At 46.2% G+C, this 72,089-nt stretch overlaps 2 pseudogenes; both read left to right on the forward strand.

Moving 5' to 3' along the window:
- Positions 1–13,197: 13,197 nt before the first annotated feature.
- LOC129330281 (vomeronasal type-2 receptor 26-like) lies at positions 13,198–21,736 on the forward strand (annotated as a pseudogene).
- Positions 21,737–30,189: 8,453 nt separating this feature from the next.
- Positions 30,190–57,109, forward strand: LOC129330283 (vomeronasal type-2 receptor 26-like; annotated as a pseudogene).
- The last annotated feature ends 14,980 nt before the right edge of the window (positions 57,110–72,089 follow it).

Below are 72,089 nucleotides of genomic sequence, written 5' to 3' on the forward strand. Positions count from 1 at the left end.
TGTGAAAGCACACCTGAAATACAGACACCCTCCCTCAAATTCCCCCACCACCTACAGAGAGGGCTGGCCAGCCAGCCCCATTGTTCCCTATGATGGGAGCCAACTGCACAACAAAGAATAAAACACAAACACACACTGAATAAAGTTTTTAAAAAATTATTTTCTCACTTTCAAAGTACAATACAAGTAGGCAAAATATTGTGACACATTACACAAGCAGTCTCCCACACAGAAAAATAACACAATTCACTTAACATCAGAGAATCATAAAAGCACACAATTCCTGTCAAAAACACTTTATTCCTTGAACAGCTTTAGGTTACACAGCAGGAGGGCACACCAAAGGGCGTGCCAGCAGTATCCTACACAAAAAATAACACAATTAACTTCACATCAAAGAATCACAAAAACACACAATTCCTGACAAAAACACTTTATTTCCTTAACAGCTTTAGGTAACAGCCTCCATTGCAGAAAACAAGGACAGAATAACAAAAACCACAAAACACACACACAGTTTTTTTCCAAACCACTTTATTTCTTGGCATGTGAGGCCATGAGGGCAGTCACCCACCCCTCCATCACCAAATTGATTGGGGGAAACCATTGCAACAAGGTCCAGCAGAACCATTGTCATTTCCTGCAGCTGTGCTTTCAGTTCAGCCAGTGATGAAACGACACAAAGTAGAACCCTGCACAGCCACAGGCACAACACAATGGCATTTCTGGAGCAGTGTTGCAGAGGTTCCCCCCACCCCCGCCAGCCTCAGCCTGTACCTGTAAACATCTGCGAGACACCGACATTTCCTTCATCATCAGCTGGCCACCTGCATCATCCCCAACTGTCCCCCAACCCCACCAACCACACCCACCCAACAGTGACATATCAATGGCATGCAAATGCGAAAACATTAGAACACTTAAAACAACAGTAAAAACATTCAAAAAACAATTAACAGTAAACATCATAAGCATCCCTAACCCTATCTAACCCTAACCCTAGCCCAGTCCCTATCTAACCGATTTCTCCCTCCAGTGGCAATCAACATTTTTGAGGCATGTCATTATTTTTCAGAATAAATTTGGACCCACAGGGTCTGTCACAGTTTTGGGAGAGTTTTATAATTCCTTTGGGGGGGGGACAAATTGTAGGGTGCATTCCCTTTGCCACTGGTACCCACCCTTCTTCTGCTGGCCATTTTTAACTGTGTCTAATGAGTTTAATGCAGGGGAGAGCGTGATTCCAAAGGATTGGACTCACAGAAGATGCAGGCCACAAGGTGGGCTCACCTCATTCACTCTGGAAGTCCAGTCCTAAGAAGGCGAGAGCGATGTGGGCTGACAATGTTGTCTGCATGGGAAAAGACGCGCTCACTCTCCACACTAGGGGTGTGCAAGGAAAAAACTTTCGGCTTTCTTGTTTCGGGATTACCCGAAACAAGATTCTCTACCGTTAAAGCCGAAAGCCGAAACAAGAATCTCTTTCGGGATTCGGGATTCGGGATTCTTTCGGCATTATTTCGGCATTCTTTCGGGTTTTTTTTTTGGGAAAATGCCTCCGTCTTTCAGGACGCCTGGAGGAGGCATTTTCCCCCCTAATAAGCCCAAAATTGGTGGGGACCTTCCTCTAACCCTTCTCTAACAACCACCCAAGTTTCAGACAGATTGGACTTTGGGGGGCCATGTTATGGCCCCCCAAAGCAGGTCCCCCCATCCTCCCATAAGAAAGCGAAGGAGCAGCATATTGTTAGCATGCTGCTGCTGATCTTTCTTCATTATTTCCTATGGGGAAAAAATGAAGAGGCAGGCTTCCTTTGCCAGGGGTGGCATTTTGCATGCAAAATGCCCCCCAGCCCTCAGGGGCCCTTCTCCCACCCCTCCTCCCACCCCCCACCAAGGCTCAGCCTGCTCCCACTTGGGGGGGCCATTTCATGGCCTCCCCAAGTAGGTGCTCTAATCTCTACCACTGACAGCTGGGGGAGGCTTGTGTTGCCAGGGGTGGCATTTTGCATGCAAAATGCCCCCCAACCCTCTGGGGCCCTTCTCCCACCCCTCCTCCCACCCCCCACCAAGGCTCAGCCTGCTCCCACTTGGGGGGGCATTTCATGGCCTCCCCAAGTAGATGCTCTGCTCTCATCTCTACCACTGACAGCTGGGGGAGGCTTGTGTTGCCAGGGGTGGCATTTTGCATGCAAAATGCCCCCCAGCCCTCTGGGGCCCTTCTCCCACCCTTCCTCCCACCCCCCACCAAGGCTCAGACTGCTCCCACTTGGGGGGGGGGCATTTCATGGCTTCCCCAAGTAGGTCCTCTCAGCCCCTAAAGTCCACCCCTTACAGCCCCACACAAACCCAATTCCCCCCCCAGCTGCCACACACAGACCCAAATCCCCACATTAGCCCCTCACAGACCCAAATCCACCCCCACCTGCCCTACACCCATAACCCCAGGAACAGGCTGGCAAAGGCCAGCCCTCTCCCTTTGTTCCCTATGCTGGGAACTTCTAAACTCTCTTTCCCTGGGCAATTCTGCACAGCCCAGGGGTGCCACAATGGTGGGCACACTTCTGAGTGCCAGCTGGTCCCTGTGAAAGAGCACCTGAACCACAGACACCCTCCCTCAAATTCCCCCACCACCTACAGAGATGGCTGGCCAGCCAGCCCCATTGTTCCCTATGATGGGAACCAACTGCACAACAAAGAATAAAACAAGAACAACACAAAATAAAGTTTTAAAAAAATTATATTCTCCCTTCCAAAGTACAAGTAGGCAAAGCATTATGACACATTACACCAGCAGTCCCCCACACAGAAAAATTAAAACAAAACTCACTTAACATCAGAGAATCACAAAGCATGATTCCTGTCAAAAACACTTTATTTCTTGAACAGCTTTAGGTTACACAGCAGGGGGGAACACCAAAGGGCATGGCAGCACTATCTTACACAAAAATAACACAACTCGCTTCACATTAAAGAATCACCCCAAAAAATTGCTGTCAAAAGCACTTTATTTCTGTAACTGCTTTAGGAAGGCACCACAGAGCAGGAAAGCAGTGTACTACACAAAAATAACACAACTCACTTCACATCAGAGAATCACACAAACACAATTGCTGTCAAAAACGGTGAAGTGGGTTGTATTATTTTTTGCAGTACATTGCTATCATGCCCTGTTGTGCCCTCCTACTGTGTAACCTAAAGCTGTTCAAAAAATAAAGTGTTTTTGCCAGGAATTGTGTTTTTGTGATTCTCTGATGTTAAGTGAGTTGTGTTATTTTTGTGTAAGATAGTGCTGCCATGCCCTTTGGTGTTCCCCCCTGCTGTGTAACCTAAAGCTGTTCAAGAAATAAAGTGTTTTTAACAGGAATTGTGCTTTGTGATTCTCTGATGTTAAGTGAGTTGTGTTATTTTTGTGTAAGATAGTGCTGCCATGCCCTTTGGTGTTCCCCCCTGCTGTGTAACCTAAAGCTGTTCAAGAAATAAAGTGTTTTTGACAGGAATCATGCTTTGTGATTCTCTGATGTTAAGTGAGTTTTGTTTTAATTTTTCTGTGTGGGGGACTGCTGGTGTAATGTGTCATAATGCTTTGCCTACTTGTACTTTGGAAGGGAGAAAATAATTTTTTTAAAACTTTATTTTGTGTTGTTCTTGTTTTATTCTTTGTTGTGCAGTTGGTTCCCATCATAGGGAACAATGGGGCTGGCTGGCCAGCCATCTCTGTAGGTGGTGGGGGAATTTGAGGGAGGGTGTCTGTGGTTCAGGTGCTCTTTCACAGGGACCAGCTGGCACTCAGAAGTGTGCCCACCATTGTGGCACCCCTGGGCTGTGCAGAATTGCCCAGGGAAAGAGAGTTTAGAAGTTCCCAGCATAGGGAACAAAGGGAGAGGGCTGGCCTTTGCCAGCCTGTTCCTGGGGTTATGGGTGTGGGGCAGGTGGGGGTGGATTTGGGTCTGTGAGGGGCTAATGTGGGGATTTGGGTCTGTGTGTGGCAGCTGGGGGGGGGAATTGGGTTTGTGTGGGGCTGTAAGGGGTGGACTTTAGGGGCTGAGAGGACCTACTTGGGGAGGCCATGAAATGGCCCCCCCAAGTGGGAGCAGTCTGAGCCTTGGTGGGGGGTGGGAGGAAGGGTGGGAGAAGGGCCCCAGAGGGCTGGGGGGCATTTTGCATGCAAAATGCCACCCCTGGCAACACAAGCCTCCCCCAGCTGTCAGTGGTAGAGATGAGAGCAGAGCACCTACTTGGGGAGGCCATGAAATGCCCCCCCAAGTGGGAGCAGGCTGAGCCTTGGTTGGGGGTGGGAGGAGGGGTGGGAGAAGGGCCCCAGAGGGTTGGGGGGCATTTTGCATGCAAAATGCCACCCCTGGCAACACAAGCCTCCCCCAGCTGTCAGTGGTAGAGATTAGAGCACCTACTTGGGGAGGCCATGAAATGGCCCCCCCAAGTGGAAGCAGGCTGAGCCTTGGTGGGGGGTGGGAGGAGGGGTGGGAGAAGGGCCCCTGAGGGCTGGGGGGCATTTTGCATGCAAAATGCCACCCCTGGCAAAGGAAGCCTGCCTCTTCATTTTTTCCCCATAGGAAATAATGAAGAAAGATCAGCAGCAGCATGCTAACAATATGCTGCTCCTTCGCTTTCTTATGGGAGGATGGGGGGACCTGCTTTGGGGGGCCATAACATGGCCCCCCAAAGTCCAATCTGCCTGAAACTTGGGTGGTTGTTAGAGAAGGGTTAGAGGAAGGTCCCCACCAATTTTGGGCTTATTCGGTGGGAAAATGCCTCCTCCAGACGTCCTGGAAGACGGAGGCATTTTCCCATAGAAAAGCTGAAAGAAAGCCGAAAGAATCCCGAAACGTTTCGGCTTTTTTCTTTCGGCTACCCGAAACGTTTCGGCATTCCCCGAAACGTTTCGGCATTCCCCGAAAGAAGCCGAAACACTTTTGTTTCGGCATTCTTTCGGCATTCTGAATGCCGAAACGCACATCCCTACTCCACACTCGTCTGAGGGCATGAGAGCAGCTGCTGCACCTCGAGGAAGAGATCCGGCCAGACCGACTCCTTCTTGGCCCAGTAGCTGAGCGGATCGGTGGAGAGCAACTTGCAGGGCTCCGCAAGGTAGTCCCTGACCACTGCCTCCACTGAATCCTCTCTCATGTTCCTCACGATCCCAGAGGGGCCGAGGGCCCACCGGAACATCTCCATCTCCACGGACACTCCTGTGGTGGCTGCGGGGGGAGTTCGCTCAGAGGGGGCATGAGAGGGACCCACACGGCAGGGCCCCTCTCCCATCCCCTCTGGTGACAGGTGTCCCCTCTTGGCCTGCCTGTGCCTCACCCAAGCACAGAGGCCGTCTCTGGTTTGTGTGAGGTTTCCATCCCGCTCGGCGAAAGTGCCCTTGGTGCATGGGTTGCATATGGTCGCACACTCGTTCTGAGTGAGAGGAGTTAGCCTGGCAACTATGCCACGCTGCAGCCTTCTCACCAGCACGCACACCGCTGGAACAATGTCAGCACGAGGAGTGTCTGGGTCCACAAAGGTGGCCAGATTCCTCTGGAGCGTGTGCACTAGGGGAATGACCAGACCCAGGGTCGCCATGTCTGACGAGTCCGCTACAGTGAAGTCCTTGAAGGGCTTCAGGACCTCCACTGTCTGTGTGATGGTGAGCCAATCTTCATGGCTGAACTCACCCACCTGACTTGCACCACCGCTCTCAGAGAGCCAGGCGTGGAGTGCGGCCTGCTGCTCCACCAAGCACTCAAGCATGGCACAGGTGGAGTTCCAACGAGTGCTGACATCAGATAACAGTACGTGCGACGGCACGCCTGTCCTGACCTGCTTCTGGCGCAGTTCATGAGTGGCTGTCACGCTGCATGAGAAGTGACTTGTGAACCTCTGATATTTTTGGAGCAGCAACTGGAAGTCACGAGTCCGAGCATCACGGGGATCCTTTGAGGAGCCCAACCCAAGCGCATCTCTCACCACTAGGTGAAGCTTGTGGGCCTCACAGTAAATGCGCTCTTGGCTCACTAGATCTGCAGCTGCCCTCGTGTTGCTGCCACCATCCGTCACCATGCATCCCACAGTGGCATGTCCCTGGCCTATCCACTCCTCCAACTATCTCCTGAGGGTGGCAGCTATGTTCTCCGCCGTGTGCACCACGTCGAGAACCTCGGCATGGAGCAAGGCCTTGCGGTAGCCGGTCCAGTGGTCTCCCATCCTTCCCTGCTTAACTGTAGACACCTCCCTCCCACCCAGAAGTTTCTCGGGTTCCCACCAGTGGGCAGTAAGTGACAGGTACACTTGCTGCACACTTGGGCAGGTCCAGATGTCGGATGCGAAGTGCACAGTTCTCCCGGCAACCAGGGACAGCTGTGCCTTCATGTGTTCCCTGGCAGCCCTATAAAACAAGGGCACCACCCATCTGCTCATCGTCATGCGAGCAGGGACAGCGTACCAGGGAAAGAAATCTTGAATAAGCCCTGGGAGGCCAAATTCCTCCACTACCGTGTATGGTCTACCATCCACAGCTATCATGTTGACAATGAGGCACATGAGGTGCCGGCTCGCCTTCTGGTTTTTTTATATATAATTTTTTAATTTTTTTAATTACTAAGACTACAAAAAAGGGAAAAAGGGAACAGGGGGAAAGGGAAGAAACAACATATAAAAACACACACTACATCTACAAGTATTGCATTCCCTTCATACTACAATTATTTAAAGTTAAAACTTTGTAATATGCTATTAGATTGGTAGATCTTATAAAATACAAACTACAGTCAGGATCAGGTCTTCTCTCCCCCCCCCCGCATCTCGGTCGCAGTTCGCTCTGAACAGCTACAGTAGCTGCGCTCACTCACTCCTCCCCATTCCCCCCTTCAGATTCTAAATCCTCTCCTTGCTGGAACTCTTGATGATTAAACACAAAGTCCCTCAGCTGTACTTCCGATGTTATCTTGTAGGCTTGGTCTTTATAACTGAACCAGATACCTTCCGGAAATATTTTATTTCACGCTTCCTCAGAAGAGCTGCAAACCTTTTATATTTGAATCTTCTTTTCCGAGCTAAAAATGGAACGTCCTTCAATATCTTAACCTTGTTACCCAAAAAGTCCAAATCCACATTGTATGAATTATATAAGATGGTGTCCCGAGTCTTCTTAGATGAAAAATCGATAATAATCTCGCGAGGCAGCTGACGCTTCGTTGCATATTTTGAAGATGTCTGGCGGACTTCCAGAATATCGCTTTTTAACTCTTCTTTAGTTGCCTTTGCGGATGACGCCAAAAGTTCCGACACCAAGTCCTTTAAGTTTTCACTTTCCTCCTCCTTCACATTCTGAAGACGCAATACCGTCTGAGCACGATCCACTTGTAACCCTATCAATTGATTCTCCAAAAGCTTTACTTCTTTGTTTGTTGCTTTCATGAGTACTGCATTTTCCCGAGCAGACTGCTCTGCCCCAGACGCTGCATCTTTAATGGTTTTCACTTCGTTCTCAACTGAGCCAACCCTTTGACCGATTTCATTTAGCTTATCAACAAAGGGCTTCATAGCTTCAACGACTGACCGTTTAACCAGCTCTTCAAGAGACTCTCCTTTCCCCTGCAAAGCAGCCGAAACAGATTTGCCCACAGCAGGGCTCTGCTTTTTCGTCGCCATCTTGGGGGGGGGGAGTCCGCCAACTAAGTTCCAAAACTCAATGAAGGGGAAGATATCCGAACCTTCTTAGCTTCAACTCCCACCAATCCTTCGCATACGCTTGGAATGACAGAAGGGATTTGCTACGTACAGGTTTTCACCTTAAATCTGCTTGTTGCCGTTCTCCATGGCCTGGCAGCACGCGATGTGCTGCACAAGTCTGCTGGCCTCCGTAGGAGCAAATGGGCAATTTACCCTCTGCATCGACTTCAGGGGGCTCTTCCCGCCGCGCTCCGGACCCTGACCCCCTCACTGGGAGTCCTGGGGGTTAAGCCTTGCAGGTCAACCACCCGGTCAGACTGCTCGGGCGCTTCCTCCTGGACCTGCGGAGAGGAGCGTCCAACATGGGCACCGGCTCGCCTTCTGGATCCCCTCTCTGGGCACAGTAGGGCCCTGCCTACTAAGCATCTCTGTCAGAGAGGCTTGGTGTCCCTGCCCTACAGGAACCCGTGGGGAGAGAACCAGAGAAGCCTGCCTCCTTCTGGCTAGCTGGCAGCCGTGTGTACCGCCTGGTGATGCCTCTTCATGTGGCTCCTCATCCCAGACGTGGAGAGATGGTTCACATCCCTGCCATGGCTGACACGCTGCTTTCAATGCTGGCACTGGGCAACTCGAGGGTCCATTATCTGGAAGTGACTCCAGATTTTGGAAGTGAAGGGTTGCCCACACTTCCCAGGGGAAGCACTCACGGGCCCACCCTGAGACACCTCCTTTGAGGTGCTCTGGCCGGACACACCATGTCCCACTCTAGGCTGGGCAGTTGGGGATGGACGAGGCTGAAGGGGCAGAGATGTGGGCTCTTCCATCACAGTTTCTTCCTCTTCCTCCCGCACCCTCTCCTCCTGCACAGCCTCGAGAGGTCTGCTGCTGGCCTCAGAGGAAACAGGGGTGGACCGCCCTGCAAGGGGTCCCACCAGCAGTTCCTCCAACATCCTACGGGTTCCTGGGGTGTGCGTGAAGGATGGAAAAGTCACATGCCCCACGCCCATCCCAGGAGACACCACATGCTGCCCCTCCTCCAGCAGCTGGCTCTAAACCACTGGAGGAGGTGGAGCCTCAGCAGCAGGCCCTTGCCCAGTGCCAGCCCCTGCCTGAGACACCTGGGTTGGGGGTGGCCCTCCAGCAGCTGCCCCAGGAAAGAGGACCTTGCGAGCCCTCTTCCTGTCACCAGAAGCCAGGCTGGTGAATGGCAGTAGCGCAGGGGAGGGCCTGCTCCACTCAGATGTAGGGGCTGCTGCAGCAGTCCCCCTCCCCTCCACCCCTCTAGATTTCTCTCTGGCCTTTCCCCTAGGGTCCGTCTCAACTTTCCTTTCTGACATCCTTTCCTCTCCCGGAAGCTACACTGACTATTCAGAAACAAAAGGAAAACAAAGGTGAACTTTGTTTTCAAGACCTATCTAGCTACTTCTAACTCTGTTCTTCTTGTGGCTCTGTCACTCGGAGATGGTCAATCAAACGTCTTTTTAGACAACTCTATTTATGTTGGGGGACCTGAACCTGCCAAACAGCTGAATTCCTCAGGAATCGAGCTGGCCCTAAACCCCAATAACAAGGGAAAGCCTTAGCCCCTAACAGGACTAGTGTGCCTGGGCCAACCTGGCCCCATGGGGGCCAGAGATGGGCAGTGAAACCCTAGTTATGGGAGCACTAATGAGAAGCCTATTAACAACTATACCTATATGTATATATATATGTATATAAATCAAATATAACCTAACTCTAACCAGTGCTTGTCCTAATGATCCCTATTTACTGTGTTAAACAAAGTACGCTTGGTTCCCTATCAATTAAGTTGAGGACAAGTAGCCACTGAACACCTACAAACTGGCCTGCCTTCTAAAGACGCTATTTTATGGGAAAAACTTTTCTGTTGTGTGTCTGTGTGGGGTGTGGATGTGGTGTTCTGAAAATGTAACTCCTCCCCACCCAGGCAAGCAAGGACCCACCCCTATGCCCACCCAAATGTAAAACCCAGAGAGTCATAGACTCATTCACCAGTCCTGCAGTCCAGCGATGGTCATGCAGCAGCAAGAGTGTCTCGCCTCTCTAGGCCAGGAACAGAATGGTGGGAGGTTAGCAGAGATCCATAAACTGCACTCCCCAAAAAAGTTACGGCCCTGGCATAGGTTTGGCTTGGCCAGGCCCAGAGCCACAGTGCACAGGCAGGCCACAGAGTTAAAGAGAGCAAGCATGCAAGCAGTGAGGCCAACCCCCCAGTTAAAAATGCTTCCCTTTACCTTCCCTGTCACCAAAAGATAAAACAGGGGACAATAATCCAGGCCTCAAGAAGACCCAGGCCCGCTCTGCAGGCAAAACCAGTGTCACAGTGAAGCATTTTTAACCAGAGGCAAGCAGAGTGGCCCAGCATAAGCAAACTCTGTCCCTTCCCTTCCCCCTCCCTTCCTCCCCTAAATTAAAAACCTCTCCTACAAGTCCTCTCCTGATGTCCAGCTGAGTGAGTTGATCCACAGCAGAAGTCCACAGGAAGAAGTCCACTCCAGTCCAGGTCAGGCCAAGGCAGAGACAGTGAGAAGGAGTGTCTCACTATCTCTCTCATCTCCAGCAGCAACAGAAGCTGTCCCAAAGTCCAGCCTCTATTTTAAATCCCCTGCTGCATCTTCTTCCAGAGAATACATTGGCTGGAAGGAGGATGCAGCAGTGGGATTGGACACTTCTAAGTCCCCTCTCCCTTGCCTGATCCCCCCCTCTTACCCCTTGCACTTTTACTCTATCACTCTTTCCTGCTCACCCCTCCCCTACCTGAAATCTAGGCGGGAATCTCTTGCTGCTTGCTTTGCATTGCATTTTGCAAATGCAATGCTAGTAGCAAGCAAGCACCTTGCAAAGCAAAGATTCCCGCCTTTTCTAGCAAGAGGGGAGGGGTGCGGAGGAGGTAGTGAGTCATTCACTCCTTCTCCCCCCCTCCCCTCTTCAAAGAGCCTGCAGGAAGCTGTAGCAAATGCAAGCAGCTACCAAAATGGCGATTCTTTGATTGCCGAATCGAACCAAAACATACCGAATTGATTCGGCAATCCTCATTTTGGCATTACCAAAACCTTTTCGGTATTCTGAAAAAGTTTCAGTAATACTGAAAAATACCAAAATGGCTCTGATTCGGTAATTTTTAACGAATCAGATAACTTTATTGCACACCCCTAGGCCTAAGTTGCAGCTGTGCAGCTGATCAGCACAAGCTGACTCCCCTGAGGGGCCCCAATATAAAAAAACCATCGAGACGAGCGATGTGGGGGGGGGGCATGCACGCCACTGCCCATTCAATGAATGTGCTAAAGGTTTCAAATGTTGCACAAGCGACAGCACCCCATGGGCATAGACTTGTCAACATACCACTCACCCTGAAATTTGAACCCCAGCAGGCAAAAATCTAGGGGGTTGACAAGCAGCAACCCAAAGGCCAATTGCACGTCGCATTTTGCCATAAGGGCACCCGGGCCACAGGACCGTTTCAGCCTGACTGCGTGGTCAAAGGAGGTATATTTGACAGAGCAAAATTCCTGAGAGATGGCTTCATTAATGGAAGAGCCCTGGGGGTAGGAGAGATGGTGTATGAGACCACGCAACCAGCGGCTAGCTCCTTGGCCAGCTTGGCCTGCACTAGCTTAGGCAACTCCCTAGCCGATTTCAGGTTGCCCGACACCGTGGAGACCCAGTGAAGGGAATGTGAAAGCCCCTGGAAAATCCCTCTGACAGGTACCGGGTAGCTGACCTGTTGGGGTAACGAAGGAGAAGGGGGAGCAAGGCCTGGAGTTTTACTGGGGTGGGGGCCAAACCCAAGAGATTGGATGCTGAGCTACTTGCTGGAAGCAGCAGGTTGGGTAGCAGAGGCACGGGATCCTCCCTCTTTATGGGAGCTACTGTTGGAGGACCGACCCGCACAAAAGGGCTGGGAGGAAGAGGTGCCGCGAGGGCATGAGGCACGCAAGTGAGGCCCTAGGCAAGAGTCACAGCTGTGATCGTACCTACACTTAGGCCAGAGGCACCTGCCCTGATTGTATTCCCAGCAAAGTCCCCTAGCCCTGTCCTGCTGGCTGGACCCCCCCCCCCCACACACACACAAACACACGTGTTCTGTCGTTTTTCCCCTAATATGGGGCCCCACTAGCCAGAGCCACAGCTTCTGATTGATGAGGTCCCATCTGGCCCTGAAGTTGTGAGGGGCCCTCTTATGGAAAACCTTGTCATATTCAATGGCTGCTAAATCACCTGCAAGGGCCCTGGCCCTGAGGACATTACCATGGTGGTTGGTCAGGTGCCAACCCCTTTCAGGGAAGGCCACCTGCACAACCCCCATGTAGACCGTTTAACACTCCAGCCAATTATTAAAAGAGCGTTCCACCATCTCCCCTCTGGTGCTTCTTTTGTTTCGCTTTGAGGAAAGGGCACATTTGCTGTCCTCTGCCTCAGGCCTGATAAGGGAAAAGACGTCTATATAGTAGCCATCTAAGATACATTCCCTGACTTTGCAAGACAGATGGATCCCGGGGGGGGGGGTCTCATCATCCGTGAAAGGAGAGACAGTGGGAGGCAGTTTGGGGGAAAGGCCAGCCACCCAAACCTCCCGGGGATCCCCCCCATTCTTGCACCCACCAGCCCTGCATCAGATGGCCCAGACTAGGAGACCAGGAACCTGGGTGGCCACCCCACGATAGTCCTCCCTGGGAGCCTCATCCTCGGATGAAGAAGATGTACCTGAGCTTCCATTGCTGTCTGATACCTCCAGATGCCAGTGCGAATGCCACGCTTTTCTGCATGCCTGCTTCCTCTTTTTGGCTGGCTGCCACCATTCTGGACTGGAGGAGCTTTCTTTGCTGGAGCTGGGTGACCTTCTGGCCGGGCAGCCCTTTTTTCACCTGGCTGCCTCAGACCCTAGGGACCTCAACAGGTCCTGGAGCCACCTGAGCTGCCCTGGGCCCAGAGTTCCCTAGCTGCTCCACCCTGGTAGTAAGCAGCTTGAGGGCCTAGCTGATGCCTTGTAAAGTGTCCATGTTCTCCTTTCCCATGCCAGATCTCGTCCACTTCCTTGAGCCGGTTGCCCCATGCTGTCCCCCATCTGCTCTGGCTCTGGAGGCTCCAGTCAAGGCCTTAAAACCCATCCCCACCACTGCTGCAGCGGGGGGCCGGGCTGCCGCTGCCCAGGGAACCTGGCTCCCACCTCCACATGCCTTGCTAACCCCAGGTTGATCTGCTGTGAGTGGAACCCCAGCCGAAGAAGGGCGAGAGGAAGCTCCGCTCTGCCCGGCTCATTTTCCAGCCCGGCCAGCAGTCATGCCTACCAGGCAGGCCTTGGCCGGGGGCCCTGCCTCCACCACCTTCAGTCTCAGAGCCATCGATGAGGGGGAGAAGTGCTCTGAAGAATGAAGCCACCTCCGGAGACAAGCCTCCACACTGGAACCGATGACTCCGACTAGATCACCCGCCGCGTGCTGTTGGGACTAGTGATTTCAGCAGGGATTTCCACAGTGATTTCAGCCCCAGCACGGAATGAGCAACCCGCCGGTTTCACCTGCTGGAAAGCACCTGAAGCCGGAGGGAGAGCAGTTCAACTTAAATAGCGCCCTACCCGACCTGAGTGAAAAGCAGGCTCCCCAGGTCTGGCACCAGCCCCACCCCCAAGACCAACCACCTCCCAGCCAGCCCTTATTGGCTGGTCATGAATTTGAATAGATTGGGCGCGGGAGGCCCAGGCAAGCCTAGGAAAAAGACAGCGTGGCTGCTGCCGTGCTTCCGCCCCACCGGCTGCCCCACAGGCAGCAAATCGGCTGCCCAGGTGAGTCTGGGGGCCATTACTTCTCTGGCTAGTTCATGTTTTAGTCCGTAGAAAAAGGTATGAGACAGTGAGTCAACTACAGTCAAAGGGCAGTCGCAGAAGCACTGGTCTGAAGGTATCTTTTTGTCTGGGCTGCTGGCAATGCGTTGCAGTGTGCAATCATGTATGATTGCCTCACAGTTTTAGAACTATCAGCATACTGAGCTAATGAGGTGGGTAGCTGCCAAAGGGAAATCCGATGTGTCTTTACAGCATTTAATTACACCAATCAACTACCTGGGAAAAGCATTTTTAAAACCTCTGTAAGAAATATAATCTCAAATTGGAGTTGGACTTTGAAATCAATCTTAAGCAATGACTGTGACACTGAGAGTTCTCTATCTTTTGGTGCTACACCTCTGAAGATGCCAGCCACAGCTGCTGGCGAAACGTCAGGAACTACAATGCCAAGACCACGGCAATACAGCCCGGAAAATCCACAACAACCAATCTTAAGCAAGTTCCAGAATGGGAACCTGTTACTCATCTCAAGGTAGTTAAACACAGGGCAATAGGAAATGGATTACTGTCACAGCCCTGATTTTTCTTGAGTCTTGAAGATATCACACAACACTGAGAAATCCTTTTTTTCTTTCCTTCCCCCAGCTCGGTTATGGCTCCTTCTACCCTGTCTTAAGAGAGAAGACCTTATTTCCTTCCTTTTACCGGATTGACCCCAGTGAAACCCCACAGTATTTTGGGCTCATCCGCTTACTCCTTCATTTCCACTGGAACTGGATTGGGGTCATTGCTCCAGATAATGACAGTGGGGAAAGTTTCATCCAGTCCCTGACTGTGATGCTTGCTCAGAACGACATCTGTGTTGTGTTCATTAAAAGGACTTTGTCAGAAATCTTGGCCTATGTTGTTATGACTAGAACTGACTATTTTAGACTAGCTTTAGAAGTTATGCAGAGTAAGGTCAAAGTCGTCGTTATCTCTGGGGACTTCAATGCCATACGTAAGTTCATCCTTCCACTTTTTGCTTCTGAGACCTTTTCATCGGGGAAGGTCTGGATTGTGACAAATCAGTGGGAATTTGCTGCTATGGGATACTACTATCAGTGGAACGCTGTGCAGGTCCTCCATGGTGCTCTGTCCTTTAGAGGTCACACAAAGGATGTGCCAGGATTTCGCAATTTTCTCCTGACTTTAGATCCACATCAACCACAGGGAGATGTCTTTCTTAGAGAATGGTGGAAACTTGTATTTAAATGTTTATTTAGGGAAGCTGGTCAGATCAATGTTGGAGGCTTTGAGAGCTGTACAGGGAAGGAGAACATTGAGAACCTGCCACTGCCCCTATTTGAAATGAGGATGACTGGCCACAGCTATAATATCTACAATGCCGTCTATTCTGTGGCACACATGTTACATGCCATGTACACATATGGGTCACAACGAGCAATGATGGGAAAAGGCAAGAGACTTCTGGATGTCCAGCCGTGGCAGGTAAGGTCCTTCCTCTGATATGGTTTGTAGGAGAGCCTTTCTGTCAGGAATTTGCTTTAAGAGGGATGGGAGTTCACAGTCCATAATTCCTCTGTCCTCCATTTCCTTGCTCTCCACTGTCAGGAGGCAAAGCTTGTGCTACAAGAAAAGTCTTAATTGGCCATCTTCTACCTGGGTTTAAATATTTCCATATTGACATGTCCTACCTACCTACTTGTAGGTCCTCTTGTAGGTGGTTTCTTTGGGCTGATTTGATTTTGCAGGGTCGATGACTTCCTTCAGATCAGATGGGCTCCCATTGTTGCTGCTAAACCTGTGCTTGAAAGCTCATTCTCAGCTGTCAGGATTTGAGTGGTTTTCATCACTTGGGCTATCTTGCTGTGAAGGGACTCCTCCACTTAGGTCTACACAATGACAAGGCAATCACAGGACAGTCTGTAAAGCCACCCCTTCTTCCCCACCAAAAAACCAGCATGTCTTCTTCTCTATCAAATTCTATCTTGCTAAGCAGATCTACAATCTCAATCTTCTGTCTTGTATCCAGTCCAATTGCTCCCTGCCTCCACCCAATCAGATGGAGTGTGTTATAACAGATAGCCACCAGTTCTCCCCTGCAAAAAAATAAAAATAAATAGCTGTAACGGAAGAGACACTGCCTAAGGAAGAGTGCCCATTAGGGTTGCCAGGTCCCCCTGAGCTCAAATTGGGGGTCGCTGGGGGGAGGATGCACTACGAGAACTTACCTCGAGGGTGCACCCAGCATGCACACATTCTAGATCACTTCCACATCATGCCATGAATGACATCATTCACAACACAATGCAGAGGCGATCCAGAGTATGTTGAAGAACACTTGAGGTTGGGGGGGGGGTAACCCATTCCTGTACCTTTCCCCTCACCAAGGAGGTGAGAGGTGTGGGGCAGAGGCTGTGAGCCATGGACCCCCCCACCCCCACCGCGGAATGGGATCCCTAGAGCCCATTGAAGATGCATCCTCAACCTTCGATGAGAGAGAGATTGACAGGCAGGCAGGCATCGCCTTACTTGGTAGCCCTCACAGCATCTTACCAGGCAGAAAGCACCATGGCCTCTCATCATGGCCTCTCACAGTTACAATCATTCTTCACCTTTCCAAAGCATCTCTTCCATTTCAGATTCTTGCTGCTTTGAGGAACACCCGATTCAACAACAGTGTAGGAGAGGAAGTAGATTTTGCTGAAAGTGGCAAGAGAGCAGCTGGCTATGATATTTTCAACTTGATCTTCTTTCCAAATCAATCTTCAGCTCAAGTGAAAGTTGGGAGGATCAGTCCTAGGGCTCCCCCAGGCCAAGAATTCGTCATTAACACAGATGCGATTATTTGGGCTGCCCAGGTAGGGAAGAAATTATATTCATGTGTCACATGGGAGAATTAGAAAATGTTGCAGTTGGAACCCTTGAGACTGCACTACAAGCACCAAGCTGGACATTACATTTTTGGTGAGTTGTTCCTGGGTTCCCCAAAACAACCTTGAGGGCCCCTGCAGGGACACAACAGCTGCAGGAAACATCATTTTAATAATTGGAAGGGCCGATTTACAGCTTCAAACTGCGGTGTGTATGGGGAGGATGGACTTTTCAGCTGCTAAAATGGCCCTGGCAGAGATTTAATTACATACCTTTGGAGGAGCACCTAGAGCTATACAAGTAGGAGCCAAGCTACAAGTGACGCCTTACGCAGGTTGGACACTTGTCAGCTTCCCTCAAGTTTTGATGGGAAATGTAGGTATCCTGGTTTTACAGCTTGGCTCTCCATTACAACTGCAAGACCAGGATGCCTACATTTCCCATCAAAACTTGAGGGAAGCTGACAAGTGTCCAACCAGTGTCATTTGTCACTTGTAGCTTGGCTCTAACTCTATCGGGGACTGTTTCAGCTTCTCAAAATTGTGTGGGGGTGAAGCAGAAACCCCTCTTCCCCTCATTCCATAGGTTCAAGCGAAAAGGGGTTCTCTCTGATCTTTAAAATGCAGCTGATACGTGACTTCAAGGAACACGACTTGGGTTAGGAGAACCTAAACACAACTCACCCCAAAAAAGAATTGTCTCGTTTGGCCCTGAGACTTGCCGTTAGAGACCAGACCAAAGTGACTTAGCTCAAATGATGGTCTCCAGAATAGTAAGCATTCTATCTGAGCCTCTGTTATAATGGTTTCCTTGAAATATGTAACTTTCCTGGAGAGATCTGGCCTTCCTAATTTGGCAACTCCTTCCAGCTTGCAAAAGAAAACCTCTTTCAGTTAGTGAGTCTGGCTTGGTACAGGTGAGCCACTACAGTTGTGGAGAAAACCTCATCACTGCCTCTTTTTCTTCTTAGAAGCGGCCTTCTGCTAGGTGTGTGGAGAGCTGCTTACCAGGATACAGCAGGACAGTTCAAGAAGGGAACTGGGTTTGCTGTTACGAATGCAAGCGTTGTCCAAGTGGGACAATTTCTAACCATACAGGTACAATGATTGAAAACCATGTTAAAGAGTAGAACTTAATAAAACCTGAGTGGACTGCACTCAGTGCACTAAGTGTAGATTCTGCATTTAATAACAACAAGAAGAACATTTGATTTATATACTGTCTTTTAGGACAACTTAATGCCGCACTCAGAGCAGTTTACAAACTGTGTTACCATTGTCCGCACAACAATCACCCTGTGAGGTGGGTGGGTCTGAGAGAGCTCTGAGAGAGTTGTGACTGACACAAGGTCACCCAGCTGGCTTCAACTGGAAGAGTGGGGAATCAAACCCAGTTCTCCAGATTAGAGTCATGCTGCTCCTAACTGCTATACCAAACTGGCTCCCTCCCTTTAGATAGTAATGTATTTATTTTTATTTTTATTTTATCACATTTCTAGACCACCTTCCCCATCAGACAGGCTCAGGGCGGTTTAACAACAGTTTAAAACAGTAAAAACATTATAAACATTATAAAAACATTAAAATATTATATCATAAACAATTAAAATTGGTGGGTATAAAATATTAAAATGTATAGTTTAAATGAGATGCCACAGCTTGCTTTTTGGACCCCCTGCAGAGCACATGAGTCAGGGGCCTGGACTTCTCTGCTAAAGTCCAGCCCTGAGAATACCACTGTTGATTCTGGAATGGTTAAGTAAATCAGGGCCATTTTCACACGCGCCCTGGGTGATCGTGCAAACTCACAGCATGAAGTGTTTTCCTAGCACAATCTTCCGGCACGATCCCCTTTAATGGCCCGATGACGTCAGAAAAAGGACCAATAAATGGGATGTGCTGAGAAATTGCGCTAGGAAGACACTTTTATGGTGTGAGTTTCGCACGATCTTCCAGGCGCCTGGCCGTGTGAAAACAGCCGAGTACTCTGCTGGTTCAAATCTCACTACTGCCATAAATTCAGTAGGGTGGCCCCTCTTCTCAGCCCCCGCTCCCCAGCTGTATTGTGGGAATAATAATAATGCTGACTTTGTTCAATCCTCTGGGTGGGGCACTAAATCTGTCGAGAAGAGTGGTGTATAACCACACTATTGTTGTTGCTCTTGTTGTGTTTAAGTTTATTGTAGCAAAATAAAGCAGAAGACCAGCTGTCCCTTAAAGGCTAATAATATTTATTCCAGCATGAACTTTAGTGAGTCCAAGCTCACTGCTTTAGATGCTATGAAGAGGAAAACATTTTCTACATTTTTGTAAGGAAAATTAGAGACGGAGAGGGACCCAGAGGCTGGGCACATAGAGGTCTGATGTGAATCCTGTCAAAGTTTCCAGGGGTGATTGTCTTGAGCAAGGGCCTGCAAAAGATTAGGTTAGTTTTAGGTAGGTAGCTGTGTTGGGGAGAAAATACACATTATTAAGTACGTAGAGACGTTCAAGTGAACCTCATTTCACATGTCCCCCCTCTAACTTTCCGTGCACTCACTCGCACAGTCAGACTTCAATTTGCTCCCCAAGAGTACATTCATATGTTCCATATCAGTTCCTCCTCAACTGCTAAAAGTATCTCCATTTTCCCCTTCTCCTACATCCATTCATTGAAATGCAAATCTTGACACTCCCTCACACCTCAAAGAAGTGCAAATGGGCAAGTTAAAGGAGCCTATAGTACTTGTTCTTGCGAAGATTACTTATAGACTCGATCACACAAAGGGAGCTCTCATGAAAGCGGCATTTGCCTGCGTCGAGCAAGTACAGCCTGCAAGTGAATTGGGGAGCACACACAAAATCCTGCACGTGAGAATCCTGAGGTTATTTGTAACATGTATTTCCATCCTTGGTCTTCAGTAGAACTGGAGGATTTGAGTCCAGTGGCACCTTAAAGACCAACAAGACTTTCAGGTATGAGCTTTTGAGAGTCTCACAACCCCCTTCTTCAGGTCTTGAAAATCTTGTTGGTCTTTAAAGTGCCACTGGATTCAAATCCAACAGATTAGGTGGCTACACATAAATAATGATAACCGAAAGCAGAGGTTACAGGATAAACAATAGGATAAACAATAAACTAATCAAGGAAGAAAAGAAGCAGTCTGATGCATAAGAAAGTTTAGATCAATAAAGGGTTATAGTGTGATAAAAAATGTAAAGAACAGCCAGTTATAATTTCTAAAAAGTGGGTTCTGTTAACCTATTATAAATGATAGTAAGGATTTCTTGTGTTAGGTTTGTGTTAATTGATTCTCTCATGTGTATGCACCAACTCATTTGTCCAATGTACAAAGCAGAGATATTTTGGCTATATGATGTCATATATTCAATTGGATGATGTGGAAGTGAGCAAGCCCAGAATGGTGTAGCTGATGTTATACAGTAGCGTATGTGGAGACAAAGTTGGCATCTAGACTTGCTGCAGGTTTAGTTTCAGGTTTGAGCCTCTTTTGTGTTGGCCCCTGTTCTTGGTGAGAAGCTGTTTCAAGTTAGGAGGCTGTCTGGAAGAGAGGAAAGGCCTGCCATCCAAGGCCCATGAAACAGAAATACCCTTATCCAGGAGAGACTGTAGGACCCTCATGATTATGTAGCATTAGTGCACAACAGACTATATTTCAACGCCATTTTGATCATTATGCAGTGACGAACCCAAATTTGCCATCTAGACTACCATCCAAGATCCCCCTGTTCCTCCCTCCTGGTCTCACAACCGACCTGTGAGAACACAGCCGGCAGCAGAATTTCTGGCACCTGAGGCAGGGGGCAGTTTCAGGTGTGTTGCTGCCCCTACATGCATGTGCCCCCAGATTGTGTAATGATGTCACTGCGTGTGACGTCATCACGCAGCATGCTGCTGGAGCTGGCCTCATTGTCGCGGCGGGTGGCGGAGGAGGTGCACGTGCATCCTCCCAGCCCTCCCGCTCCGTTGCTCTGTGTGTTGCCCTGGACACCTGCTGCACCTGGCCCGCAGCTGCTGCACCCAGCTGGGGGCGCTGCTGGTAGCAGTGGCGGCAGGGCAGGAGGGCTGGTAGGCTGCAGAAGCTGCAGGCCAGGTGTGGCAGGCAGCCAGGGCAGCATGCAGGCAGCTTCCCATCCCTCCGCTCAGCCGCCAGTGCTGCTACCACCAGCTTTGCAGTGCACACCCCTGCCCATGGCTCCCCCTCCGGCGCCTCAGGGCTCGAGGTGGCTGCCGGACCTGCCTCAATGGACGCGCCGGTCCTGTGTGAGAACATTGCACTCAATTTCAGTTTCTGACCTATAGCTTGAGAACCACTGGTTTAGTAGTCTAACCTGGACAATGTATCATTTAATATCCTTGTGTGTGAGCTCAACTGGACATGATACAGCGAACATTTGCCAAGTGCTGGAGATACTTCATTAGTGTTGGTTTCTTCCAGATGCTGATCACTGTGTCCCATGCCCAGAAGATCAATATCCAAACAAGAATCAAGACAGCTGCATCTCAAAGAAAGTGACCTTCCTTTCCTATGAAGAGATTTTGGGGGTCTTTTTAGCTTCTCTTGCTCTTTTACTGTCTCTGATCACATTCCTAGTCCTGGCGACCATCATTAAACATCGAGACACGCCAATCGTCAAAGCCAACAACCAAAAGCTCTCCTATGCCCTCCTCATTTCCCTGCTGCTCTGCTTCATCTGCTCCTTGCTGTTCATCGGGCGGCCCAGGAGGGTCACCTGCCTTCTGCGACAGACTGCTTCTGGCATTATCTTCTCTCTTGCCATTTCTTCCATCTTGGCAAAAACTGTTACGGTGGTTCTGGCCTTCATGGCTTCCAAACCAGGAAATGTGACAAGAAAAGCCTTGGGGAGACAATGGGTGAATTCCATTGTCCTAACCTGTCCCCTTATCCAAGCTGTTATCTGTGCCATCTGGTTGATAATTTCTCCCCCATTCCCAAACTCAGACTTCAATTCCCTAGCTACAGAGATCATACTGGAGTGTAACGAAGGCTCAGTCACCATGTTTTACATTGTCCTGGGTTACATGGGTTTTCTGGCCATTATCAGCTTCGTCGTGGCTTTCCTAGCTAGGAAACTGCCTGACAGCTTCAATGAAGCCAAGTTTATCACTTTCAGCATGCTGGTCTTTTGTAGCGTTTGGTTCTCCTTTATCTCAACCTACCTGAGCATCAAAGGGAAGTCCATAGTGACCGTGGAAGTCTTCTCCATCCTGGCCTCTGGTGCTGGTCTCCTGGTTTGCATCTTTCTCCCCAAATGCTATGTTATTGTTTTGAGGCCTGATCTCAATAGCAGAGATCATCTTATACGGAAAAAGAATGTAAGAACCTGAATCCTTGAATATTCTTTGCTGTTTTGAATTTCGCTTAATTATATCTTCTCAGAAAGGCTGCTAGAATTACTTGAGAATGAACTGTTTAGAAAAATTCAATCAGAGACCTCCTAAAGAATATTATTAATACATCTGTTGATCTTTATGAAGCACTTGTTTTTCTGTAACAGATTAATGTGGCTAAACTTCCATCTGATAAATGCTGGAGGGTTGCTAAAATGGAAGATAGGTGAATGATGTAAGGCACTTTGGGCCATATTGGAGGAAAGGAGGGGTATACATGAAATAAAATTAAATTAAAATTTAAAAAATCATAATAAACATAAAATAAAATGTAGGCAACTAGGCTGCACATACATCTTACATCATGTGCAGAAACATTCTTGCCCAATATCAGCTTGTCTGTCTCCTTTCCGCTCTCCCTTTCCTCTGCAAGTGGACAGATTAGATTAGGGTGGAGAGTTCAAGCCTTGTGGTGCGGATTACACTTTTTTATAAATTTAAGTTGTAAGCACATTATGCTTTGTGCTGTTGATGAACATATTTCAGTGCATTTTAATAATAATAACAACAAAATAATATTTGATTTATATATCGGCCTTCAGGTGAACTTAAAACCCACTCAGAGCAGTTTACAAAATATGTTATTATTATCCCCACTACAAACACCCTGTGAGACGGGTGGGGCTGAGAGAGCTCTGGGAAGCTATGACTGACCCGAGGTCACCCAGCTGGCTTCAAGTGGAGGAGTGGGGAATCAAATCCAGTTCTCTAGATTAGAGTACCGGCAGTCTTAACTAGAGATGGGCACGAATCGAATTACGACGCCCCAAAAACCCACGAACCAGGTTGGTTCGGGGTTTGCGAACCAGCGGTTCATGGAAGCTCATTTCCACGAACGGGTTCATTTGGGTCGTAAAGGGACATTTTAAATGGCCATGGCCATATAAACTTTTCCTGCGGCTTGCAAGCTGCAAGGCCCTTTAAACTGCCCAAACCCCACCCCCCACCCCTACCCCTCCAGCCTCAGCCCCACACTTACCTTGCCCTGTGGGCCTGCGGTGTCCTCCCCTTCCTCCCACAAGGGGCAGGAAGGCCGTTTTCAGCCTCCTCCACCCAGGGGCGGTGCCAGGGTTTCTGGTACCTGCGGCTGCCCCTACACCCCCTCCAGACTGCATGATGACGTCACTGCGTGATGACATCAACATGCCGGTGGGTGGCTGGGATGGCACACGGAGGCTGCCCATGGTCCCAGTCGGGTGCCCTGGGTGACTGGGGAGGTTCCACATGCTGCTCCGGACACCTGTCATGCCTGGCCCACAGCTGCTGTGCCTAGCTGGGGGCATGTGTTGTTGTTGGTGGCGCCGGCGCCAGCACAGGGCTGGCTGGCTGCAGCAGCTGTGGGACAGGCATGACAGCTCCATGACGCATGCCTCCACCCCTGGCACCCCCTCCGGCACCTCCTTCAGGTCCTCAGCGCCTGTGGTGCCTGCCTCACCGCCTCAATGGTGGTACCGGCCCTGCCTCTGCTGCCCTGCGGGCCAGTGCAGAAGCAGACAAAGCCGAAAACAGCCTTCCCGCCCCTCAAATGGCCTCTTCTGCTGCCGCACAGGCCCGCGCAGGGGTGGAAAAGGCTGAAAACAGCCATCCTGCCCCTCACGGGAGGAGGGGGAGGACACTGCGGGCCCACAGGGCCAGGTAAGGCTGGGGCCGGGGCTGGGGCCGGGGCCGGGGCCGGGGCCGGGGCCGGGGCCGGGGCCGGGGCCGCGGCCGGGGCCGGGGCAGGGGCCGGGGCAGGGGCCGGGGCAGGGGCCGGGGGGTGGGGGGTTGGGCAGTTTAAAGGGCCCTGCCACTTGCAAGCAGCTGGTTCCTTTAAACCAGAGGTGGCCAAACTGTGGCTCGGGAGCCACATGTGGCTTTTCTAGTCATATTGTGTGGCTCTCGGAGGTCTCTATCGCCATGGCCATACATTTTATTTTAATCTAGTTTATTTCCCTCCCTCCCTTTCCTCCCTTTCCTCCTTTTTTCCCTTGTCTTTTCCTCCCTTTCCTTCTTTCTTTCCATGTCTTTCATATTTTCAATAAAAATGTTGGGGTTGCCAGGTCTGACTCAGAAAATATCTGGGGACTTTCGGAGTGAAGCCTAGCAAGGATGTGATATCACTTTTGTGATGTCACTTCCAAGTCAAAGGTCAGGTGATGACTCTTCCCAAGCTCCACCCCTTCTGATGATGTCACTTCCAGTATACTGCACCAAAACTCCACCCCTTTCTGTGATATCACTTGCAGGACACTCCCCCAAACCCACTTCCTCATCTGAAGTCACTTCAATGCATCATGTATTTTGGCTCTCAAACACCTAACTAGACATGAGCATGAACCGCATTACGAACCAAAAAAACCCACAAACCGCCCGATCTTCCATTTGCAAACCAGCGGTTTGTGAGGGTTCATGGCCAATGAATAGGGATGTGCGTTTCAGCTTTCTGAATGCCGAAAGAAAGCCGAAACAAAAGTGTTTCGGCTTCTTTCGGGTTAGCCGAAACGTTTCGGAGAAAGCCGAAACGTTTCGGCTAGCCGAAAGAAAAAAAGCCGAAACGTTTTGGCTTCTTTAGGCTTTCTTTTGGCTTTTCAATGGGAAAATGCCTCCGTCTTCCCGGACGTCTGGGGGAGGCATTTTCCCACTGAATCAGCCCAAAATTGGTGGGGACCTTCCTCTAACCCCTCTCTAAAAACCCCCCAAGTTTCAGATCGATTGGACTTTGGGGGGCCATGTTATGGCCCCCCAAAGCAGGTCCCCCATCCTCCCATAAGAAAGCGAAGGAGCAGCATATTGTTAGCATGCTGCTACTCATCTTCTTCATTATTTCCTATGGGGGGAAAATGAAGAAGCAGGCTTCCTTTGCCAGGGGTGGCATTTTGTATGCAAAATGCCCCCTTACCCTCAGGAGCCCTTCTCCCACCCTTCTTCCCACCCCCCACCAAGGCTCAGCATGCTCCCACTTGGGGGGGGCATTTCATGGCCTCCCCATGTAGGTGCTCTTTTCTCTACCACTGACAGCTGGAGGGGGGGCTTGTCTTGCCAGGGGTGGCATTTTGCATGCAAAATGCCCCCAAGCCCTCAGGAGCCCTTCTCCCACCCCTCCTCCCACCCCCCACCAAGGCTCAGCCTGCTCCCACTTGGGGGGGGCATTTCATGGCCTCCCCAAGTAGGTGCTCTAATCTCTACCACTGACAGCTGGGGGAGGCTTGTCTTGCCAGGGGTGGCATTTTGCATGCAAAATGCCCCCAACCCTCTGGGGCCCTTCTCCCACCCTTCCTCCCACCCCCCACCAAGGCTCAGACTGCTCCCACTTGGGGGGGGCATTTCATGGCCTCCCCAAGTAGGTGCTCTTTTCTCTACCACTAACAGCTGGGGGGGGGGCTTGTCTTGCCAGGGGAGAAGGGCCCCAACCCTCTGGGGCCCTTCTCCCACCCTTCCTCCCACCCCCCACCAAGGCTCAGACTGCTCCCACTTGGGGGGGGCATTTCATGGCCTCCCCAAGTAGGTGCTCTTTTCTCTACCACTGACAGCTGGGGGAGGCTTGTCTTGCCAGGGGTGGCATTTTGCATGCAAAATGTCCCCCAGCCCTCAGGGGCCCTTCTCCCACCCCTCCTCCCACCCCCCACCAAGGCTCAGCCTGCTCCCACTTGGGGGGGCATTTCATGGCCTCCCCAAGTAGGTCCTCTCAGCCCCTAAAGTCCACCCCTTACAGCCCCACACAAACCCAATTCCCCCCAGCTGCCACACACAGACCCAAATCCCCACATTAGCCCCTCACAGACCCAAATCCACCCCCACCTGCCCCACACCCATAACCCCAGGAACAGGCTGGCAAAGGCCAGCCCTCTCCCTTTGTTCCCTATGCTGGGAACTTCTAAACTCTCTTTCCCTGGGCAATTCTGCACAGCCCAGGGGTGCCACAATGGTGGGCACACTTCTGAGTGCCAGCTGGTCCCTGTGAAAGAGCACCTGAACCACAGACACCCTCCCTCAAATTCCCCCACCACCTACAGAGATGGCTGGCCAGCCAGCCCCATTGTTCCCTATGATGGGAACCAACTGCACAACAAAGAATAAAACACGAACAACACAAAATAAAGTTTTTTAAAAATTATTTTCTCCCTTTCAAAGTACAAGTAGGCAAAGCATTATGACACATTACACCAGCAGTCCCCCACACAGAAAAATTAACACAACTCACTTAACATCAGAGAATCACAAAACACGATTCCTGTCAAAAACACTTTATTTCTTGAACAGCTTTAGGTTACACAGAAGGGGGGCACACCAAAGGGCATGGCAGCAGTATCTTACACAAAAATAACACAACTCACTTAACATCATAGAATCACAAAAGCACAATTCCTGTCAAAAACACTTTATTTCTTGAACAGCTTTAGGATACACAGCAGGGGGGCGCACCAAAGGGCATGGCAGCAGTATCTTACACAAAAATAATACAACTCACTTGACATCAGAGAATCACCCCAAAATATTGCTGTCAAAAGCACTTTATTTCCTTAACTGCTTTGGGTTACACAGTAGGAAGGCACAACAGGGCATGAAAGCAGTGTACTACATAAAAATAACACAACTCACTTCACATCAGAGAATCACACAAACACAACTGCTGTCAAAAACGGTGAAGTGGGTTGTATTATTTTGTGTAGTACACTTCTATCATGCCCTTTGGTGCGCCCCCCCTGCTGTGTATCCTAAAGCTGTTCAAGAAATAAAGTGTTTTTGACAGCAATCGTGTTTTGTGATTCTCTGATGTTAAGTGAGTTGTGTTTTAATTTTTCTGTGTGGGGGACTGCTGGTGTAATGTGTCATAATGCTTTGCCTACTTGTACTTTGAAAGGGAGAAAATAATTTTTAAAAAACTTTATTTTGTGTTGTTCGTGTTTTATTCTTTGTTGTGCAGTTGGTTCCCATCATAGGGAACAATGGGGCTGGCTGGCCAGCCATCTCTGTAGGTGGTGGGGGAAATTGAGGGAGGGTGTCTGTGGTTCAGGTGCTCTTTCACAGGGACCAGCTGGCACTCAGAAGTGTGCCCACCATTGTGGCACCCCTGGGCTGTGCAGAATTGCCCAGGGAAAGAGAGTTTAGAAGTTCCCAGCATAGGGAACAAAGGGAGAGGGCTGGCCTTTGCCAGCCTGTTCCTGGGGTTATGGGTGTGGGGCAGGTGGGGGTGGATTTGGGTCTGTGAGGGGCTAATGTGGGGATTTGGGTCTGTGTGTGGCAGCTGGGGGGGAATTGGGTTTGTGTGGGGCTGTAAGGGGTGGACTTTAGGGGCTGAGAGGACCTACTTGGGGAGGCCATGAAATGGCCCCCCCAAGTGGGAGCAGGCTGAGCCTTGGTGGGGGGGTGGGAGGAGGGGTGGGAGAAGGGCCCCTGAGGGCTGGGGGGCATTTTGCATGCAAAATGCCACCCCTGGCAAGACAAGCCTCCCCCAGCTGTCAGTGGTAGAGAAAAGAGCACCTACTTGGGGAGGCCATGAAATGCCCCCCCAAGTGGGAGCAGTCTGAGCCTTGGTGGGGGGTGGGAGGAAGGGTGGGAGAAGGGCCCCAGAGGGTTGGGGGGCATTTTGCATGCAAAATGCCACCCCTGGCAAGACAAGCCTCCCCCAGCTGTCAGTGGTAGAGAAAAGAGCACCTACTTGGGGAGGCCATGAAATGGCCCCCCCCAAGTGGGAGCAGTCTGAGCCTTGGTGGGGGGTGGGAGAAGGGCCCCTGAGGGTAAGGGGGCATTTTGCATACAAAATGCCACCCCTGGCAAAGGAAGCCTGCTTCTTCATTTTTCCCCATAGGAAATAATGAAGAAGATGAGCAGCAGCATGCTAACAATATGCTGCTCCTTCGCTTTCTTATGGGAGGATGGGGGACCTGCTGTCCAATCGGTCTGAAACTTGGGGGTGTTTTAGAGAGGGGTTAGAGGAAGGTCCCCACCAATTTTGGGCTGATTCAGTGGGAAAATGCCTCCCCCAGACGTCCGGGAAGACGGAGGCATTTTCCCATTGAAAAAGCTGAAAGCCGAAAGCCGAAAGAAAGCCAAAACAAAGCCGAAAGCCGAAACGGCTGGCCGTTTCGGCTTTCGGCTTATTCGAAAGAGATTCTTCTTTCGGCTTTTGGCTTTCGGCTTTAGCCGAAATTTTTTGGCTTGCACACCCCTACCAATGAATCAGCATTAGTTGGAAGCCCAGTTTGTTGTGCTCGCTTGTGGTTCGTGAAGCCAGACAGTCAGGCACCATCAATCAATTCCCTTGGAAACAGAGCAGGGGGAATGCCTGAACTCTGTCTGCACTTCTTCTGTTGCCCTGGAAACCCGAATTGAAGCCCAGCTTACCTTGATCGGCAGGTCTTCCTTCCAACCATGGAGCTGCAAGTTGGTTACAATTGGTTATATGGGAGAAGACACCCGGGGGGAGGGAGGGGGAAGGGGGGTGTTCTGTAGCCATGGGCACTCCAATCTCATCCCTGAAAACCCTGATAGGCAGTTCTGATGGCCAATCCCTTGTACACTGGGCCGACGTCAACTAGTGGCTCTAATTGTATCGAATGGGAGTTTCCTGGGGGTATAACTCCAAGATCCCTATTGCAATCTTGACCAAACTTGGATGCTGTCTGGAGGGGAGCCTGGTAAACACTCCCTGGGAATATGGCTCTCTAAGTCCAACGGGGGCCATTCTGATGCCCACGAACCTCGAACTGGTTCGGCAACGAGAAAAGTTCGTTGCAGTTTGCTGGTTCGGGTTCATCATTGGCACCAAACCATGAACAACTGGTTTGTTAAATTTTTTTGGTTTGTGCCCATGTCTACATCTAACATTTATTCTATGTGGCTCTTACATTAAGCAAGTTTGGCCACCCCTGCTTTAAACTATTAGCTGGCAGGCAGCAAGGGGGAATCCTCCCCATTGCCTGCCAGCTGATAGGTTAAAGGGAGCTGCTGCTTGCAAGGCAGGAAAGGGCCCTTTAAACTGTCAAAGGCCCCTTTCCCTGCCGCTGCTAAGCGGCCAGAAAGGGGCATTTAAACCCCCCGATCCATGAACTGGTTCATAAACTGGCCCCAGTTCGTGCCAGTTCGTGGTTTCTGGTTCATGAAAATCCACGAACCATGAACTTCGTAGTTTGGGTTTTTTGTGGTTCGTGCCCATCTCTACTCTTAACTTTCTCAAGACAGATAGAGAAAATTTCCTCTCAAGAACAGAAATATTTTATTAGATTTTTTCATACTAAATATTAAATATCAGTATACTAAACCCATTTTTCAAAAATGGAAACAACTTCCGCCTTCCTTCCTTCCATCTTTACATTATTTATTATCCATTTTTCTTTCTGAGATTTAAGCTGTATTGTACCGCACAGACAATTTAAATCAATAAGAACAGCATACCCAATAAACAATGCAATGATGTTTGGATTGCATCTGAAAATGAGTAGAAATTTTAAAAGAGCTGAAACCAAATTAAAACAAAAAATAAGCATTATCACAATGCTTTAAGTGATGCAGGAATTACATAGTAGGATCATACTTACAGCAACAGATAGTTCTTAATATACATAGTAGTATAGGCTGCAGTGCTTATCCCTTTACCAAACCATCGTCCTGAAACATTTCATTAGAGTGTAGCTCTAAAATGTCTCTGATGTCCAAAATCCCATTTTGCAATTAAAAGATCAAATCAATTATTACAATATTGGCAAATTATTTCACTTTATCCATTTAGCAAAATTAAGCTTTTCTGTTTGTAGAAACACTGCATCATACAGCATCTCTCTCACTTTCTTGTCATACAGAATCTTTCTCTTATCTCTGTTTTAGCCTGGCACCTCAAAGATACTACGGGTAGTCACCAGGCAAGCCTCAAGGAGAAGGGCGTTCCACAAGGGGCCACCACTGAAAAAGCTGTCACTGGTTGCCAGCTGCCTCACATCTGAAAGGCAGAGGCACGGAGAGCAGAGTTTGAGAGGAAGATCCAAACTAGCAAGCCAGGCAGTGTGGCAGGAGGCAGCGCTCAAGTATCCTTGTCCCAAGCCGTTCAGAGTAAGAATCAGCAATTTGAATTGAGTTCAGAAACAGACCAGCATCTGGTGTTTCTGCACAAAGGTGATCCTATTCCTGTATCCTGTGACTATGCGGTGAATATTTTCCTACCAACTTCATCAGAACTGAAGAGATGAGATGTTATATTTGGTAACTGGTGTGGAGAGGGAGGGAGATTAGGGAAACGGGACACCTCCAATGCCATGAGAAGAGACATGGTGTAGTGGATAGAGTGGCAGACTAGGATCCAGGCAGTCCCATGTTGAAATCTTCACTTCTACCATGGAAGCTCACTAGGTGATCTTGGGCCCATCACAAATGTTCACCCTGGCTGACTTCACAGGGGATGATCCTGAAGTTGCGAACTGCAACTAACATTTTCCATTGCCAAAATGGTTCACGGTTTGCGGGCTCCAGAACGGCCCCCTTTGCACTTAGAGAGCCCATATTCACAGGGAGTATGTAGCAGACTGTCCTCCAGCCAGCATCCAAGTTTGGTCAAGATTGCAATAGGGATCTTGGAGTTATACCCTCTCCAATCCAAGGTCCCCAGGAAACCCCCACTCGATACAGTTAGAGCCACCAGTTGACGTTGGCCCAGTGGACAAGGGGTGTATTCAAAGGCGGGCCACCTCCCATTTAGGGGGCGGTGGGTATGGCCACTTCCCAAAGGCTAGCAAGTGGCAAGCAAGAGCTCTGTCCCATTCCACTGCTTGCTGAAAGTGAAACCAGAACTGGGAGCGCAGTGCTTTTTATAAGCTGAGGTCCCATAGAGAAATGCAGGAGGTCTGTGTTTGGCTGTCAGAGCTGCCTATCAGGGTTTGCAGGGATGAGATTGGAGTGCCCATGACTACAGAACACCCCTCCCCTGCTCTGCTTCATCTGCTCCTTGCTGTTCATCGGGCGGCCCAGGAAGGTCACCTGCCTTCTCCGACAGACTGCTTCTGGCATTATCTTCTCTCTTGCCATTTCTTCCATCTTGGCAAAAACTGTTATAGTGGTCCTGGCCTTCATGGCTTCCAAACCAGGAAATGTGACGAGAAAAGCCTTGGGGAGACAGTGGGTGAATTCCATTGTCCTAACTTGTCCCTTTATCCAAGCTGTTATCTGTACCATCTGGTTGATAATTTCTCCCCCATTCCCAAAGTTGGACTTCTATATCCTAGCTAGAGAGATCATACTGGAGTGTAACGAAGGCTCGGTCACCATGTTTTACACGGTCCTTGGTTACATGGGTTTTCTGGCCACCATCAGCTTCATTGTGGCTTTCCTAGCTAGGAAACTGCCTGACAGCTTCAATGAAGCCAAGTTTATCACCTTCAGCATGCTGGTGTTTTGTAGTGTTTGGCTCTCCTTTATCTCAACCTACCTGAGCATCAAAGGGAAGTCCATAGTGACCGTGGAAGTCTTCTCCATCCTGGCCTCTGGTGCTGGTCTCCTGGGTTGCATCTTTCTCCCCAAATGCTATGTTATTGTTCTGAGGCCTCATCTCAATAGCAGAGATCATCTCATACGGAAAAAGAATGTAAGAACCTGAATCCTTGAATATTCTCTGCCATTTTGAATTTCTGTTAATTATATCTTCTCAGGAAGGCTGCTAAAATTACTGGAGAATGATAGTTTTAGAAAAATTCAACCAGTGACCTCCTAAAGATTCAGAGGACAAATCTGACGAAGAGAACTGTGATTCTCGAAAGCTTATGCTACAGTAAAGTTGGTTAGTCTTAAAGGTGCTACTAGAGTCTTTTCTATTCTCCTAAAGATTATTATTAATAAATTAGTTTATCTTTACAAAACCCAGAGTATGTGTCTTCCTGTTACAGATTAATGTGGCTAGACCTGCAGATCCTGAACCCATGTCACAAATTGCCATTCATTGAAAAGTGTATATTTTTACTGGAAAAAAATTAAACAAAATTGTTGATCATATTTGTCATTAAAGTTGTAATGTCACAATAGTTTCGTGATTAAAAGTTCCTGTATATTAAGGCGTATTTAAGCACCTTTGGGCTTGCCCTATACCTGATCTGTTGAGATTATATTTTAGCCCTTTGGAATTTTTTTTGCAGATGTTCCTTCTGTAACTAGAACAAATAAATTTTGACTTTATTTACTGTGTTTGTAAAGATCTTTCTTTTCCATCCACATCAGTCTGGAAGAGCGGTATATAAGCACAGTTATTATTCTTATTTTCCAATCCGTAGGAGAACCCTCAGAAAGACAACCTTCTTTGTTGACTTCAGCACCCAACTATACTTGGCATGTGAAATAAGTCAAATCAGGGCTCCCCTGACCTGACTCACAATCATGCATCAGAGGAAATCACCTTAAAAACCTGCCCGTTGCTCAGTGTAGCTCAGAGCAGTGCAAAGGACAGAACAGGGGACTTTACTCCAGCCATTTTCCCTAACAGAAAAGTCTGGGGAGTTGTTCGCCGCTTCTCTGGGCTCCATGTGTCCTCAGTCATTTTATCCCAGGACACATGGAGCTCCGGGGACATCTTCACCAGGGAAAATGACTTGAGAGTGAATGCAGAAGCCCCTTCTCCTCCCCTGGCAGTGCTCCAAGATGCACCAAGTGACAGAGAGGTTTTTAAGGTAAGTTCCCTCAATGAACATGGGATGACAAGTCAAGTTGGGGGATCCACAACTTGTGTCACATGTCACAGAGAGCTCGTTCCTGAGACCCAAGAAACATATCCGAGATACTTCTCGGTCATTATCTTTTGATTGAAGTCCTACTTAGGTGCAAGCCCAGCCAAGGCTGGTCTGGGAGTCAAGAGAAATAAAATGAACAATGTTTTCTTTTACTGGATCAAGCAGACCAGGGGCTAAGTTATTTTCTAACACAGACTCTCTGGGGTACATCTGGAACCCCTTTAGTAAAACATGAACTATCAGTGCTGGAGTGATATTGCTTTCCTTTGGCCCCACTCCTTACCTGCTTCTCCAAATGTTGCTTAAGCTTTGCAGCTATTGCATCAAACTCTTGATAAGATTAAACAACTGGTTACATGCAGGAAATGGACAGGGTCAGTTTTTCTTAATACCCGCCTTTGCTCCAAAAGCCATAGTAGGACTTGCACAATAAATGAACAGGGCACAGGGCAGGCAGCGAACAGCTTTCCCCGATCTATTGAATTGAGGGAACCTCACATGGGCTATGATGCTTCCTCAAGACCGGGGGTGTATAGGCAAGAGTGTCCCAACTTCCATCTGATAGATGCTGGAGGGATGCCAAGATGGAGGACAGGAGAATGATGTAAGCCACTTTGGGCTCCACTGGAGGAAAGGCAGGGTATAAATGAAATGAAATGAAATGAAAATTTAAAAAAGAATAAACATAAAATAAAATGGTTGTTGTGGGTTTTCCGGGCTGTATTGCTGTGGTCTTGACATTGTAGTTCCTGACGTTTCACCAGCAGCTGTGACTGCCATCTTCAGAAGTGTAGCACTGAAAGACAGAGATCTTTCAGTGTCAAATTGTGGAGAAGATGTTTGCCTGATATCAGGTTGTCTATCTCCTTTCCCCTCTCTCTTTCCTCTGGAAGTGAATAGATTAGACTAGGATGGAGAAAATGAGTAGAAATCTTAAAAGAGCTGAAACCAAGTTAAAACAAAACATAAGCATTATCACAATGCTGTAAGTGATACAGAAATTACATAGTAGAATCCTAGTTACAGCAACAGATAGTTCTTAATATACGTAATAGTACAGGCCGCAGTGCTTATCACTTTACCAAAGTATCTTCCTGAAATATTTCATTAGAGTATAGCTCTAAAACGTCTCTGATGCACAAAATCCCATTTTACAATTAAAAGTTCAATGAAATTATTACAATACAAGTAACAAAGACCATTGTGGGGGGAAAATACAACGGGCTCTAGAAAGTGGAGGGAGCAGGTGGGCATTACCTGCTCCTCTGCACCAGATACCGGCTGGGTGAAGGCAGGGGTTGGGCATTGCTACCTTCTCCACTCCTGATCCCTGACAGGTGAAGTGGGGGCAGGCATTGCCACCTGCTCCATTCCTGATCCCAGTCAGGTGAAGGCGGGTGCGGGCATTGCCACATGTTCCATGCCTAATCCCTGCCGGGTGAAGGCAGAGGCAGGCATTGCCACCTACTCTGCTCCTGATCCCAGATGGGTGAAGACGGGGAGTGGGCATTGCCTCCTGCTCCACTCTGGATCCTGACCGTGAGAAGACAGGGGATGGGCATTGCCACCTACTCCTCTGCTGATCCAAGCCAGGTGAAGGTGGGGTGCAGGCATTGCCACGTGATCCACTCATTATCCTGACTGGATGAAGAGGGGTAGGCATTACAACTTGTTCTGTGCCTGATCCCGACTGAGTGAAGGGGGGCAGGCATTGCCACCTGCTCCATGCCTGATCCCAGCCGAGCGAATGGGGCAGGCATTACAGCCAGCTGTGCTCCTGATCCTAGCCAGGTGAAGCCGGAGGTGGGGGGGCGGCATTGGCACCAGCTCCACTCCTGATCCAAATCAGCTGAAGGCAGAGGAGTGGGCATTGGCACCTGCTCCATTCCTGATCCCTGCCAGGTGAAGGCAGGTTCTGGCATTGCCACCTGCAGTGCCGGGGCGCCCATGGAGGCCAGGTAGGCGGTGGCCTCAGGGCGTGGGGTGGTGGAGGGGGCGCCGGAGGAGGTGCGGGGGGGTGGGAGTGTGTACCACGGAGCTGCAGCCTCCCAGCCCTCCCGCCCTACATTGCCACTGCCGCCAGCACATGCCCCCAGCCGGGCTCAGCAACCGTGGGCAGGCATCTGCAGTGCGCAGAGTAACCAAGTGGGAGAGCTCAGAGGCCACCCGCGCGCCATCCCAGCCACCCGCTGTAGTAATTGGGCCAGCGCACATGCGACGTCATCATGCAGGCCAGTGTGAGTGTGTGTGTGCATGCACGCGTGCGCAGGGGCACCCAGCTCTCCGGCTGCTGCGGGTGCTGAAAACCCTGGCGCCGCTGCTGGCCACCTGATTTGCTCCTGATCCCAATCGGATGAAGGGGGGTAGGCATTGTAACTTGCGCTGCGCCTGATCCCGGCTGAGTGAAGGGGGCAGGAATTGCCGCCTGCTCCATGCCTGATCCTGGCCAAGTGAAGAGGATGGGCATTGCTGCCAGCTGTGCTCCTGATCCTGCCCAGATGAAGATGGAGATGGCATTTCCACCTGCTCCCCTCCTGATCCCAGCCGAGTGAAGAGGGAGTTGGCATTGCCACTTGTTCTGCTCCTGATCCCAGCCAGGTGAAGGTGGCAGTGGGAATTGCTCCCTGTTTCGCTCCTGATCCTGGCCAGGTAAAGGTGGGGGGCGAGCACTGCCACCTGCTCCACACCTGATCCCAGCTTGGTGAAGGCAGGGGCTTGCATTGCCACCTGCTCCACTCCTGAACTTGGGGCAGGCATTGCCACCTTCTCCGCTCCTGATCCCAGCAGGGTGAAGACAGGGGGTGGGCATTGCCACTTGCCCCGCTCCTGATCCCAGCCTGGGTTTGCCACTGCAGCAGTGCCCTCTGGAGGCACACCAGGGTAGAAAGCAAGTTGTCTTGAATACGCTTGTAGAATCACTGCATCATACAGCATCTCTCTTACTTTTTTGTCATACAGAATCTTACTGTTACCTCTTGGTAAAAAGAAATGTTTGAGCTTGTCACCTCAAAGAAACCAGAGTAGTCACCAGGAAAGCAATTTGAATTGAGTCCAGAAACAGACTAGCAGCCAGTACAGATATTTCTGCACAAGGGTGATCTCATTCCTGTACCCTGTGAATATCATGTGAATATTTTCCTACGAACTAAGTCAGCAGAACTGAAGAGATGGGAAGTATAACTTATGAGATGGGAAGTTATGAAATTAATGGGTGTGGAGGGGGAGGGAGATTGAAGAAACTGAAGAGGGGACATTTCAAAAACAAAATCCAATGGGAAGCTGCTGAATTGGAATTCATATATATTCAGACAGACTTGGATTGGATAGAGACTAGGAATGGTTACCTCATTATCATTATTAAAACTGCCAAAGTTAATGCTGCTGCAATATCTCCCTTTTATTTTTCTGATCGAGGTAACCAATGTGTGCCTGCTGCTCTTAAAGCCTTCAACGCTAAAGTTGGAGCTCAGTTATTGTACGGGGCCCCGCTCTGGATTGATGCTATTGACAATTCAGTTGAACGTGTTCAATCTAACTTCCTGCGTAAGATCATGGGGGTTCCTATGTGTGTTCCATATGCTGCCTTATGCTTAGAGTGCGGTCAGAATTTGTTGGCCACCAAGGCATGGCTTCACACTATCAAATATTGGTTGAAAAACTCCATTTTAATTCTGATCCCCCCAGTTATACGTACCATTTATTATCTGAATTTGCCAACTCTAGTTGGTCAGCCTGTATTGAAGCTAAAATAAGTGCCTTGAACTTATCTATAGAATCTTTATCCCTGCTATCTGAGTCTGAGGCCTTCTCAAAAATAAAATCCAGTCTTTTGGGATTAAAGTTACAAACTCTCTATAGTTCTGCTAGTAAAACTTGCTGTCCCCTAAACTTGGGGATTGTCCCTAATATAAGTTTCCCAGCAGTATGCCTTTACCAACTCCTGGCTCCCAATTTACGTAGAGCCTTTTCTCTGGCCAGATTTAATGTTCTTCCTTCAGCCATTTTATGTGGCAGATTTCATGGGATTCCTTATTATAGCAGGTGTTGTCCTTGTTTGATGGACTGTGTTAAAACTGTTTCCCATGTTCTTCTCCAGTGCTCTTTTTCTCTGGCGCCACGCTGGGATCTTCTACATCCTATAGTAGCCCAACTTTCAGAGTTTTCTGATGATTTTAAGGTTCAGTTCTTGCTTGACAACCCAGATGGGGAAATAACTGAAATAGTAGCTAAGTTTCTCTACAGTGCCATGGCTATACGCCCTGGCAAGTAATATTCTGTACTGGTTTTGCTGCACTATTGCCCTGCTCTTATCTGTATTTTAATCTCATTTTGTATGGAGTCTCTGTATTTAAAATTTTATATTTTATGTATGCCAATAAAGGCTTGCTTGACGTCTCATTATCAGAAGTAACGGCCTTTCAGGCATTCTATTCAGATTCCGCTATGGAGGGGAGGGGTCACACTCAGCCTGGATTGTGCACTCCACCTCTTTCATAACTTTTGCAACTGATTTGGATCTACTCCCCCCTCCCCTCACCACTTATATATATCTGGCCAGTTTCTTCATACACTCCATGCATCTGATGAAGAGAACTGTGAGCCTCAAAAGCTTATGCTACAATAAAGTTGGTTAGTCTTTAAGGTGCTACTGGACTCTTTACTGTTTTGCAACTACAGACAAACACGGCTAACTCCTCTGGATCTATAACTAAGAAGTTATGGTACATTTCCTGGCTGACTAGTGGACTGAGTTTTTACTCCATATTTATTAATGAAATCGTGTATTTGTTGTATGTTGTATTTATTGGCATATTTATTGTATATTTATTACATTATATTTATTAGCAGATTGTATACACGCTAGTATGCTTGGGATAAAAGATTAGCAAGGTAATCTTGATGATTGTGTAGCACTTGAGCCCTTTATCAATACAGTCAGATTGTCTTCAAATTTATTTTGTATTGCTTTAGTGAGATGTCTCGGCGGGGGTTTCTCCTCTGTTTGTAGTCCAGTCCTATCAACCGAACATTTATTGAAGGTATTTGGCCTTTGATCCAAAATGGGCTGCAAGCTACGGACCTTCTGTCAACTCTGGTTTCAAACTAAATGTTGATACTACATTGAAAGCCACTCGGTCACATCCATGTCTTCCTGTGGTTCAACCATCAAACCAGACTCCATTAACTTTGGACCAAGCTTGGGCTCCACTTTGGATTTCAGCAGTCAGCTTCACACAGGCCTAAATTCAGAACCTGGCAGTGAAGGCCAACTTCCTGAGTCCATCTGCCTAATGAAGTAGTAGAAAGTCATGCAAACGTATTTGTTTCCAGTTGACATGCAAAGGGAACCTGGCACCACTTGAAATGTGATTATTTCTCTCCTCTGTAATTTTTACTGAACCCATGAGGATTTCCTCCTCCAGAGGTGATAAAAAAAAAATCCAGGACAAAACATGTTTGTACCAAATATGTTATAAATATTCTTCGACCTGTTTAAGTGGGGCTGGGGTAGGTATGGGTCACTTTCACGTCAGATGTTTCCTTCCTCCCATTCAACTGAGCACCTTCTTGCAAGCTGCATGTCAGGTTCTGTCCTGTAATTCGGTTGTTGACCTAGCAAGGAAGATTTCTTGCCATGCTGCTAATGAGGGTGCTGCTCTTCTCTTGGCTCTTGCCTCAAGCCACCCTCAGGGAATTGAGGACCAAGTGCCTCCTGACAAGACCCTTCCAGCTCCAAGAAGCCTATTACAGGCCAGGAAACTTCACTGTTGGTGGGATTTTGCCCCACCTCAACACTGTAACCATCAGAGTGTCTTTTGAAAAGCCTCCTCAAGTCCGACCCCACCAACGGTAAGTTTTCCCAGAAGGGCTCTGAGGGAGGTGTCCTTTCAGCCAAGAGAAGATTTCCTCTGGCACACAGAAACAGCATCTGAGTTAAACAGGAGAAGAGTGAATCTAGAGGCTGTCAAGTTCAAGGGAGGAGATGCTGACCAGTACTTTGAGTTCCATGTCAAGAATCTGGAAAAAAACAGGAATTGCCAGATTTTGCATTTTAATCATGAGTGCTCCATCCTGCATTCTTAAGTATGATGATGGGCATTAGATGGCTTTAAAGGGCAAGTCAAATGCATGGAAGAGCAGTCTATTAACTGCTGTTAGCTGTGAGGGCTAAACGGAACCTCTTTCGTCAGAGGCAGGCTACCTGTGAATACCAGATGCTGGGGGGAAGGGGTGGCAGGAAAGTGTGGTTCTATCTTTCATAAAGATAGTCTTTAAAAGAGGATACTGAAGTAGATGAGCCTTTGGTCTGATCCAGTAAGGATATTTATGAGTGCAGCAATATTCCCTGTTTTGGGTGTGGTTGTAGCACAGTGCATTTATTTAGATTTTACTATAAATTCTTGGTGGAAACTTAAAATGAGGTTTTGGGTTGTGTCACATGGTGGTTAAACCAGATGGCATTTCTTTGAGGCCCCTCTTCTGCCATCCTCTCAGCATGCCATGTACCTCTTCTTGCAGCCCGGTGCCCAAAAACTATCAACACATCCTGGCTCTCGTATTTGCCATCAATGAAATCAACAACGATCCAGCACTCCTCCCCAACATCACGCTGGGTTTCCGCATCATTGAGGACACCTACTTTGCAAGAATGACCTACCAGGCCGGCCTGTCCTTTCTTTCCTCACAAGGTCAAATGGTGCCTAACTATAGATGCAGCAGACAGGAGAAGCTGCTCTCCGTCATCGGAAGTCTCTTCTCCGAAATCTCAGTGCAGATGGCTTCCCTACTGGGTGTCTTCAAGATCCCACAGGTATGGAGGATTTTTCTGGGCTGAGATCTGAGAAATAGAAGTACTCTTAAGGGAGGCAGTAGAGCTTGCCAAAGGGAGATGCAGGAGTGGAGAAGCCACACCTTCAGAAATATATTTGTATTGATAATGATTTTTGTTGTAAGCTGACCTGAGCCTGATTGCAGAAAGGGTGGGGTATAAGCTGAACAAAATAAAATAAAAATAAATAAAATGTTAGTGCTTAGAGAGACAGACTAAGAATGGAAAGACCTGAGTTTGAATCCCACACTGCCATAAAGCATTCTGGGTGACTTCGGGCCAGTCCCTTTTACAGTGATGTATGCCACAGGGTTATTATTGTGAGGACAAAGCAGCAGAGGAAAGAACTTGGTAAGTTGCCCTGAGCTCTTTGGAGGAAAGGGAGGAATAAACTTTGCTTGATAAATTGACTTAAAAAAAGAGGTTCCAGTCAGAAGGAGGGAATGTATAAAGCTGAACCTGGGCCACTGAGTGTTAAGATTTCTGGCCACTATCATGGCTGCCTTTCCCAAAAGAAAAGGAAAACTCACCCCTCCCCCCAACTTGCCCCAGAACACCTCAGACCAGCCACTCTCAACCTGCTCATTGAATCCTGTGCAGATGTGTGTCTACACCTATAAATTCCACCAATGTTGTTTAAAGAGATGCCTACGCATCTCTGCAGGTAAATTTACGTCTCTTGCACTTTATCATAGCAGTTCTATACTCCTGCTTTGGCCTTCTGTCTGTGACTGCTCTGTGATCTGTCAGTCTCAGTGATAGCCAAACGATCTCTAAGATATACTGTGAAGGGAATTCCCCCCCCCCCGATCTCTTTCCTCAAAAGACTTTTAGAGCCAAGGAATGCAAATTCCATGGATCTCAATAGCAAATATTACTGGAGGGAGCAGTGTATCCTTTGTATGTCCCTTCAGCATTAGGATTCCCATTGATCCCTACCCCCAGAGTACCACATGACGATCTCTAAAACAGCAGGCCTCTCTGATTCCACTTCTTCTCAGGTGTAAACTATAACCATCTCTCGGTGTTTGATGCAGCTTAGCCCCTATTTCCTGGTGCGAAACCTCTATGACAATGTCAGAATCAGAATTTTTCTAGTGAAGAACTTAACTGCTATTTTAGTATGTGCCCCCCCCACCCATGTATGCAGACACAAGAAAACCAGGTGACCAAATTTCCTTCAAGCCCATAAAAGAGATTTATATGTTCTCCAAGTAGTTATACGACTTGTATATCAGTTATACTAGCAATATGGTTGTCTTTGGATGAGCATGATTTTGCTTTTTTTAATTTGTAAACTCTTATGAGCAGAAGCAAAAAGGCACTTCTGCAATGAAGCAGAACCCTACCACACATCAGTTCCCCAGAGAGAGAGAGAGAGAAAGAGAGAGAGAGAGATCCTACACTTTCCAGAGTCTTCAGGCAACCCACAGCTGTCTGTCAGCTCCTCTTCCCGTCTCTGCCAGAAGTTGTTTTTTCTTTACACACAGACACACACCTACCCGCTCTCTTCAGCCGCACCAGGGCTACGTCCTCCACACTCTGATGAGTGGTTGGGCAAAGTCAGTTCTTAAGAATTAAGACCCACTGAAGAAACATTCACAGTCAGTCAGTAACATTCCCTTTCTCAGCTATGGCTTCCCCCAGGCATTCCACTTTAGGCCAAGTCTATGGTAGAAATCCTTTTACAATAACCAGAATGCAAGCTCTCAACAATTTGTTCAGAATGAAACCAATGAAAGGTGTGACCAGGGAGTCAGGAAGAAAAATGCAACTCAGAGCCAGACCACAAGAGACGAATTACACGAGGATATATGAGAATCATGTCAGTGCCAGAGTGTGTGCCTGGCACACAGAATGTTCATGGTTCAATCCCTGGCATATCCATTTCAAAAGACCTTGCTTGAGGAAAGCTTCTGTCCAGGCTAAACTACACTGTAATGAATTGAACTGGGGGAATCTGTACACACGCCCTTTCCCTGCAACCATAAGCAGCTGCAGTGAACAGTGTTTTAGCCAGCTTTGGCCTTTCCTGGGCAGAAAAGATCTGACCCCTGTGGTGCATGCTCTCATTACATCTAGACTACATTACTGCAGTGCACTCTACATGAGGGAAGAAAGGTAGGATGTAATTTTTGTAAAATAAATAACACTGTAAGCCTTCAACAATATAAATAACACTGTATTTTTAAGCTGGTGTTGCAGAAGGAAGTGCAACCTCTTTCAGTATGGGCTCTAGGGCTAAATTAGGAATCAAACTTACAAGACAAATGTAAGTTGAGAAATTTCTTTAAGTCAACAGACAGAACAATACAACTAGATTTGTATAAGGAAACACATAGGTGTAACAGGGAACAGAAAATTGCAGCAAACAGTGCCTTTGAATTCAGTTAAGTATCTGGCTGTTGCTTTATACCACTTCGGGGTGAGTAAAGTCCAACTTCTCTGGTGCACCAAGCGCCAGGGTCTTTGGATACACTCTTGATTAAAGTAACAAAGTGGTACTCAGCCGTCAGACTTCAACTTAAAAAGTAAAGCGTTGTCAGAATAACATGATTCAGTAATAATGCCAAACTTAAATGTTAAAAAACCCCTTTACTAACATATGTTTGCAGTTGCCTTATTCAGGGTGATAAAAGCACATACATTTTTCTCAAGCTCTCCCGCAAGCAGCCTCTTCCTCAGCTGCCCAGCTCCAGACATTCACTCTGCCCTACTGGGCAAGACTCATGGAGGTTACAGAAATGGAACAAATTCCAGAAAAAAGAAAAATCTTCCAGTAGAAAAACATCCTTAGGAAAATTGAGGACAGAGGTCCCTGTTGCCTGAACTTCAGTATATACTCAGTTTGCCTGATCATTGAGGGATAGTCTATATTCTATGGTGGGAGGTTGTGATAAAAGGTCATTTCTGAAGCAGATGCTCTCCAGTAGTGGATTATAAAATGCTCAACAAGGATGGGAGAAAGGGCCACTCCTCCACTTCCAAGTAACTGGCTGGTTTGTTTCTTTGTGTAAAGAAGGCAAACACCACATTTTAGAAGCTGGTGGCCTAAAGAACTAGGAAGAGGAGGGGACAGGTGCTAGTTCAAATTTGGCAACTGGCAAGAGAGGAGGTAGCCGTTGCTGGACAACTGGCTCAAGTATTTTAAGTACTCTGAGTGCAGGATGTGTGTGTGTGTATGTATCTGTATCTGATGCAGGGAAGCACGTAACCCCTTAGGCATACCTCTATGTCTCCACCTATGTTCTGCCTGTAAATTTGAAAATAATAAATATAAAGATACTCAAAGACTCTAGTACTATCTTTCTTTGCAGTGGCCACAAACCCAGGCAGATATATAACTCACGGAATTTGTCACTGCTTTGAGATGTCAGGTCAAGGCAACACTGTTTATAGGCTGAAGTTAAATGGGGAAGCAGGGCAACCTCCAGCACAAAAAAGTTTGTTCAAGAGGGTGAGGCCCTAGGCAAGAGTCACAGCTGTGGTCATAACTACACTTAGGCTGGAGGCACCTGCCCTGATTATATTCCCAGCAAAGTCCCCTAGCCATGTCCCACTGGCTGGACCCCCCCCCCTCACGTGTGCTGTCGTTTTTTTCCCCTGATATGGGGCTCCACCAGCCAAAGCCACAACTTCTGATTGATGAGGTCCCATCTGGCACTGGGGTTGTGAGAGGCCCTCTTATGGAAAGCCTTGTCATATTCAACGGCTGCTAAATCACCCACAAGGCCCTTGGCCCTGAGGACATTACCATGGTGGTTGGTCAGGTGCCAACCCCTTTCAGGGAAGGCCACCTGCACAACCCCCATGTAGACCATATAACCCTCCAGCCAATTATTAAAAGAGCGTTCCACCATCTCCCCTCTGGTGCTTCTTTTGTTTCGCTTTGAGGAAAGGGCGCATTTGCTGTCCTCTGCCTCAGGCCTGATAAGGGAAAAGACGTATTGTCGAAGGCTTTCACGGCCGGAGAACGATGGTTGTTGTGGGTTTTCCGGGCTGTATTGCCGTGGTCTTGGCATTGTAGTTCCTGACGTTTCGCCAGCAGCTGTGGCTGGCATCTTCAGAGGTGTAGCACCAAAAGACAGCTTTTGTCTTTTGGTGCTACAAAAGACAAGACCAAGACCACGGCAATACAGCCCGGAAAACCCACAACAACCAAGGGAAAAGACGTCTATATAGTAGCCATCTAAGATACATTCCCTGACTTTGCGAGACAGATGGATCCCGAGGGGGGGGTCTCATCATCCGTGAAAGGAGAGACAGTGGGAGGCAGTTTGGGGGAAAGGCCAGCCACCCAAACCTCCCGGGGACCCCCCCCCCATTCTTGCACCCACCAGCCCTGCATCAGATGGCCCAGGCCGGGAGACCAGGAACCTGGGTGGCCACCCCACAATAGTCCTCCCTGGGAGCTTCATCCTTGGATGAAGAGGATGTACCTGAGCTTCCATTGCTGTCTGATACCTCCTGATGCCGGTGCGAATGCTGCACTTTTCTGCATGCCCACTTCCTCTTTCTGGCTGGCTGCCGCCACTCTGGACTGGAGGAGCTTTCTCCATTGGAGCTGGATGACCTTCTGGCCGGGCGGTCCTTGGCTGGCTTTCTTCAACTGGCTGCCTCAGACCCTAGGGACCTGAGCTGCCCCGGGCCCGGGGTTCCCTAGCTGCTCCACCCTGGTAGTGAGCAGCTTGAGGGCCTAGCTGATGCCTTGTAAAGTGTCCATGTTCTCCTTTCCCGTGCCAGATCTCGTCCACTTCCTTGAGCCGGTTGCCCCATGCTGTCCCCCATCTGCTCTGGCTTTGGAGGCTCCAGTCAAGGCCTTAAAACCCGGCCCCACCGCTGCTGCAGTGGGGGGGGCAGGCTGCCGCCACCCAGGGACCCCGGCTCCCGCCTCCACGTACCCTGCTAACCCCAGGTTGATTTGCTGTGAGTGAAACCTGGGCCCAAGAAGGGTGAGAGGAAGCTCCGCTCTGCCCGGCTCATTTTCCAGCCTGGCTGGCAGGCATGCCCACCGGCCAGGCCTTGACTGGGTGCCCTGCCGCCACCACTTTCAGTCTCAGAGCCATCAATGAGGGGGGGAAACTGCTCTGAAGAATAAGGCCACCTCCGGAGACAAGCCTCCACACTGGAACCAATGACTGCTGCTTCCCACAGAGCAAAACCCCGACTAGATCGCCCGCCGCATGCTGTTGGGACTAGTGATTTCAGCAGTGATTTCCACAGTGATTTCAGCCCCAGCACGGAACGAGATACCCGCCGGTTTCGCCTGCTGGAAAGCACCTGAAGCCGGAGGGAGAACTGTTCAACTTAAATAGCGGCCTGCCCAACCTGAGTGAAAAGCAAGTTCCCCAGGTCTGGCACCAGCCCCCCTCCCAAGACCAACCACCTCCTGGCTGGCCCTTCTTGGCCAGTCATGGATTTGAACAGATTGGGTGCCTGGGAAGGAGACAGCATGGTGGCCGCCATGCTTCCACGCCACCGGCCACCCCATGGGCAGCAAATTGGCTGTGCAGGTGAGTCTGGGGGCAATCATGTATGACTGCCTCACAGTTTTAGAACTATCAGCATACTGAGCTAATGAGGTGGGTAGCTGCCAAAGGGAAATCCAATGAGTCTTTACAGCATTTAATTACACCAATCAACTACTTGGGAAAAGCATTTTTAAAACCTCTGTAAGAAATATAATCTCAAACTGGAGTTGGACTTTGAAATCAATCTTAAGCAAGTTCCAGAATGGGAACCTGTTACTCATCGCAAGGTAGTTAAACACAGGGCAATAGGAAATGGATTACTGTCACAGCCCTGATTTTTCTTGAGTCTTGAAGATATCACACAACACTGAGAAATCCATTTTTCTTTCCTTTCCCCAGCTCGGTTATGGCTCCTTCTATCCTGTCTTAAGAGAGAAGACCTCATTTCCTTCCTTTTACCGAATTGACCCCAGTGAAATCCCACAGTATTTTGGGCTCATCCGCTTACTCCTTCATTTCCACTGGAACTGGATTGGGGTCATTGCTCCAGATGACGACAGTGGGGAAAGTTTCATCCAGGCCCTGACTGTGATGCTTGCTCAGAACGACATCTGTGTTGTGTTCATTAAAAGGACTTTGTCAGAAATCTTGGCCTATGTTGTTATGACTATAACTGACTATTTGAGACTAGCTTTAGAAGTTATGCAGAGTAAGGCCAAAGTCGTCATTATCTCTGGGGACTTCAATGCCATACGTAACTTCATCATTCCACTTTTTTATTCTAAGACCTCATCTGGGAAGGTCTGGATTGTGACAAATCAGTGGGAATTTGCTGCTATGGGATACTACTTTCAGTGGGACGCTGTGCGGGTCCTCCATGGCGCTTTGTCCTTTAGAGGTCACACAAAGGATGTGCCAGGATTTCGCAATTTTCTCCTGACTTTAGATCCACATCAGCCCCAGGGAGATGTCTTTCTTAGAGAATGGTGGAAACTTGTATTTAAATGTTTATTTAGGGAAGCTGGTCAGATCAATGTTGGAGGCCTTGCGAGCTGTACAGGGAAGGAGAACATCGAGAACCTGCCACTGCCCCTATTTGAAATGAGGATGACTGGCCACAGCTATAACGTCTACAATGCCATCTATTCCGTGGCGCATATGGTACATGCCATGTACACACCTGAATCAAAACGAGCAATGATGGGGAAAGGCAAGAGACTTCTGGATGTCCAGCCGTGGCAGGTAAGGTCCTTCCTCTGATATGGTTTGTAGGAGAGCCTTTCTGTCAGGAATTTGGTTTCAGAGGGATGGGAGTTCACAGTCCATAATTCCTCTGTCCTCCGTTTCCTTGCTCTCCACTCTCACAAGGCAAAGCTTGTGCTACAAGAAAAGTCTTACGTGGCCATCTTCTACCTGGGTTTAAATATTGCCAGATTGACATGTCCTACCTATCTACTTGTAGGTCCTCTTGTAGGTGGTTTCTTTGGGCTGATTTGATTTTGCAGGGTTGATGACTTCCTTCAGATCAGATGAGCTCCCATTGTTGCTAAACCTGTGCTTGAAAGCTCATTCTCAGCTGTCAGGATTTGAGTGGTTTTCACCACTTGGGCTATCCTGCTGTGAAGGGACTCCTCCGCCGAATTAAATCTACACAATGGCAGGGCAATCATGGGACAATCTGTACAGCCACCCCTTCTTTCCCCCCCCCCAAAACCAGAACGTATCCTTCCCTACCAAATTCTATCTTGCTAAGCAGATCTACAATCTCAATCTTCTGTCTTGTCTCCAGTCCAATTGCTCCCTGCCTCCACCCAATCAGATGGAGTGTGTTATAACAGGTAGCCACCAGTTCTCCCCTGCAAAAAAATAAAAATAAATAGCTGTAATGGAAGAGACACTGCCTAAGTAAGAGTGCCCATTAGGGTTGCCAGGTCCCCCTGAGCTCAAATTGGGGGTCGTTGGGGGGAGGATGCACTACGAGAACTTACCTCGAGGGTGCACACAGCAAGCATACACTCTAGATCACTTCCACATCATGCCAGGAATGACATCATTCACAATGCAATGCAGAGGCGATCCAGATTATGAAGAACACTTTAGGGGCGTGTAACCCATTCCTGTACCTTTCCCCTTGCCAACCAGGTGAGAGGTGGGGGGCAGAGGCTGGGACCCAGGGATCCCACGCCCCCACTAGGGAATGGGATCCCTAGAGCCCACTGAAGATGCATCCTCAGCCTTGGATGAGAGAGAGATTGACAAGCAAGCAGGCAGGCAGGTAGGCATCTCCTCACTTGGTAGCCCTCAGAGCATCTTACAAAGCACCATGGCCTCTCATCATGGCCTCTCACAGTTACAATCATTCTTCACCTTTCCAAAGCATCTCTTCCATTTCAGATTCTTGCTGCTTTGAGGAACACCCGATTCAACAACAGTGCAGGAGAGGAAGTAGATTTTGCTGAAAGTGGCAAGAGAGCAGCTGGCTATGATATTTTCAACTTGATCTTCTTTCCAAATCAATCTTCAGCTCAAGTGAAAGTTGGAAGGATCGATCCTAGGGCTCCCCCAGGCCAAGAATTCATCATTAACACAGATGCGATTATTTGGGCTGCCCAGGTAGGGAAGATGTTATATTCATGGGTCACATGGGAGAATTAGAAAATGTTGCAGTTGGATTCCTTGAGACTGCAGTACGAGCACCAAGCTGGACATTACATTTTTGGTGAGTTGTTCCTGGGTTCCCCGAAACAACCTTCAGGGCCCCTGCAGGGACACAACAGCTGCAGGAAACGTCATTTTAATAATTGGAAGGGCCCATTTACAGCTTCAAACTGCGGTGTGTATGGGGAGAATGGACGTTTCAGCTGCTAAAATGGCCCTGGCGGAGATTTAATTACATTCCTTTGGAGGAGCACCTAGAGCTATACAAGTAGGAGCCAAGCTACAAGTGATGCCTTACGCAGGTTGGACACTTGTCAGCTTCCCTCAAGTTTTGATGAGAAATGTAGGCATCCTGGTTTTACAGCTTGGCTCTCCATTACAGCTGCAAGACCAGGATGCCTACATTTCCTATCAAAACTTGAGGGAAGCTGACAAGTGTCCAACCAGTGTCATTTGTCACTTGTAGCTTGGCTCTAACTCTCTATCGGGGACTGTTTCAGCTTCTCAAAATTGTGTGGGGGTGAAGCAGAAGCGGAGGCATTCGGACTTACCGGGTGCCTGTTTGCCGCTGACGGGCTCGGAGGGAGCAAGGGCAGCGTCTTCGCTGCGTTGGGCTCATCCGGGGAATCCCTGGGTGGGGCCGACGGCGAATGAAATTCAAACTTGGAAGCCGGCCAATCAGGGGTGCCCTGGCCGGCTCCGTGGAGGGGCGGGGCAAGGCTGCGGACCTCCGGTCCGCAGTCTTCACTCAGGTCTGGCAGCTGGGTATATAGCCAGCTGCCGTCCCCGCTCCTCCTCACTTCGGCTCGTCGCGTTTCCCACCCACCTCTCCCTTGTTTTCAGTTTTTGGTTTATGTCACGACTTTCAGGTGGTGGGCATTGGATCAGATCACTTTTGGGGGGAGCTGGGGGCCTCCGCCACGGCAGCCGCCACGGCATCCTCACTCCGAGGCGGCAGGGGAATCACTCAGGGGTGTACACCCAGGTGATCTCCCCTCAATGCCACTCCTCGGTTTCCCTCCCCCAGCCGGGGTCTCGGGGGATTGAGGTACATCAGTTGGCAGGCGGGTCAGCCGATGTTTTCTGGGATCTGATCCACATGCTGCGCCAATATTCCTCTGTTGCTGCTGTCAATAAAGTTGTGGCCATGTTTTCTCCAAGCCTGGTGTGGTCTGTGTTTGTTCAAGCCCCTTTCTCCCTCCCACCCTCAGCGCTAGGCGGCAAACCCCGCTTCCCCTCATTCCATAGGTTCAAGCGAAAAGGGGTTCTCTCTGATCTTTAAAATGCAGCTGATACGTGACTTCAAGGAACATGACTTGGGTTAGGAGAACCTAAATACAACTCACCCCAAAAAAGAATTGTCCAGTTTGGCCCTGAGACTTGCCGTTAGAGACCAGACCAAAGTGACTTAGCTCAAATGATGGTCTCCAGAATGGTAAGCATTCGATCTGAGCCTCTCTTATAATGGTTTCCTTGAAATATGTAACTTTCCTGGAGAGATCTGGCCCTCCTGATTTGGCAACTCCTTCCAGCTTGCAAAAGAAAACCTCTTTCAGTTAGTGAGTCTGGCTTGGTACAGGTGAGCCACTACAGTTGTGGAGAAAACCTCATCACTGCCTCTTTTTCTTCTTAGAAGCGGCCTTCTGCTAGGTGTGTGGAGAGCTGCTTACCAGGATACAGCAGGACAGTTCAAGAAGGGAACTGGGTTTGCTGTTACGAATGCAAGCGTTGTCCAAGTGGGACAATTTCTAACCATACAGGTACAATGATTGAAAACTATGTTAAAGAGTAGAACTTAATAAAACCTGAGTGGACTGCAAGACGTGGAAGCATCTGTTAAGTGTAGATTCTGCATTTAACAACAACATCAACATTTGGTATATATCCCGCCCTTCAGGACAACTTAATGCCACAGAGCAGTTTACAAACTGTGTTACCGTTGTCCGCACAACAATCACCCTGTGAGGTGGGTGGGTCTGAGAGAGCTCTGAGAGAGTTGTGACTGACACAAGGTCACCCAGCTGGCTTCAACTGGAAGAGTGGGGAATCAAACCCAGTTCTCCAGATTAGAGTCATGCTGCTCCTAACCGCTATACCAAACTGGCTCCCTCCCTTTAGATAGTAATGTATTTATTTTTATTTTTATTTTATCACATTTCTAGACCGCCCTCCCCGTCAGACAGGCTCAGGGCGGTTTAACAACAGTTTAAAACAATAAAAACATTATAAACATTATAAAAACATTAAAATATTATATCATAAACAATTAAAATTGGCGGGTATAAAATATTAAAATGTATAGTTTAAATGAGATGCCACAGCTTGCTTTTGGGACGCCCTGCAGAGCACATGAGTCAGCGCCCTGGACTTCTCTGCTAAAGTCCAGCCCAAGAATACCACTGTTGATTCTGGAATGGTTAAGTAAACGGTACTCTGCTAGTTCAAATCTCACTACTGCCCTAAGTTCAGTAGGGTGGCCCCTCTTCTCAGCTCCTGCTCCCCAGCTGTATTGTGGGAATAATAATAACGCTGACTTTGTTCAATCCTCTGGGTGGGGCACTAAATCTGTCGAGAAGAGTGGTGTATAACCACACTATTGTTGTTGCTCTTGTTGTGTTCAAGTTTATTGTAGCAAAATAAAGCAGAAGACCAGCTGTCCCTTAAAGGCTAATAATATTTATTCCAGCATGAACTTTAGTGAGTCCAAGCTCACTGCTTTAGATGCTATGAAGAGGAAAACATTTTCTACATTTTTGTAAGGAAAATTAAAGAAGGAGAGGGACCCAGAGGTCGGGCACATAGAGGTCTGATGTGAATCCTGTCAAAGTTTCCAGGGGTGATTGTCTTGAGCAAGGGCCTGCAACAGATTAGGTTAGTTTCAGGTAGGTAGCTGTGTTGGGGTGAAAATACACGTTATGAAATACCTCTGGACGTTCAAGTGAACCTCATTTCACATGTCCCCCTTCTAACTTTTTTTATTTATTTATTTATTTTTCAGTATACAAAACACTACACAAGACTATCACAAGGGAAGGGAAAAGATAAAGAAAAAGGGAAGGGGCGGGGAAAATGGGAAAAAAGGGGAGGATAACCTACAATCAACACTACACTTCAGTGTTTTCCCTTCATACTGCCATAACAGAAAAAAAATAGCTCAATAAGATAATGATGGAGTGGTTAATCATACAGAATACACATTTCAAATTCTAATTAAACTTTCCTCCCCGTTCTGGGTCCCAGACGCAATTCTCTCTGAGCAGCCGCAGCTGCGATGCTCTTCTCCTCCTCCCCCCCCCTCAGACTTCTCCCTTTCTTCGTACTTGGTGCACTGAAATTCCGGGGTTTTATCCTCAAAATCCTTTAGTTGATCTTCTGATAGTATCTTATAGGCTTGATCTTTATGTCCAAACCATATTCCTTCCGGAAGTAACCATTTGTACTTTCTTCCATGATCCCTCAGAAGAGCTGCGAACTTTTTGTACTTAAAGCGTCTTTTCCGGACTAGAAATGGAACGTCCTTCAGAATCTTGACTTTAAGGCCCATAAAGTCCAAATCCGCATTGTATGAGTTATATAGGATAGTGTCCCGAAACTTTTTAAATGAAAAGTCAATAATGATCTCGCGAGGCAGCTGTCGCTTTGTTGCATATTTTGAAGAAGCCCAACGGACCTCCAAAATGGCGCTTTTGACCTCTTCTTTAGTTGTCCTCGTGGGTGTCGCCAGTAGTTCCGAGACCAAATCCCACAGATCCTCATTTTCCTCCTCTTTCACGTTTTGGAGACGCAAAATTGTCTGCGTTCGTTCCACCTGTAGCCCGATCAGCTGGTTCTCCACCAACTTCAGCTCTTTTTTCGTAGCCTTCACAAGTGACGCACTTTCCAGAGCAGACTTCTCTGCCCCCCCCCCCCGCTACTTCCTTAATGGTTTTCACTTCGCTTTCAATTAAGCCCACCCTTTGATCAGTTTCGTTCAGCTTGTCAACAAAGGGTTTTATGGCTTCCACCACCGCCCTGTGCACCAATTCTTCGAGCGACTCTCCCTTCTGCAAGGTAGCCGAGATTGACTTACCCAGAGCGGGACTTTGCTTCTTTGCTGCCATTTGGGGGGGGGGGGCGCCAACCAAATTCTGGAACTCACCGAAGGGGAAGAGCGAGTCTTCTTCAGATCCACCACTCCTTCACAAACTCTTGTAGAACAGAAGGGATTCGCTTGTTTACAGGCTTCCGCCTGTTTCTTTTATTTGCCGTTTCTCGTTGCCCAGCGGCACTCGAGGCGCCGCGCACGTCTGCCGGCCTCCATAGGGACAAACGGGCAATTCCCCCCCTGCATTGATTTTGGGGGGTTCTTCCCGCAGCGTCCCGGACCCTGCCTCCCTGACTGGGAGTCCTGGGGGCTAATCCTTGCAGATCAGCCGCCAGGTCAGGGTGCTCGGGCGCTTCCTCCCGGACCCGCCGAGAGGAGCGTCCGACATGGCTGAGAAAGCGAAACCGAATCCCCCCTTCTAACTTTCCATGCACTCACTCGCACAGTCACACTTCAATTTGCTCCCCAAGAGTACATTCATATGTTCCATATCAGTTCCTCCTCAACTGCTAAAAGTACCTCCATTTCCCCCTTCTCCTACATCCATTCATTGAAATGCAGATCTTGACACTTTCTCACACCTTAAAGAAGTGCAAATGGGCAAGTTAAAGGAGCCTATAGTACTTGTTCTTGCAGCGAAACTTACTTATAGACGCAATCACCCAAAGGGAGCTCTCATGAAAGCACCATGAAAGCAAGTACAGCCTGCAAATGAATTGAGAATCACACATAAAATCCTGCACTTGAGAATCCCGAGGTTATTTGCAACGTGTATTTCCACCCTTGGTCTTCACTAGAACAGCAGGATTTAAGTCCAGTGGCACCTTAAAGACCAACAAGATTTTCAGGTATGAGCTTTCGAGAGTCACAGCTCTCTTCTTCAGATCTTGAAAATCTTGTTGGTCTTTAAAGTGCCACTGGATTAAAATTCAACAGATTAGGTTGATACACATAAATAATGATAAGAGAGATCAGAGGGTCCAGCCTCTCTCTCTAGATGAACATAAGTGCAATGACATAGGATAAACAATAAACTAATCAAGGAAGAAAAGAAGCAGTCTGATGCATAAGAAAATTTAGATCAGTAAAGGGTTATAGTGGTTTTTTTTAGAAAATTTTATTGGTGAGTATACTTTTCAAATTCAATACATACATTCCCTCAATATCTAATTAACCCTATCCCCCACCCTTTTCCTCCCCCTCTCTATCGACTTCCAACAGCTTTCCAACCCTTACCCCCTCTTATTACTTGATAATTCCCTTAGTCTAAGCACATTCTAATTTTTTTTCCAGGTATTCTATCATATATATCAAATACCCTATCAATATAGCATGCTTCTATCAATTATACTATCAAATATTCTATCAGTATAATATACATCTATCAATTATACTATCAATATAGTATAAATCTTATACCCCTCAATATAGACCAGTATGATATAATATAATATATAACAAAAGTCTTAGTTTAAACATATTCTATTTCTTTTAAACATATATTCTGTCAAATATACTATTATCATTATAATATGTATTAACACCCCTACTGTGCACCCTGCCACCAATGTGGCACCGCACACAGCACCATACTGCACATTCATTATATAATATACAATCTAATCTACCAACGTAATAGTATATATAGTATGCCCCATCAGTATATTTGTTTAACTATTCCCTTATTCATATACTCTGATAAAGGTATTACTTATCATAACCTCCCTATCTTATTCTTTAAAAAATCAGTTCTAAATTTCATCCCTCTTCTGCTATATTATAATCCAAGCTTAGATTAAAATAGATATAAATTCTTAATGGTAAAGTCACTTCTCTCTTCTGTTTAAAATGTCTTGTTTCAAAAGTTCTCAAACTGCCACAGTTCTCCTTTCACATCCCATTTTTTTTCCAAAAATTGTTTCAGTTTCGCCCAGTCCACCAAATACTGTCCCGGATCTAGGTCTTTAAGTTTTCTTGTCATTTTATCCATCTCTGCCATGTACAGCAATTTGTAAATCCAGTCCTCTACAGTAGGTACTTCTTGCACTTTCCATTTCTGCGCATACAGTAATCTTGCTGCAGCTGTCATATAAAATAACAATGTTCTATTTTGCACTGGAACATTCTCCATTCCCAAATTTAGTAGCAGCAGTTCTGGGTTCTTATTTATTTGGGTTTGTAACACCTCATTAATTACTTCTATTATATCTCCCCAGTACTGCTTCGCTACTTCACAAGTCCAACACATATGGTATAATGATCCTTCGTGCTTTTTGCATTTCCAGCATTATCTGACATTTTAGCGTTCCCCAGCGCAATTTTCTTCGGTGTTAGGTACCATCTGTATATCATCTTGTATACATTTTCTTTAATATTCGTACACGTTGTAATCTTAATTGTATTCTTCCACAAGTGCTCCCATGCCTCCATTGCTATTTCTTTATGAAAATTTATTGCCCACTTCACCATCTGTACTTTCACTGTTTCATCCTCAGTGTACCATTTTAGAAGTATCTTATAGATCTTTGAGATTTGTTTCTTGCCTTCTTGTAGCATTACTTCTTCCAATTCTGTATTTTCCATTCTTATTCCTCCCCTTGAACAGTCCGATTTATAAAGATCCTTTATCTGTCTGTATTGAAACCAACTATAGCAAGGAGACAGTTCTTCTTGTGACTTTATTCTTAATGTTGAATATTGTATTTGTGTTATCTCCTTATAAGTTAAACGTTGCTGTTCATTCTCGACAGTTCTCGGGTCTATTACTTCATACGGGACCACCCAAGAGGGGATTTGATCTTCCAGATACATCTTATGTTTCTTCCAGATTGTGAAGAGGCTTCTTCTAATATAGTGATGCAGAAACAGAGAGTCCGCTTTTATTTTATCGTACCATAGGTATGCATGCCATCCAAATATTTTCTTATAACCTTCCAATGCCAGAAGCTTGCGATTTTTCAACGTTATCCAATCCTTTATCCATGTCAAACAAATTGCTTCATAATACAGTCTTAAGTTGGGCAGTTGCAAGCCACCTCTTTCTTTCGCATCCTGTAACACTTTCATTTTAACACGTGGTTTCTTGCCTGCCCACACAAAATTCGAAATTTTTCTTTGCCATTTTTCAAATTGTTTAGAGTCTCGAATAATCGGAATCGTTTGTAACAGAAACATCACATGAGGTAGAACATTCATTTTTATTGTCGCGATTCTGCCCAGCCATGATAAATTCAACTTGTTCCACTTTATCAAATCTCTCTCTATTTGTATCCACAATTTCTCATAGTTGTTCTTAAATAAGTCTATATTTTTTGCGGTTAGTTCAATTCCCAAATACTTTACTTTGTTTGTTACCTCGCAGTCCGTTAATTCCATCAGTTCTTGTTGTTTCTGTTTAGTCATATTTTTGCATAGTATCTTCGACTTCTTTTTATTTACAAAAAAACCAGCCAGATCTCCAAATTCCTTTATCTTCTTTATTACCTTTGGCATATTGTCAGTTGGATCCTCTACAATCAACATTATGTCGTCCGCAAATGCTCTGACCTTGTATGTAAACTCTCTTATCTTTATACCTCGGATTGTGTCATCCTCTCGTATCTGAATCATCAATATCTCCAAAATCAATATGAACAGCAATGGAGACAATGGGCAGCCTTGCCTTGTACCTTTGCCTATTTTCAGTTTTTTTGTCAAATCGTCATTCACTACAGTCGCTGCACTTTGGTCTTTATTAATTCCTTTAACTACTTGTATGAACTTTTCTCCCATTTGCAGCTTTTCCATGGTGGCGAACATAAAGTCCCAGTTCAAATTGTCAAATGCTTTTTCTGCGTCTACGAAAAAGAAACCAACCTCCTTATCATAATGCTTATCATAATATTCAATAGCATTTATTACTGTTCTCAGATTGTCTTTAATTTGTCTATTAGGTAAAAATCCCGCTTGTTCATCTGCAATAAATTCCGACATCCATCCTTTAATTCTTTCTGCCAACACCTTTGCAAATATTTTATAATCATTGTTCAACAATGAAATTGGTCTATAATTTTTAACATTAGTCAAATCTTGTCCTTCTTTTGGAATCAATGATATGTTAGCCTCCTTCCAAGAATCAGGAATCTCTTGATCCTGCATAACACCATTCATTACCTCTTTCAGGAGAGGTGCCAATTCTTGGCCCATTATTTTATAAAATTTTGCCGTTAGTCCATCCGGGCCTGGCGCCTTCCCCAATTTCGTTGATTGAATAGCTTCTTGTATTTCTTCTTCTGTCACTTCCTTATTCAATTTCTCTTTCCATTCTTCAGAGAGTGTCGGAAGTTTCATCTTATCTAAATATTCAGCTATTGAATCTTTGTTCACCTCTTTTTTTTGGTATAATTTTGCATAAAATTTAAAAAAGCTTTGCAGTGCACACCCCTGCCCCTGGCTCCCCCTCCGGCGCCTCAGGGCTCGAGGTGGCTGCTGGACCTGCCTCAATGGACGCGCCGGTCCTGTGTGAGAACATTGCACTCAATTTCAGTTTCTGACCTATAGCTTGAGAACCACTGGTTTAGTAGTCTAACCTAGACAATGTATCATTTTATATCCTTGTGTGTGAGCTCAACTGGACAGTATTCAGTGAACATTTGCCAAGTGCTGGAGATACTTCATTAGTGTTGGTTTCTTCCAGATGCTGATCACTGTGTCCCATGCCCAGAAGATCAATATCCAAACAAGAATCAAGACAGCTGCATCTCAAAGAAAGTGACCTTCCTTTCCTATCAAGAGATTTTGGGGGCTATTTTAGCTTCTCTTGCTCTTTTACTGTCTCTGATCACATTCCTAGTCCTGGCAACCATCATTAAACATCGAGACACACCAATTGTCAAAGCCAACAACCGAAAGCTCTCCTATGCCCTCCTTGTTTCCCTCCTGCTCTGCTTCATCTGCTCTTTGCTGTTCATCAGGCGGCCCAGGAAGGTCACCTGCCTTCTGCGACAGACTGCTTCTGGCATTATCTTCTCTCTTGCCATTTCTTCCATCTTGGCAAAAACTGTTACGGTGGTCCTGGCCTTCATGGCTTCCAAACCAGGAAATGTGACAAGAAAAGCCTTGGGGAGACAGTGGGTGAATTCCATTGTCCTAACTTGTCCCTTTATCCAAGCTGTTATCTGTACCATGTGGTTGATAATTTCTCCCCCATTTCCAAACTTAGACTTCTATACCCTAGCTAGAGAGATCATACTGGAGTGTAACGAAGGCTCAGTCACCATGTTTTACGTGGTCCTAGGTTACATGGGTTTTCTGGCCATCATCAGTTTCATTGTGGCTTTCCTAGCTAGGAAACTGCCTGACAGCTTCAATGAAGCCAAGTTTATCACTTTCAGCATGCTGGTGTTTTGTAGCGTTTGGCTCTCCTTTATCTCAACCTACCTGAGCATCAAAGGGAAGTCCATAGTGACCGTGGAAGTCTTCTCCATCCTGGCCTCTGGTGCTGGTCTCCTGGTTTGCATCTTTCTCCCCAAATGCTATGTTATTGTTCTGAGGCCTGATCTCAATAGCAGAGATCATCTCATACGGAAAAAGAATGTAAGAACCTGAATCCTTGAATATTCTTTGCTGTTTTGAATTTCAGTTAATTATATCTTCTCAGAAAGGCTGCTAGAATTACTTGAGAATGAACATTTTAGAAAAATTCAATCAGAGACCTCCTAAAGAATATTATTAATAAATCTGTTGATCTTTATGAAGCCCTTGTTTTTCTGTAACAGATTAATGTGGCTAAACTTCCATCTGGTAAATGCTGGAGGGTTGCTAAGATGGAAGATAGGAGAATGATGTAAGGCACTTTGGGCCGCATTGGACGAAAGGAGGGCTAAATTAAAATTAAAAAAATAATAATAAGCATAAAATAAAATGCAGGCAACTAGGCTGCACATACATCTTACTTCATGTGCAGAAACATTCTTGCCCAATATCAGCTTGTCTGTCTCCTTTCCCCTCTCCCATTCCTCTGCAAGTGGATAGATTAGATTAGGGTGTAGAGTTCAAACCTTGCGGTTAGGATTACACTTTTTAATAAATAGATTTAAGTTGTAAAGCACATTATGCTTTGTGCTGTTGATGAACATATTTCAGTGCATTTTAATAACAACAACATAATAACATTCGATTTATATACCGCCCTTCAGGCCAACTTAAAACCCACTCAGAGCAGTTTACAAAGTATGTTATTATTACCCCCACAACAAACACCCTGTGAGGTGGTTGGGGCTGAGAGAGCTCTGGGAAGCTATGACTAACCCACCTTAGGTCACCCAGCTAGCTTCAAGTGGAGGAGTGGGGAATCAAACCCATTGTCCAGATTAGAGTACCGACACTCTTAACTAGAGATGAGCATGAATCAAATTATGACCCAAAAAACCCCACGAACAAGGCCGGTTTGGGGTTCGTGAACCAGTGGTTCGTGGAAGCTCATTTCCATGAACTTCCACAAACTGGCACGAACTGGTTCGTTTGGGTTGTAAAGGGGCAGTTTAAATGGCCATTTTCCCAGGGAAATGGCCATATAAACTTTTCCTGCAGCTTGCAACTGGTAGGTCCCTTTAAACTATCTGCTGGCAGGGGGCAGGGGGGATCCCCCCCTTGCCGCCTACCAACTGATAGTTTAAAGTGACCTGCGGCTTGCAAACTGCAGGGCCCTTTAAACTACCCAAACCCCAGCTCCCCCCACCCCCCAGCCCCACACTTGCCTGGCCCTGCGAGCCTGTGGAGTCCTCCCCCTCCTCCCGCAAGGGGCAGCAAGGGGACAGCGGAGGAAGCCGAAAATGGCCTCCTCCGCCACCACATGCAGCAGCCATTTGAGGGGCAGGAAGGCGGTTTTTGGGCTCTTCTGCTGCTGCACAGGCCTGCAGGGTGGCAGAGGCCAAAAATGGCCTCTCTGCCCCTCAAACGGCCACAGTAGCATCCATTTGAGGGGCGGGAAGGCTGTTTTTGGCCTTCTCTGCCACCCTGCAGACCCATGCAGGGGCAGAAGAGTCTGAAAGCGGCCTTCCTGCCCCTCACGGGAGGAGGGGGAGGATGCTGTGGGCCCACAGGGCAAGGTAAGTGTGGGGCTGAGGCTGGGGCTGAGGGGTGGGGTTTGGGCAGTTTAAAGGTCCCTGCCACTTGCAAGTAGCAGGTCCGTTTAAACCAGGGGTGGCCAAACTGTGGCTCGGGAGCCACATGTGGCTCTTCTAGTCATATTGTGTGGCTCCCAGAGGTCTCTGAGTATCGCCATGGCCATACGTTTTATTTTAGTCTAGTTTATTTCCCTCCCTCCCTTTCCTCCTTTCTTCCCATGTCTTTACCTCCCTTTCCTTCTTTCTTTCCATGTCTTTCCTTCCTTTTTCTTTTTTCTTTCCTTCTTCTTTCTTTCCATGTCTTTCATATTTTCAATAAAAATGTTGGGGTTGCCAGGTCTGACTCAGAAAATATCTGAGGACTTTGGGGGTGAAGCCTAGTAAGGATGTGATGTCATTTTTGTGATGTCACTTCCAAGTCAAAGGTCAGGTGATGGCTCTTCCCAAGCTCCACCCCTTCCAATGATGTCACTTCCAGTATACTGCACCAAAACCCCACCCCTTTCTGTGATGTCACTTTCAGGACACTCCCCCAAACCCACCTCCTCATCTGAAGTCACTTCAATACATCGTGTCTTTTGGCAAATTTCAGTATATACAAGGCACATACATGTTGCTCCAAGCAATATTTCAACACACTTTGAACAAAGTCAGCATATTCTAAATTGTAACTGAACGGGTCAGCCAGCAAGAGGTCCCGTTTCCGGTATCCCCTTCTTCAGAGCAGTTACAACTGTGAAAGATATATAAAAGGTACAAATCAATATAAATAAAACTAACATGCAGTAGTCCTTCATACATTGGTTCTGCAAATGCATACTTACATACGATGATTCAAATAATGTTTCTATCTCACTTACGGCTCGCTCACTGGCGTATGCAGAGTATCAAATCCCATCTACTCCTTAAAAAGTCATTACTTAATTGTGTTCACATGTCACTTGAGATTATTTAAAGGAACACAGTCCCACGATAGTCCTCATAGGTAAGGAGTCAGATCACAAGTAATATTCAAACCATATGGCTCCTCTGTATGTAGTTTGTAAATCCACCATGCCTCTCGCCTTAATAAATCTTGTTGTGCCAACGTGTCTTCTTTAAATCGGCTCACATGTAACACTGTGTATACAAAGTCATTCTCCCGATGTTTCATGGCCGAGAAATGGGACACCAACGGTGCTTTCTCCACTCCCCGACGGATTCTTGACCGATGTTCCTGTATACGTGTTTTGATTGCTCTAGTGGTGCAACCTACATACATTTTATTGCAATTACATACAATGAGGTATACTACGTTCTTGGTGTTACAATTCGAAAAATCCTTCCAATAGAGTCCCATCGCTTTAAAGCTATGCACAGGCATTACCAAATCACAGCTATTACAACTTCCACACCTGTAATGTCCTTCTGGAAGCGTCCTAAGATGTTTCTTATATGTCATGTCTGTATGAATGAGCTGATCTCTGAAGTTCCTAGTTCTCCGATGAGCTACTAGCGGCTTATCTTTGCACCCCGGAATGTCCTCAATCAAATGCCAGTGTTTGAAGATTATCCGTTGAATCTGCTTCGCTAAAGGTGTATAATCAAGAGCGAAGCAGATCCTTGCCTCCCTCTCCAACCTACGTTCCCTAAGGATTTCCTGCCTATTTCTTCGAAGTGCTCATTCTTTGCCCCTTGCAATCACTTGTTCAGGGTATCCCTTGATTGCAAACTGGTCACCCATTTGTTCTGCATTGATTAAAAATTCTTCCACCGTGGTTGAATTTTGGCGGAGGCGTAAGAACTGACTGAAGGGTAGATTACAGCGTAGGTGGGGGGGTGGAAGGACTGGTAATGTAATAAAGCGTTCCTGTCTGTTGGCTTCCTGTAGGGGCGCACATGTACTACATCCCCTTTTGCTCTAAACACTGACACGTCGAGGTAACTGATCTCTTTGCCGTCTGCTAACCATGTGAACTTTATATTACTGTGTATCGTATTCATCCAATTACAGAGATCAACCGTGTGTGACCTATCGGACAAAATAAGGAATAAATCATCAATAAAACGGCAATAAAACAAAATGTCAGTGAAAAAAGGATTTTGGTCCAAATTCAAAAAATAATTATCTTCTAACCGTGACATAAATAAATTTGCTATACTCGGTGCTGCGGAGCAGCCCATGGCTACTCCGCACGTCTGTAAATAAAAAGTGTCCTGAAAACGAAAATAATTCTTTGTAAGTACTAAGTCCAATAGGTCTAACAAAAATTGTGTAGGTGGATCCCGGCTATCTCGCTGATCCAGAAACAATTGAACGGTCTGAGAAGCCTCTTCATGTGGTATGCTTGTGTATAAGGAGCTTACATCTAAGGTGACAAAAATAGCTTCATGGGGCAGAACTAAGCCCTCTACAGCGTTAATGAAGTCCCTAGTATCCTGAATGTATGATTTTGTTTTCTTAACAAATGGTTGAAGAAATGAATCCAAGTATTTTGCCAATAGCTCTAAAACAGAATTAGATCCTGAAATTATTGGCCGACCAGGGGGCGGGGAGCCAGGTTTATGGATCTTAGGTAATATGTAAAAAATCGGAACCCTAGGGTAGATGTTCAACAAGGCTCTATACATCTGTTCCGATATCCAACCCATTGCCACTGCCTCATGTAAAAGATTTTTAATTACACTAGTGATGCTTTTAGTTGGGTCCTTTGGGATTATCTTATAGCTGTTTCTATCATTTAACTGGCGTTGCACCTCCCCAACATAATCTTCCTTGTTCATTATTACTATAGCGCCCCCCTTGTCAGCCTCTTTTATAATTATGGACTCATCCTTCATAAGCTCACTCAGTGATTGTCGTGCTCGGTGGAGGCAACACGTTGCTGTTCGCTCCCCGGCACGAGGCCTTGGCCGAAGCAGGACCCGACGTTTATTACCCGGCTGGGCGAACGGTTTGCTGAGGCGTAGGGGCGTTTATTCTATGTGGTTCTTACATTAAGCAAGTTTGGCCACCCCTGCTTTAAACTCAGTAGGTGAGGCTATCTGTCAGGAATTTGTTTTCAGAGGGATGGGAATTCACAGTCTATAACTCCTCCACCTTCAGTTTCTTTCCTTCCCACTCTCACAAGACATAGTTGGTGCTGCAAAAAATGTCTTCCTTGGCCATCTTCTACCAGGTTTAAATATCACCAGATCAACATGTCCTACTTACACACTTGGCCTCTTGTAGGTGGTTTCGTTGGGCTGATTTGATTTCACAGGGTCAATGACTGATGGCCTTCATTCAGTTCAGATGGGCTACCGTTGTTGCAGCTGAACCTGTGCTTGAAAGCTCATTTTCAACTGTCAGGATTTGAGTGGTTTTCACCACTTGGGCTATCCTGCTGTGAAGGGACTCCTCCACCGAATTAAATCTACACAATGGCAGGGCAATCATGGGACAATCTGTAAAGCCACCCCTTCTTCCCCCCAAAGAAACCAAGAAGATCTACAGTAGAGCTACAGATCTACAATGACCAAGAAGATCTAGTTTCAAACTTCTGCCTTGTCTCCAGTTAAGTTGCTCCCAGCCCCCACCCAAAAAGATGGAGTGTGTTATAATAGGTAGCCACCAGTTCTCCACCCCCCCCCCAAAAGTAGCAGTCAGACTTCCGGTTTGGGATCCATGGGGGTCTGACACAGCTCTAAGAGCTGAGCTGTCCGTGCCACTGTTTGGAAGGCTGGAGGGGCACAAACTGCCCGCAGCCACCTGTTCTCAGCCGGAGAACAGGCGAGAATGCTCGAGAACCTGAGGGCGCATTGATCTCGGGTGAGGGGGGTTCTACACAATGAACTCCCACCCGCCCTTGAGGTCCCACCCGAAGAAAGGTTGCCAAGATCTGTGCAGTGGCTCTGGAGTCAATTCTGGCATAAGACCTACATGCCCAAGCTTCACTCAAACAGTAAAGGGACGGGATTCGATCAGATAACAGAAGCAGCGAGTACAACCCAAGAATAACGCTAAAGGAGGTAAAGATCGCTATCTTTCAGTACGGGACAGATTATAAAAAGAAATAAATGGCTAAAGTGGATTTAAGAACTGCAACAGACTAGTTATATAAGAGGGAAGATTCCGGCAAGACAAAATTTGAAAAGTAGTTTTGCAAGGAGAAGTTAGCGCGGAAATTGGATTATTGTTTACATACCTGTGGTGGGGAAGAGATAATGGACTGTGAGAAAGCTTAAAAATCGTGAGAACTGCTGTGAAACGTAAAGGAACAGGAAATACGTCAGAACCATAAAGAGACAAGGGAGAAGGACTCTTTTTCTAAATGCCGGAAGTAGGGTGACACCATTTTGAAATAGGGCAAGCGGCAACTTCAATGAGAATGGAAGTAGGCCATCTTTAAAGAAGGTAAGGGCAAGTGCTTCAGTATAAAACCATAGAGAAAAAACACCCGACATTTTGGACAGTTTAAAATAGCGTTTGACAAAAACAAACTGGAATCGGACTTTTAAAAATAAAAGAAAGTATCAAATCAGCATCACGGATTTAAGAAAAAGGGCAGACTCGTGGGAGCGAAGCAGAGCTAGCCCCACGATGTCGAAGAAAGAGTGGCAAACCATGATGGAGAACTTGGATAAAAAAGTTTCAGAGGGAAATAAAGAGCTTAAGGACATGATGCTAAAGAGATGGCGAAAGAATTAAAAGACTTTAAAGAGACACTTAAATTGGAAATGGCAGAACTGAGAAAAGGTATGGACAAAATACAAAATGACCTACAAGCTACACAACAGAGAGTCAATGTAGTAGAGGGAACGGTAGAAACTTTAGCAGACGTGCAAAAGACTGAAATGAGAGGAATGAGAGACAGAATGGCCGTTGCAGAATGTAAACAAATGGAAAAGCAATTAAGATTTCGTGCGATCCCAGAAGTAGATGGAAAATCAGCCCAAGACCAGATTACAGAAATTCTGGCAGAATACCTGGGGAAAGAAGAGGAAGAAATTGCAGCTTTCTTGGACGTGGTGTATAGAATCAATTCTAGATTTGCAGCTCAGAGGAAATTACCAAGGGATATGATCGTCCAATTCACGACTAGAAATACAAGAGAACTGATTGTGAGCAAACAGTTTCAGGATCCATTAGAAGTCGATGGAAAAGTGGTGAGAATCATGAAAGAATTGCCCAGATCGGTGCTATTCGAACGGAAGAAATATAGAGAACTGGTTCAGATGCTAAAGGAGTTGAAAATTAGATATAGATGGGAAATACCAGAAGGACTGGCATTTGAGTTTGGTGGAGTAACAAAGAGCATCAGATCTGGCCACAAGATGGAGACTTTTATTAGGGAAAATGAAAAGGACTTACCAAAAACTATAAGAAAGTGATCATGGAGTGTAAAGTTATATCTTGGAATGTTAATGGACTAAATTCACCCTGTAAACGCAAGGCTATTTTCCACTGGCTATCAAAACAAAAATGTAATATAGTCTGTCTGCAAGAGACGCATATTAGAAAGCAAGATGAAAAATATTTGAAATTTGTTAAATTGGGAAAAGAATTCGTTGCCGCTTCTAAAAAGAAAAAGAGGGGAGTTGCATTGTATATAAAAGATGAATTGTGGCCCAGACTAGTTTTAAAATATGCAGAAGCCAGATATTTAGCGGTGGAAATTATTTGGAATTCTAAGAAGATACTGATGATTGGGATTTATGCACCTAACGGTGCAAAATAAAAAAATTTTAAGGACCTAGAGAAACAACTAGATGAATTGACCTATGATCACATAATTTTGGCGGGTGACTTCAATGGAGTTACAAACTTGGAAGAGAACAAGCAGTCCAAAGCTGCTCACAAAAAAAAGAGGACTATTACCAAAGGCGTTTTTTATGCTTAAGGAACAAGAAAGTTTAGAAGACGTGTGGAGGAGACAATACCCTAAAAACAGACAATATACATTTTACTCTGCAAGACATTTCACACTATCAAGAATAGACATGATCTGGGCCTCTAAAGAACTGGCACTATGGACTAGAGAGGTGGAGATAATGCCAAAGGTAGGCTCAGATCATAATCCAATTATGTGGAGATTTGGGAAAAATAACAAAAGAAAAGGATGGAGAATAAATGAGGACTTGTTACAAATAGAAGAAAATATTGCGTTGCTACGAAGGGAGACCAATTTTTTTATACAATATAACCTGAATAAAGAAGTGCCGACTAATATAGTATGGGATACATATAAAGCGGTGATAAGAGGCATACTAATAGACTTAAATGCAAGAAGTAGGAGGAAAAAGGAGGAAAAGAGATCTGAAATTTTGGATAAAATAAAAGCCAAAGAGATACAACTTAAGAAAAGACCGGGGAAAGAGAAAATATATCAAGATATTAAAATTCTGCAGGAACAATTGACGGCAATGGACAATAAAGAATTAGAGTGGAATTTAAAGAGGATGAATCAGAGGTCATTTGAAGGCGCAAAACAAACCCGGGAAATATTTGGCGTGGCAATTAAAAAAAAGGAAGGAGAAGAAAATCATAAGCAAAATCCTAGAAGACGATAAGATGTTTATGGACCAAGCAGCTATTAGTAGAGCCTTTTTTAAGTTCTATGCAAAACTGTACCAAAAAAAGTGAGCAAAGATTCAATAGCGGAATATTTAGAGAAGATGAAAATTCCAACAATTCCTGAAAAATGGAAGAAATTAAATAAAGAAGTGACGGAAGAAGAAATAAAGGAAGCTATACAATCAACGAAAATAGGAAAGGCGCCAGGACCAGATGGACTAACAGCAAAGTTTTATAAAGTGATGGCTAACGAACTGGCGCCTTTCCTGAAAGAGGCAATAAATGGAGTGATGCAAGATCAAAGGATTCCTGATTCATGGAATGAAGCCAATATATCGTTGATTCCGAAGGAAGGTCAAGATTTGACTAATGTCAAAAATTATAGACCAATCTCGTTGTTGAATAATGATTATAAAATATTTGCAAAGGTGTTGGCAGAGAGGTTGAAAGGATGGATGTCGGAATTTATTGCCGAAGAACAGGCGGGATTTTTACCTAACAGACAAATTAAAGACAATTTGAGGACAGTAATAAACGCTATTGAATACTATGATAAGCACTGTGATAGAGAGGTTGGTTTTTTCTTTGTAGACGCAGAAAAAGCATTTGACAATCTGAACTGGGACTTTATGTTTGCTACCATGGAAAAGCTGCAAATGGGAGAAAAGTTCATCCAAGCGGTCAAGGAAATTTATAGAGACCAGAGTGCAGCAATCATAGTGAATGAGGACTTGACAAAAAAATTGAAAATTAACAAAGGAACTAGACAGGGTTGTCCTTTGTCTCCATTGTTGTTTATTCTGATTCTGGAAATATTGATGATTCAAATACGTGAGGATGACACAATCCGAGGTATGAAAATAAAAGAGTTTTCCTACAAGGTCAGAGCTTTTGCGGATGATATAATGTTAATAGTAGAGGATCCAATCGAAAATATGCCAAAGGTAATAGAGAAAATAAAAGTGTTTGGAGATTTGGCTGGATTTTATATGAACAAAAAGAAGTCAAAGATTTTATGTAAGAACATGACTAAACAGAAGCAGCAAGAGCTAATGGAGGTAACAGACTTGAGGTGACTAATAAAGTAAAGTATCTTGGTATTGAACTGACTGCGAAAAATATAGATTTGTTCAAAAATAATTATGAGAAACTGTGGATACAAATAGAGAGAGACTTAATAAAATGGAACAAATTGAATTTATCATGGTTGGGAAGAATTGCAGCAGTAAAAATGAATGTTTTACCACGTGTGATGTTCTTGTTGCAAACTATACCAATTATCTGACTCCAAACAATTTGATAAATGGCAAAGGAAAATCTCAGACTTTGTGTGGGCAGGCAAGAAACCACGAGTGAAAATGAAGGTTTTACAAGATGTGAAGGAAAGAGGTGGCTTGCAACTGCCCAACATAAGACTGTATCATGAGGCAGTATGTCTTATATGGTTGAAAGACTGGATAACGTTAAAAAATCGCACGTTGCTGGCCCTGGAGGGACATAAAAAAATATTTGGATGGCACGCATACATGTGGTATGACAAAATAAAAGCGGACTCTATGTTTTTGCATCACTATATTCGGAGAAGCCTCTTCACGGTCTGGAAGAAATATAAGGTGTATATGGAAGACGGAATTCCTTCATGGGTGGTTCCGTATGAAGTAATAGATCCTAGAACTGTTGATAACGAACAGCAATGCCTAACTTACAAGGAGATTACAAAAATACAATATTAAAAGCTGAGAATAAAGACAGAAGAAGAATTGTCTCCTTGTTATGGATGGTTTCAGTACAGACAGATCAGAGATCTTTACAATGCGGACTGCCTTAGAGGAGGTATAAGATTGGAAAATTCGGAGTTAGAGGAAGTGATACTACAAGAAGGCAAGAAAGAAATATCTAAGATTTACAAATTACTTTTAAAATGGTTTACGGTGGACGAAACAGTAAAAGTCCAGATGGTGAACTGGGCAATAAATTTTCATAAAGAAATAACGATGGAGGCATGGGAGTACCTATGGAAAAATACAGTGAAGATCTCAATGTGTACGAACATTAAAGAAAATGTGTACAAAATGATTTACAGATGATATTTAACACCAAAGAAAATTGCGCTAGGAAATACTAATATGTCAGACAAATGCTGGAAATGTAAAAAAAATGAAGGATCATTATATCATATGTGGTGGACATGTGAAGTAGCCAAACAGTACTGGGGTGAAATAATTGAAGCAATTAACGAGATTTTACAAATACAAATAAATAAGAACCCAGAATTGTTGCTACTGAACCTGGGAATGGAGGCAGTTCCAATGCAGTATAGAACATTGCTATTTTAAATGACTGCAGCAGCAAGACTTTTGTATGTGCAGAAATGGAAGACACAAGAAATACCAACTGTAGAAGACTGGATTTACAAATTGCTGTACATGGCGGAAATGGATAAAATGACAAGGAAACTTAAAGATCTTGACCTAGGACAATACATAGTTGATTGGGGGAAATTGAAACAATTTTTAGAAAAAAAATGGGATGTAAAAGGAGAACTGTGGCAGTTTGAAAATTTTTAAAGAATAATGTTGTAATGGGAAGAGAGAAGGGATCTTACCATTTAGGGGGAATGTAATTATAATCTAAGCTAATATAACATTTAAGTGAATTTTACATTGAATATATGGGAGAACGAGAATGCTCAAACAGATATATCAATGAGGTATATAATGTATAATATATGATATAAAATAATGGGTTAGTGGATCAGACTTTATATTATAATATATTATGTGGTTGTGTTATATTGTGTTGTGTGCTGTGCTACATTGGTGGCATGGCATACAATATATGTTTTATAATATATACTATATTGATAGTATATTTGACGGAATATATGTCTAAAAGAAAAGAAATAGAATGTTTAAAGTAAGAGACACTGAGATCCCTGCTATATACTATACCATATTGTTATGTTATATTGATGTGATATATACTATATTGATAGTATGCTTGATAGAGTTTATGTAAAATAATAAGAATGTGCTTAGAGTAAGAGATATTATGATTTATAGGTGGTAGGAAAATATAAATGAAATAGATTTAAGTAATAAGAAGGGTTAAGGATTGGAAAGCTGTTGGAAGTCAATAGGGAGGGGGGAGGAAAAGGGTGGGGGATAGAGTAAGGGGAAAATGGGATTATATGCGTTAAATTTGGAAAATTCTCTTGTTTTTTCACTCACCAATAAAAAATTTTATTAAAAAAAAAGTAGCAGTCACCAAAGACTTACCTCCTAAGTAAGATGCAGATCCCCCTGAGGTCAAACCAGGGGTCACTAGGGGAGGATGCACTGCAAAAATGTACCTTGCGGGTGCACGTAGCGGGCACGTACTCTAGACCATCATTGCCAGCGCAACACAGCAGTGATCCAGAACACGTTGAAGTGCACTTGGTGTGTGTGTGGCAGTGAACCCATTCCTGCAACTTTCCCCTTGCCAACCAGGTGAGAGGTAGGGGGCAGAGGCTGGGACCCAGGGATCCCACGCCCCCACCGGGGAATGGGATCCCTAGTGCCCACTGAAGATGTATCCTCAGCCTTGGATGAGAGAGGGATAAGCAGGCAGGCAGCTTACAAAGCAAAATGGCCCCTCACAGTTACAATCATTCTTCTCCTTTCCAAAACATCTCTTCCATTTCAGATTCTTGCTGCTTTGAGGAACACCCGATTCAACAACAGTGCAGGAGAGGAAGTAGTTTTTGCTGAAAGTGGCAAGAGAGCAGCTGGCTATGATATTTTCAACTTGATCTTCTTTCCAAATCAATCTTCAGCTCAAGTGAAAGTTGGAAGGATCAATCCTAGGGCTCCCCCAGGCCAAGAATTCATCATTAACACAGATGCAATTATTTGGGCTGCCCAGGTAGGAGAGCCCACTGGCCCCCACGAACATCCAACCACAAACATGTTTGTGAACAGGTCATGCTCATAAGTGTTCGTGAGTCGCTGAGTTGGGTCAACTCACCCCAAAAAAGAATTGTCCAGTTTGGCCCTGAGACTTGCCGTTAGAGACCAGACCAAAGTGACTTAGCTCAAATGATGGTCTCCAGAATGGTAAGCATTCGATCTGAGCCTCTGTTATAATGGTTTCCTTGAAATATGTAACTTTCCTGGAGAGATCTGGCCTTCCTAATTTGGCAACTCCTTCCAGCTTGCAAAAGAAAACCTCTTTCAGTTAGTGAGTCTGGCTTGGTACAGGTGAGCCACTACAGTTGTGGAGAAAACCTCATCACCGCCTCTTTTTCTTCTTAGAAGCGGCCTTCTGCTAGGTGTGTGGAGAGCTGCTTACCAGGATACAGCAGGACAGTTCAAGAAGGGAACTGGGTTTGCTGTTACGAATGCAAGCGTTGTCCAAGTGGGACAATTTCTAACCATACAGGTACAATGATTGAAAACCATGTAGAATTTAATATAATCTGATTGGACTGCATTATATGTAAACATCAGTTAGGTGTAGATTCTGCATTTAATAACAACAACAATATTCGATTTATATACCACCCTTCAGGACAACTTAACGCCCACTCAGAGCGATTTAAAAAGTGTGCTGTTATTATCCTTGAGGTTATTTGCTGGTTCAAATCTCACTACTGCCAGGAGTTCAGTAGGGTGGCCTTGGGTCAGCAACTCCTCTCAGCCCCAGTTCCCCAACTATATTGTGTGAATAATAATAACACTGACTTTGTTCACCCCTCTGGGTGGGCACTAAATCTGTCTAGAAGAGTGGTATATGTTAGGAACATATCTTTAAAAAGTACTCCGCTTTAATTTTATTTTCCATAACAGCCGTTACTCTCCATGATTCAAGACACCAAACTGTGATCAATAAAGAAATAGGAGTTTTATTACATTTATTTAATAATAAAGCTCAGATGCAGATGCCCTCATTATGACATATGCATAAAGATCAACCATAACAGAGAATCTTATATACTTTCCAAAGTTAATTGTTTACATAAAAGAGATAAAATTGTTATACTAAACTAGATACAAACAATTCTTCAGAATCAAATTCTTCAGAAGACATGGCACAAAACAGGCCTGATTGACAAGACAGTAAAGTCTTTCTGTAATATAAACATGCTATATGTCTGGTGCCACATAGGAATTTTGGGTGTCTTCCTGAGAGGGTGCTTATCCAAGTCAAAACAAGAAAGATACTGTCCTTGCATTAGGGATTTCTAACCTTGCTTAACCACAGTGTTTGAAACAGTGTCCGAAGGAATCTGCTTACAAGAAAAAGCTTTTCCCTTCTGTGTGAAAGGTCAACTCCAATAAATGCTCATTCATAGGTCTTTTAGAATAGGGGTCATAGAAATTCCCTATCAGTGTATAACCACATTATTGTTGTTGTTAAGTTTATTGTAGCAAAATAAAACAGAAGACCAGCTTCATCTGAGAGGCTAACAATATTTATTCCAGCATGAACTTTAGTGAGTCCAAGCTCACTGCTTTAGATGCTATAAAGAGGAAAACATTTTCTACATTTTTGTAAGGAAAATTAAAGAAGGAGAGGGACCCAGAGGTTGGGCACACAGAATCCTGTCAATGCTTTCAGGGGTGATTCTCTGTGTAAGGGCCTTTAACAGATTAGGTTAGTTTCAGGTAGGTAGCTGTGTTGGGATAGAAATACACATTACCAAGTACCTAGGGATGCTCAAGTGAACCTCATTTCATGTGTCCTTCTTCCAACTTTCCATACTCACACAGTCAATTTGCTCCGGATAGATACATTTCCTGGCTCACTACTGGACTGAGTTTTTACTCCATATTTATTAATAAAATCGTGTATTTGTTGGATGTTGTATTTATTGGCATATTTATTGTATATTTATTGCATTGCATTTATTAGCAGATTGTATACACACTAGTATGCTTGGGATAAAAGATTAGCAAGGTAATCTTGATGATTGTGTAGCACTTGAGCCCTTTATCAATACAGTCAGATTTTCTTCAAATTTATTTTGTATTGCTTTAGTGAGATGTCTCGGCGGGGGTTTCTCCTCTGTTTGTAGTCCAGTCCTATCAACCGAACATTTATTGAAGGTATTTGGCCTTTGATCCAAAATGGGCTGCAAGCTACGGACCTTCTGTCAACTCTGGTTTCAAACTAAATGTTGATACTACATTGAAAGCCACTCGGTCACATCCATGTCTTCCTGTGGTTCAGCCATCAAACCAGACTCCATTAACTTTGGACCAAGCTTGGGCTCCACTTTGGATTTCAGCAGTCAGCTTCACACAGGCCTAAATTCAGAACCTGGCAGCGAAGGCCAACTTCCCGAGTCCATCTGCCTAATGAAGTAGTAGAAAGTCATGCAAACGTATTTGTTTCCAGTTGACATGCAAAGGGAACCTGGCACTACTTGAAATGTGATTATTTCTCTCCTCTGTAATTTTTACTGAACCCATGAGGATTTCCTCCTCCAGAGGTGATAAAAAAAATCCAGGACAAAACATGTTTGTACCAAATATGTTATAAATATTCTTCGACCTGTATCCTGGAGTTCCAGGTTACCACTCCTCTTTAGCTACCGCTGACCCAAGGGATTCCATTCCCACTGACCCAGAACTAACTCACAGTTCAGCCAAGAGACGGATGCTTCTTGTGTCTTATAGCAGTAGTTTATTCAAGATGATCGTGGTAAACGCAGTCATTTCCCCCCTTTCCTCGTGGGAGATGCTCAGTACAGACAAAGGGAGGAAGAGAGGTTGTAAAACATTACACTAAAAACAGGAACAAGGTCATTAGGGCTTCAAATATCCCTCATCTTGTTGGTGGCAGTGTAAACTACAATTCCCATCATTCAAAGCCTTAAAGAGGCCACACATATTTCTGATAGATCTAATACAAGCTTCCAAGCTATAGAGCTAATACAAGCTTCTAAGCTGTGGCTAACAGCACACTC

The sequence above is a fragment of the Eublepharis macularius genome, chromosome 5 (assembly GCF_028583425.1).
Source record: "Eublepharis macularius isolate TG4126 chromosome 5, MPM_Emac_v1.0, whole genome shotgun sequence".
Taxonomy (NCBI): domain Eukaryota; kingdom Metazoa; phylum Chordata; class Lepidosauria; order Squamata; family Eublepharidae; genus Eublepharis; species Eublepharis macularius.